General features: G+C 39.8%; 5 protein-coding genes across 9 annotated transcripts in view; 4 read left to right on the top strand and 1 right to left on the bottom strand.

The window, feature by feature from the left end:
• LOC135476166 (Golgi SNAP receptor complex member 1-like) overlaps positions 1–11,144 on the top strand; it is a 17,469-nt gene extending 6,325 nt beyond the window's left edge. For 3 of the 5 annotated variants that reach the window (XM_064756093.1, XM_064756097.1, XM_064756092.1), the window contains exons 2-9: positions 2,177–2,276; positions 3,295–3,321; positions 4,070–4,154; positions 4,998–5,197; positions 6,274–6,345; positions 6,899–6,928; positions 7,340–7,422; positions 8,070–11,144. In XM_064756093.1, coding sequence (XP_064612163.1) covers positions 2,177–2,276; positions 3,295–3,321; positions 4,070–4,154; positions 4,998–5,197; positions 6,274–6,345; positions 6,899–6,928; positions 7,340–7,422; positions 8,070–8,194 — 722 coding nt within the window. In that variant the 3' untranslated portion in view covers positions 8,195–11,144. The remainder of the gene's footprint in view (positions 1–2,176; positions 2,277–3,294; positions 3,322–4,069; positions 4,155–4,997; positions 5,198–6,273; positions 6,346–6,898; positions 6,929–7,339; positions 7,423–8,069) is intronic. The other 2 variants (XM_064756095.1, XM_064756094.1) reach the window with 1 other exon arrangement.
• A 3,577-nt stretch (positions 11,145–14,721) lies between these two features.
• Positions 14,722–31,099, top strand: LOC135477124 (atrial natriuretic peptide receptor 1-like). The gene is made up of 20 exons (XM_064757278.1): positions 14,722–14,908; positions 16,473–16,655; positions 17,095–17,259; positions 18,770–18,982; positions 20,322–20,409; positions 21,051–21,195; positions 21,544–21,627; positions 22,632–22,706; positions 23,081–23,185; positions 23,793–23,864; positions 24,856–25,021; positions 25,905–26,054; positions 26,222–26,396; positions 26,972–27,112; positions 27,762–27,885; positions 28,107–28,175; positions 28,832–29,105; positions 29,821–29,915; positions 30,303–30,367; positions 31,054–31,099. The coding sequence occupies exons 1-20, from the start codon at positions 14,722–14,724 to the stop codon at positions 31,097–31,099; spliced, it is 2,622 nt and encodes an 873-aa protein (XP_064613348.1).
• Positions 31,100–34,232: 3,133 nt separating this feature from the next.
• Positions 34,233–35,621, bottom strand: LOC135477122 (proteoglycan 4-like). The gene has a single exon (XM_064757277.1). It carries the CDS (start codon positions 35,619–35,621, stop codon positions 34,233–34,235), a length of 1,389 nt encoding a protein of 462 aa, XP_064613347.1.
• A 2,637-nt stretch (positions 35,622–38,258) lies between these two features.
• On the top strand, positions 38,259–41,819 carry LOC135477121 (uncharacterized). The gene is made up of 5 exons (XM_064757276.1): positions 38,259–38,280; positions 38,956–39,124; positions 39,322–39,383; positions 40,253–40,429; positions 41,663–41,819. Exons 1-5 carry the CDS (start codon positions 38,259–38,261, stop codon positions 41,737–41,739), a joined length of 507 nt encoding a protein of 168 aa, XP_064613346.1. The 3' UTR covers positions 41,740–41,819.
• A 24,873-nt stretch (positions 41,820–66,692) lies between these two features.
• On the top strand, positions 66,693–70,202 carry LOC135477120 (uncharacterized). The gene is made up of 3 exons (XM_064757275.1): positions 66,693–66,853; positions 67,539–67,738; positions 69,717–70,202. Exons 1-3 carry the CDS (start codon positions 66,693–66,695, stop codon positions 69,809–69,811), a joined length of 456 nt encoding a protein of 151 aa, XP_064613345.1. The 3' UTR covers positions 69,812–70,202.
• The last annotated feature ends 1,887 nt before the right edge of the window (positions 70,203–72,089 follow it).

Genomic DNA, 72,089 nt, shown 5'->3' with positions numbered 1-72,089 from the left:
TTCCCCCTTGCTTTGTCAGTCTGTCTGTGTACGCATCTGTCTGGCCAAACAAATACTATCTGGATCAACTGACTGTTAAGCATCATGATCATTAGGACAACGAGAAACAAATATATCAAACGAATGCAACCAATCAGTCTGGAAGAATAACATTAAATTGATCAAAGAATACATTGTAACCCCTTTCTTTTAAGGAATAATGTCAAGGCTATGAACAGCATCATTTACAGAGATAGATCTTTATATTCTGACTTGTCCCTGAAATGTTTATTTGACATGTAATAAATTTAGCCTTTATTTCTTGTTCATATTAATACTTGTATACAATTGTGACAATGCCATAGTAGCTGTTACACAGGACAGCACCATGATACCATGATATCTGATTTAACATAATTCCGTCTGGTTACACGTAGTCTGAAATATTTTTGCCGCTTTTATGGCACACAGATAAGCATCGTACAACAAATTTAGGCCTGTTAAAATGTCCTGAAACCAGGAAAGAGATAATACTGTCCTTTCCCGTGACAATCTTGATGGCTTTGGCAAATCAGGATAGCACAAAATCGTATATAGATGTTAGTCCAGTAGATTTTTATCCATAATCCTGCATTTGATATAGGCAGTGGATTATGTTATTCAAGTTCGTAGACATTGCCCTTTTGGGGCACTTTGCACTTGGCAGGCTGGAATAGAGAAACACAATAACTTTGGAGGCCTACACCAGTGCTGTGACTGGGAGTTCAAGTCCAGCATAGGAGTACATAATGAACATTGAAACATTTACATGTATTTTGTGTATTAATTTAATGAAGGAATTTCATTGTTCTGTATCAAACTGTTTTGCGGACAAGAACATGCTGTTTCACAGCTTCTAAGCTAAAGAGAGCAGGTGCTTGATCTAGTAGGCCTACCCATGAATTAGCTACATGTATGGTATCAACGAAAGATTTACAAATGACAATGTTGGGAAGTCCTTCATCTCCCACTCTGGATCATGGATTAAATGTACATGTGAGAAAGTATGTGTAATCCAAAGTGTAAATTAGGGGTTATAAATCTTTGATCTAATCGAGTAGATTTGTTAGATTAACAGTGGATAAATACATGAAACACAAACAGTTCTAAAGGAGATAATCTGGTGTAAAAGCACTCTGCAGGGGAGAGTAGGCAGTACACAATCAGTCGCGTGAAACAATCACTGGCCATGCCGGCTCTGTTTGTCTGTCTGTCTGCCTTACAGGATGATATGTGGGTTAAGACGACAATGTGAGGAGCAATAAAATACCAATGAATATAATTAACAGAACCAAGCAGGATTAATAACAAACATGATAATCATTCATGTACTGTAGAATGAATTTTTACCACATGTATTTTCTCTCCCAGAAACCGTTTATGAGTGAATAAACATCTTACAAACATGTGAAAAGGTTGAAGAATTACAGTGATAATAATTCTTTATTTCAGTCTGAATAGTCCAGATCACAAATGAGTGAGGGGAAAGAGATAAATACAGATGTATAGAATAACTTATGTGACTGTCTTTTGTCCTTAAACTTGTGCTCCAAAAAGTCATAAAATATTACTTCTGCTGAAGGTTACCTTTTCCCCTTAGGATGTCATCCCACCTTCCCACGCTCGGTAGTACTCTCGGAAGGGCAAAATGAGTAAAATTAGCCGTGGAGCAATTTTTAGGACACATGCAGTATTTATATACTTATTTACAAGATTGTTATGGTGTAATAAATTTACCTTTCTGTCACATGTTAATTGAATTATTTTATTTTTTAATTTTTTTTTGTAATTAATTTATTATATATTTAAAATACATATAAAACCGTAAAAGTTCATGCACTTAGTAGCTGTTACAGGACAATGATATAGGGTTCTGATTCTAGTGTCATGTGGAAGATAAACTGAAAAATTTTGCCCTATGAAGAGCACACTGAAAGTTAACAAACAACAAATTGTCAGAATGTCAGAAACCATGTCAGAAAGGAGCACGAAAAGTGAAATACTGCCCTCCTGAGTAAATTATGATTTCATGTGACTCTTTATAATACTTTTGATTTTCAAATGAAAATATTGATAATGAAAAAGTTAACTTCGAAGTGATCAGAGGTTATATCATCATACCTGTGTACCTAATTTCTGAAATTCAAATTGTTTCCAGATTTACGTAAGCAAGCCCGACAACTTGAAAATGAGCTGGATCTTAAACTGGTATCGTTCAGTAAGCTTGGCACAAGCTACACACAGCGGGAGTTCACAAGGTGAGTCAGTACATGTGTACTTATTGTAGGCGTGTGTTACAGTGGAAGGTGTGTGTGTGTGAAAGTGAAAGTACGTGACTTCATTGATCTGCATGGTCTCTGTGTAGAAGCCATTTGTGGGCAATATTGCTAAATTAAATGCAATTTAAATACATGTGTATTTCAATTTAGATCATCTATGGCGTCCTCTTTATGCTTTTAAAAATTGTGATATTTATAGTCAATATGTTGTCATCGCTGCCCAAGACAGGAAAAGGCAGGCTAAAATGTTATGACCCTTGTTTCCATAACCCTACATACTTACATCCAGTTGTAATGTTGTAATCATACCCAAGGTCAGTCCATTTTATTATGCATGGCACATGTGAATAGGGTCGATACTGTACTGCAGTAGTGATGTATTTTTTCACTACCTCCTAATGTGCAACGGCATGTTATTCCTTTTAATGGAAGGTGTACAGGTAACATGGGCATGTAGGAAATACATGTAATTAACCAGATTTAATACTCTGTTGACCTGTACTGAAGAGGCAGGAATTTTGCAGCAAAATCTTATTTTGCACAAAAGAAAACATTTGTTGGCTTTTTGTTCGAGTAATGCTGAACAGTCATTCCAGTGATATCGGACGATTTAGTACTTAAGAGGAAAGTAGGCCTTGATGTTGGCCATGAATCCCATTCATCTATACATAGGGATTCGGCATTACTACATGTAGTTTGCACGCTCAACAAGTACTGATAATAACAAATCTTTAGTACACTCAAAGAATTGGTTTGTTTTGTGTGGAATTGATCTAAAAAGGCTGTATGAAAACTGTACACCCCTGATGCTAACCTGGTCTCTTACCACTGTTACATATGGCATTAAACCTGCATCTGTCTACTTACAGTAACTCTTTACCAGGGAAAGACCCTTTGTTATAACTGAGGCAGTGGTGATATGTGCTAACACTAACATGTTAAAACATTGGGATGGAGATTTAACTAATAATCGCTTTCACTTCTGCTTCATAATCAGCTCAGCCAAGGAGAAAGGGAAAGATAGGTGGGTTGTTTTCTCTCTCTCTCTCCTGCTCTCACCTCAAGTTAAAGTTATCTCCCCTTGGTGGTGGCACTGCACGCAATCTGAATAATAACACAGGGCAATCTGGGTACAGTTATCACCATGAAAATGACAAAAATAAAGAAAAATGAATGGATACCCTTGTAAAAGTCTTGAGTTGTTGACATAATGTATGATATACATTGTACTATACATGGTGTAAGTGAATTGTAAGGACAGAAATTGAATCCAGCAAATTTATTTTTGTGAAATATTGTCTAATGGCCTCTGGATTAATAGGTAGCTCTCTGGATACATGTTGCTTGCCAGGACATATCTTTTCCAAGCTCCATCAGTCCTGTGATAAAAGTTTAGCAGGTCCTCCTCAGTAGGAGGCCAGCCTCTGCTTTATTCTCCCAAAAAATTGCTCGGGTCATCTGTTTTCATTGAAGTTAGAACGAAACAGACCTGTCTGCAATATGCATACACAGTATATACTGTTGTTATAATTAAAGACTTGCTTAGCTAAGTGAGCTTCATAAAACTGGGGCCTGGGATTATGCGTATCTAGGAGGCTTTACCGAGGGATTCATGCTGGCTTCTTCTGCTGTACATGTGGAGGTCTACTGGTCAGTAACCTGTGGATGGTCATGGGATTCCCCAGGGTTTTTGCCACCATTATGTTGGTCGTTATCGTATAGTAATAAATAAATAAATCTGTCATCCCCGTGTGACTTTGTTGTGTTGACAGTGACAGTTCCCCTCTCCTGAACAAGTCCAGTAGCGAGCACATGTTTGACACCATGGGCATGGAGATAGAGCAGCTTCTGGCACGGGTAAGATTTCACATCTACTCACAAACTATCAACATTTGTACACCTTGTTTGCAAGGTGTTTATTCAAGCATATTCTGAAGGCATTATTTTGAGTTGACTGATGAAGTTATACTTGTTGTGAAGCTCTGAAATTGACCAATCCAATCAATGTAGCTTTGTTTCCAAAATCAAATTAAAGATGTGAATAAATTTCTCTGAAAATTGCTCTTTCATATGCAAAAAGGTTGAAGAATAAGGGTACATTCAGGTTTATAGCGGGGGCGGTGGGGGAACTGGACTACCTGGAAAACACCACCACCCTGGACATATATATTGTACATGACAAACCTCCTGACCATCACCCATAGATGTCAGCGAGACCTGGATTTTATGCTGTATCTTTTTTTGTCAGTTGATATAATGAACAGTGTTAAGCCAATGTGAAATAATACTCAGTTATGGTGCGTGACAAAAATGGGCGTAAGGCTATCAGGGTGTTGTCTAAGGGGAGATAACTCAGTGATGAAGCCCATTGCTCAGTGACATATGAACCATTATAATTGAGTATTGAGTTGTAATGGCCATGATGTATGTTCAGTCTGTATATATGTGCACATTTTGACTGGTTCTGCAGGCTCTATTAATGTTAGATAGTTTTTTTTCTTCAGGTTTGTTTTTGAAGTAGGATGATATTTTACTGACAAAATGTAAGTTTCAGGACCAGTGTTTTATGACATATACATGTATTTTGGTCTAAAAATGCACATTTTTGTGGCAGAATATTTACAGTATACATGCATATAATAATTTGTGTATTCTCAAGTCTATGTAACACACTTGAGGAAGATACTGTGTTTATTTCAGCTGACAGAGACAAATGACAAGATGGCTGAATACTCGCAGAGCATCAGTCTGACAGCACCAAATGCTGCCTTACTGCATACGCTACAGCGACACAGGGACATCTTGCAGGACTACTCACATGAGTTCCAGAAGACGAAGGCGAATATCGCTGCACTCCAAGAGAGAGAGGACTTACTGGGATCTGTAAGGAGAGACATCAAGTAGGTCCATGACCACCAGAACGGCTGTAGAATTTTGTGTATTTTTGGTTTTTACTTTCTGCTGCTTGCCTGAAATTTGGCGCAGGCTTGCCACAGTCATGAAAAAACCCGAACAATCGCAAATAAATTTCCCTTTCATGGGGTTTGAAAATTTGAGGGAAATTCATGAATTTTTGTCTCTTAATGTCAAGTGCTATTTATTAAGCAACAAGGTTAAATGTTTTAGGATTTGCTAAAGATATAGGCACATGTCATTCTAACTCTTTGAAGGTCATTTTTTGCCTTGCCACTACTTTTCTACTCGTAAAAGAATTATATAGTTGAAACTATAATAGTAATCAGTGTATGTACAATCTGTACAATATGGAATAAATCTTGAATTTTGATCTGATTTATTTAGTCATGAGAAGTCAAGAATTTTTGTTTTGAATTGTCAGTGGCAACCCTGCTCAGTGTCTTTTCTGTAGACTATTCAAGATTGCAAATATTTTTATCTGCAGACTGGGCACTTGTATTAAAATGAACAATAAAGTGTTCTGGGCAATATGATACAACAGATCTGCACAGAATAAATTGTACTTAAATTATGAACATCAGCTAAGCATTGTTTGTTGCCTTGAAGCAGAGTATTTGGTATTATCTCTAAGGTTACAATATTGTGCGCACGAGTAAAGTTTGTTGACAAAAGTCAAACAGCAAGTGCCAGAAGGTGGGTGTTCTTAAATAACACCAGAATAGTGTATGGTTCAGGATAGATGCTGTTTTCTTCTTGGTATTTATTTTTTTGAAGAGTATGATGAAAAAACATTATTTTAACTTTGTTGAAATGCCCTGTGGAGTGCTCAGTGTTGTTGACCTTGGGCTGAAAGGTGAACTTTCTGTTTTCAAGTTGTTAGTCAGGGGAGTTAACTGCATGCTATTGACATTTGCAATAGTTGTCTCCCTTGATGTTTTCATTCCCAAGCAGAACATTGATATTTACCTGACGTACTGAATTTTTTTTTTGATGTGTGACTCTTTGTAAAGCATTTCTCAGAACTATGAAAAAATGGATTTAATGCTTTTGTCTTTCTCAGTGCATACAAGAACTCCTCTGGACTCAACAGACGCACAGAGTTGTATCTCAAAGAACATGAACATATTAGGAAGTAAGTAACTGGTGCCCTGGCTTTCCAACATCAACAAAATATCATTACGTCTAAAATATCTGAATGGATACATTTCCACCCCCCACAACCCCCCAGAACCCCCCATCCCCCACCCCACCCTCACCCAATCCACCTCACCCGAAATAAAAAATATTCTTGGGACATTTGTATCATCAGCTGACTTTTGAGTCATTTTTCAACTTGGCAGTCTTGCACAGTAGGAGCCAAATGCTAATGATGTATTAAGCCCTGCTCATCCTGGTACCTTTTGCAGTCTGGAATGTTATGTCTTGTCTATTTCAGTCTTAACATCCCCTTTAGGCAGCATTATACATGTTGTCCCACTGCAAGAAGATAGCTTTATGACTTGGCGGAGTTAGCAATTCAGGCACAATGTACAATGTAAAAACATGAGAGGCATGTATTCCTTAAAGCTGGCTATCAGTTGTCATACCTTGCAATGAGACATTTTTGCCATATGAAATTTTGGCAAAGGCAGTGAAGAATGCAATGTGTGTTTATTATGAATGCTTTATCTCTTGGCCTTTTTCAGCTCAGAAAGATTAGTGGATGAACAGATTAGGTACGTATATTTCATGGTGAACATATGCCCACAGTCAGAATGAATAACCAAGTAATTCAGATCTTTTTATAATGACTGTTTAAGTCTATTCAGCTTGAAATGTGAAAAAGTAAAACCTGAAAGATGAAATCTTAACATTTCAGTTACTGACATACATGTACTTTTATAAATATTTGATTTTATTTTGTTTCATAAAAAATTGAATACTGTTATTGACTTTAGGTTTGTAAAAATATTCCAAAGCACACGATGACCTTAAAATGATACTTTCGATGCCAACAATTAACTTACCCTAATAAAGAATAAAGCTAGACATGCCATTTGAAAAATGTTAAACTTCATTGGAAATAGTAGCTATGTTTGCACATGAAGAGTGATCATGATTATGGTTTGTCCATGGTTTATTTCCAGCATTGCCATGGCAACTAAGGAAAACCTACAGGCCCAGAAGGGATTTTTAGGGACGATATCTCAAAAAGTGAACGCCATCTCAAGTATCCTTTTTGTAACAAAGTTTCATTCAATGTTTACTTATGAACTCTTTCACCATACCTAGCATGAGAGCTGGGTCTAATTCCAAATCGAGTGATAAGTCAAACTTGGTTAAAATTGGTAGTCTTAGTACTTGGTTTTATTAGTGCTGTGCATGAGTGGAGACATGTAGACAAGCCAATTATCAGTCACATATTCCATAACCTTTTCGCAGGCTGCAAGCCTGTTCAGTGTGTTCTGCGAGACGGTTAGATTTAGGGGACTAAGCATAATGCTGGCCGTCGTCGTATAAGTGAAATATTCTTGATTATGGCGTAAAACACCAATCAAATAAATAAATAAATATAGCCATTAACTTCATCAGGTTATACCAAAGACAAAATCGTACTTGTTGCTGCCTCCGTGTAATGTGACTGAGTGGGGTGTCATGTCTGGTGTCTTCGGCATGATACTTCAGTGGATACAGTACTTTGGCATCATGGACTCACCCTGCCACAAGAATACACAGTATATGTACAGTCACCTAATAAACCATATAACTGAAATAATTGTCAAGTACAACATAAAACCCCAAGCATACATATACATATAACCAAAAAAGAATCAGGTAGCTATGCAGTCAGTCTGTCCTCCTTAACCCCCGATACAGATAGGTTTCCGGTGATTAACAGTCTGATGCAGAGGATCAACATTCGAAAACGGCGAGACTCCATCATCTTAGGCGGTGTGATAGCCAGCTGTATTATCCTGCTGCTGTTGTATGCATTCCATTGACAGAGGATACCAACAACAACAACAGAACTGAATTCTGACCTTGACATTGTGATATTTCTTCTGATACACACTCACGCACATGATGGTGCATTTTGTAGCATGTGGCTGGAAGGTCATTTCTCGTTCTGCTGTGATGATCAGATGTTACAGTTATCTCTCCGTTGGCTGATCAGCTGGTAATGCCAAAGGTGTTCATGCATGTGGAATTGACGTTTGCCTGCATTAAGCAGAAAACCATGCAGTACTTGATCCACAGCAGTCAGTTCGTTCGTGGATTCCAGTGCAATGTTTCTTCTTTAACTCCTAAATTCCAGCATTTTTTTTTTCTTTCTTTTTTGTGGTGGGGGCGGTGGGCTGTGTTTTTTATTTTAAGCCAGAGAAGTAGTATCAGCTCTCACATAAAAACAGCCCACTTCTCACAAACCACAGCCTACATTCTCACAATTCTGTTGATGTGGGTACAGTACAATTCTCATTCAGGATCCACTGCTTCCATTTCTCCTGGGAGGAAGAAGGTAATAGTGCTCTTGTGTAGTGGTGCATGAAGTTGGCCGAATGTCATACCACTTGATGTGTCAAACACATGGACAAGTTCACCTGCACAGCTTGCCAAAGGCTGGTGGTTTATTACGGGCACGCTGGTTTCCTACATTCGTAAGGACGGAGAAAATATGCTTGTGGTCAATTCTCAACAATCAAAAGTAAAAGACTGAAAAAATTTGCTAAATCTGCTTTCTACAACTTTCCTTGGAAATATCACCTTTTTGTGACTTAACATCTAGGCACCATCAGTTCTAGAAATGTCTGAAAAAAAAAATGCTTTCTAACATCAAAAAGAAAATATATAAAATAAGTGATGGTCCACAGTTTTGTGAAGATGGCCAAAGCCAGATTGAGCAGACTTTTTTACTGGACCAGAGACCATGTGGGCTAAACTCAAGAGCTCACTTCCATCTATTTTGGAAGAGCAATGCATCATTGTGCTCTTAGTAACTATGTAGAGAAAGAGAACAATTTGAATTCCTGGCTTCATCAAAGTGTTGAAGGAGTTGCCTGATGTGAGCAGTGGTCATGTGTGTAAAAAGATACCTAGGGCTGATGCCACAAAGCCATTTCTGACTTGCATGTAATGGGATACAGAATCAACGCTAATTGGCTGACAGTGCAGATGGGATTTCCTGGGTTATAGCTTAAATCTGCCATTTCTAAAATTCATACTAAATTTGGTGAGGGAGAGACACCATCACAGGGAAGTCTTACAGCAGACATTAATCAGGGATTCTGTACTGTATCCCTTTGAATCAAAACTTGAAATATGATTTCAGGCATTATTTTTGGGCCTTCGAAAAAAAAAAGCATTGACCACACCATAAATGTTACGTTACTAAAGACTAATGTATCAATATTTCAACATCAAGTACCCAAAACATGCCTTTGATATTGGGTATTAAAATTAGGAATGGCTGTGTGGAAACGACCTCTAGTCTTCGCTAGAACCATCAACTTCCATCATGAAACTTATACTTACATTTTATTTATATAAAGGTGAAATATTGGATTTTTAGATAGGTTTGTATATAGAAAATTTGGTATTTCACGCTGTATATTAATCTGACATTACCTTTATCTCATCTGATCACACTGACTTTTTACCTGTAGGACTACCATGTTTCGTAGGTAAGGATTCTGAGAAAAGTTGAGATAGACACAGAACGTTGGACTGTAAAGCATTTTCTTTTCAGAAATGATGCATTTGAACTAATGAAACTTTAATTAATGTTAAATGTAACATGATCAAGCCATATGTTATGGTAATGAAACTCCCATCTGAATAGCCTTCCATACATGTATGTATATCTATATCTCATGAAACTGTACCTTGTTTTCTTCAGTGGGTACACCGAAGTGTTTCAATGAAAACATGTAAAAATCTGGTGACAATTTGAATAATGACTCAATTTAATTACCATAATAACACAATTTAATTACCATGGGTTTTTTGTTAATCATTACCATCATTTTTTATCACACTGTACATGAAAATTTGCTTAATATCAAAGTTTGCAAATGTGCTGGAAAATTTCAGCTCAAACATGGTGATAAAATTTTGATTTTTCGTTTAAAGCCTCTGTTGTCATAATCATGATTGTAGAGCAATACAACCGTCAAAAAGTTTACTGCAAAATTCAATTGTTTCAGAATACATCACTTGCAAATACTTAGCGTATGGCTACTACCCTCTCTCTACTGCACTCAAATACCCCTAAAAAGACACGACAAAATTAAAACTTCATCACATTACACATGTATATGCTACTCACACGATTTCCTCACTTTTCCTTTGTTGTGATTTGGTTTGTACATATGTTATTAGACCTGTCAGATTTTCATGGTTGGTTTGTTGGGCTTGGATAAAATGACAGGATGTCCTTCTTCATGCCATGGTTATAAAATGCTGGTCATGTGTGCTGGAAAATTACCACAGGTATGGAAGGAGGAAATTCAATAGAAATCTAACATATTAGCCTCAAACTTTGAAAATGTACAGTTATCTTTTAGACAGCCAGTTCTGAAGTGACCACTTAGCTGACACGCAAAACAACCTTCCCTAAAAGTATTTGAATGTGATTCTGCAGAAGGAGAGAGCATGTCCAGCTCTTTTTTGCAGAGCGCTGTCTGTCTGTTAGTAAGGTGGTAATAAAAATGTTCAGGTGAACCTCCGTAATGTCAGTATGAAAGGTGTAATAAGTTGTTATCCACCCGTCTACATCATGCCAATGTTAATTTATGTACTTACTGTATATATTTGTTTCATCCAAGTGTAATTCAAGTGGGATCAGAGCACTATTTAAAGAGGGGATGTGAATATTTGGGGATATAGGCTACCAGGTGTATTATATTCATTGTAAATAGTCACATGAATAATAAAAATAGTACAAAATGTTTGAAATGTGGTGTGAAAAAGTTTTTGTAGACCCCCCTTTGTTTCAGGCGATACATTTACTTGGACAGGCCAAACTAAATTGAATAAGATAGTGCGTGCACATCGTACATATGCATCGGGAATTAAAAAATGTTACTGTAAATGTTACTCATGTCGGGGCCTTCGTGGCTGTGCGCAATGACTGGGAATCCTCCCACCAATGCGGTCGCTGTGAGTTCAGCTCACGCTGTCTTCCTCTCCGGCTGTACATGGGACGGTCTGCCGGCAACCTGTGAGTGGTCGTGTTTCCCCCGGGGTCTGTCCAGTTTCCTCCCACCATAATGCTGGCCGCCGTCGTATAAGTGAAATATTCTTAAGTACGACGTAAAACATGAAAGAAATCATCTTACTGCATGTACATGTAGCCCTTTATGACCGTTTGGGGCATGATGGACAAAGTTTTATGCCAAAGTACTGATGTGTCTATGTAGTCCCAAATTCAGAGATCATCAGTGCATTCGTCTTCCAGCTTTTACTGATTTGTCACTGAACAATTTGTGGATTGGTGAAATAAGTGCACGGTGAGCAATGTCTTGTAAATGGTATGATATCTGAAATGAGCGTAAGGATAACTCCTGTGTGTAATGCCAAAGACTTTTCTATAGTGGGATGTCGCAGTTGGCAGATGGTCAGCCATTCGTATACGTATGTAGAATGAAAGCAGTCCTTTTGTAAAACTCTAGCTTTGGGGAGAAACAAAATGTCCCTGTGCGTCACCCCAATGGGGGATTGTAAGTTTACGCCAATCTTACCAGCAAACTGTTGGGAGATGGGGGCCCATTTCTTTAAAACTGTCTGAAGACTTCATACCAGACTTATACTAACTGTGAACAACTGGTCTTTGGGATCAATCCCGGGTAGGGGATCTCCATAGCGTAGTGGTTGGCTTGCTAGTTTAGAACAATGATCCAGACGCCTCAGTGGGCAGACCTGGGATCAAACCTTTGTCGGTTCATACGAAAAACTTTAAAAGTGGTACTTGTTTGTGCCCCTCTTGGCTTTCAGCACTGAGAGGTTGGAGCAAGGAAACTGAATTGGTTGGCGCGGATTATAATGTGACTAGGTTCAGGGTGGTTTGGTGTCGTTGGCATCATACCTCAGTGACTCGCCGTGTCACAAAAAGCCACACTATATGTATACACTCCAAATGACTCCCCGTCGTTATATGGCTGAAAAATTGTTCGATATAAAACCTCAAGCATGCATACATATATGTACGTATATACATACAAGCCAGCTGTGCTGTATCATCCTCCCAATGGTCGTTAGGGTGAAAATGCAAAAACTAATCAAACTGAAACGTATCGCTATGGCTGTGAAAGTGAAGGATTGAAATCTGAAAAAAAAAGGTGAGCGATACCTAATGGCCGTTGTCTAGCATAACAAGTCGTTATTGACGGTCGGTGTGTTATTATACAGAAGTTAATCTGGTAGTGTGAAAACTTCATTCACGGACTAAAGTTAATACCGGGCTTAAATACACTTGAATAACTGGGCCATTTTGACGTACTTGGAGTTCTAAAATCCAAGGAGAACAGGCCTTGGCGTTTTGAGCATGTTATAGCCCGTCCATATTTATGTGGTCTATTTCTGGTCAAACATAAAGTTCAAATTGCATACAAGTATGCAAAATAATAGAATGATATAACACAATATAATTACCATGTTCTGTCGTATATGATAACTTTCAGTTACTGATCAAAACAATTGCAGTTCACATTTAACATAGCTTTTGAAGGAGATGAAATAGCTTGTGACTTTGGTTGAAATCGTCTGATGCTCATAACGTATGATTTAACAAGGGCCACAATCCTCAGTTTAGACAACTTCTACACGCTAAAAATCACTGGATTTAAAATCTGATACAACATTAAATAAAGAAACGTGTTACCCCAACATAAACATGTGTTAATTAAATGTGAACTCACATGTTTGTGTTACAAAATAATAAAATGCACACTTGTGTTGAACCAAAATTACAACAAAAACTTGTGTTCAATTCTTTCACCGGTCCCGATAGCACGGTTGGTAGAGCGTCCGCTTCGGGAGCGGTAGATTCAGGATCCTGTCTGGACTCATACTGTGGCGTTCAGCATGAAGGGGGATAGTTGATCCGTATCAGTATAATGGTTCGGGCGGGGCAGCTTACTTGCCTTCAATAAGGAATAGATGGGGCGGCTTACTAGCCTTCAATAAGGCGTCTCAGTGAAGCATATCTAGATAAAAGAGCGGTGGAAATCCGTCCTGCGACAAGCTGGCACATTACAGTCGTCATATGACTGAAAAATTGTTAAGTACGACGTTAAACCACAAGCACTCTCTCACACAAACACTCACTCATTTCTTTCAACACAAGCCCTTGTGTTAACTCCACACAAGATAGAGTCCTTCAACTGTGACACAAGACTTCTGCGGGAAAGAGCACAAGTTTATGTTCATACAACACAAATGTCTTTTTTGTGTGTGTACCAAATGCCATTTTACAAAAAAGTAAGACAATCAAAAGATTACATACCTAAAATGCACAGGACTTATTTATATTAGAAGGAACAGATTTAAGCTTTTTGTCACTCTTTTGGTGTAGCTCTAAAATAAAGAATACGGCGTCGCCATGTCCGTCATAATAATCGCTAAAATTAACGAAAACAAAACCCCAGTTTATAATTACCCATGCCATGTTAACATGACATAAATGAAAGCAAGCTTAATATTAAATACTTGCTTGCACGACTTTGTGGCTACGTTTTGTGTGACGTGATTGTTGTAGTTTTAGGCACACTCTAGTTTTGCTCAGCGTCACTGAGACCTGATACGAATGCGGCAAGCATTATGGTGGAAGGAAGCCGGGCAGAGCCCGGGGGAGGTTACTGAGTCATTCGGCCACATTGTACACCTTTGATAATTTGTATCCATAAGTAGCTGCATGGATATCAAATAAATGTGAATATCTTGTAACTTCCCACGATCGACATTATTAATTCAGGAGCGAGGCAATGTCTTTTCTTAGCACCTGCCTGATAATGTCATATATGATGAATAAAGGGACAAAGATTAAGTCACAACATGATGTCGCTCAAAATAAATGGTACCATATTGAACCAGACTCAACAGTTCTTAGCCGGTGATTAAGAGCAATTTATATTAGTGTTTGGTCACCCGTGACTGTTTTCTTTATGATAAGAAACAACAATTAATTGGTGTTTAAGATAAACGTTAAAAGATTTGCGGACAAGCCTTTCGATGTATTAATTACGGTAGTTCTAAAATCGACATGTTGTTGTGCATGCATTTCAGAGGTTAATCCCTTTACGGGCGCCATTTGAGATGTCTTGGTGGAACGTCAGTCACAAAGTCTGGGATAAGAAGTATGTTTTCTTTAACCTACAAATTTGCCGGTGTACTTCTTTCTCTTCTGTTATTCTGTAGTATACAAGTTTCACGCGGGAATATTTCGTTTGAGGATATCAGCAACGAAACCAGAAATTCTTTGACTATGGTTATTTTGATGCCCGCCTTTACGCCTCTCGTCGGTAACCCCAGCGCAATGACGTCTGGTGGAGCGGTATCACTAGCTCTTAAGAGAGCAGAGGAAAACGGACTTTTTTCCGATGTGAATCTTTCTGTAATGTGGAAAAATACAGAATGTAGTGAAAGTGAGGCTCTTGGAGAAAGTGTCGAACTACACATGCGTCATCAAGTGGATGTTTTTATTGGACCAGCTTGCCACTCAGGTAATGTACCGCTTGATTTTTTGTTTTTGTATATTTGATTGGCTGTTTGTTTTTTGTTTACCGATAACGTTAACAGTAACGTAAAATATTTTTGTGAAGAGTAAACTTCTATGTGTTTATTAATAGTTTCGCTACTAATTGTCTGGGTGTGTACACCTACAAGTTATATGGCTTATAGATTTGTCGATGTTTCTTATGTCCCATCAGGTGCTTGATTTTTACTTATGTTATCCACAGCTTTTGATATATTTTTGATCAGGTCTATGTTCTTACGAAATATAAACATTTTTATGTAAGTGCCCCCATTCAACCAATTCACACGTCACATCAAACATTCCACGAACAAGTACATGTATTTTGAGTAATTGACGTTCAATAAATTGCAATTAACATTTTTAAGCTAATTCTGCTTTAGCCATGTTGCTAGATGACGTGTAACTCGCTATTATTTAAGCACTTACATGAACAGTTAGAATAAAAAGTGAGGTAACCTGGCAGGAGGTCATACTTCACCCGTTACGTGTGACCATTTGCCAATTACCACACTGTAAGTCCTTTATATGTAATTTTATGGGTATTTCGGTTATGTTTTCGTTCCACCAAAGTCACCTATGCATTCACGCATGTTTTGAAAACTCCTGACTATAAATACATCTCCTATAACCCGCATGGTCACATGGAGCTATACCGGGACATGATATTTTTTGCATAAACTGTCCACAAAATAAGCCGGAAAAGAAGTGTTCAAGAAATAAGCCTGAAAGAATATCCTCCGAAGTGCTAAGGGCATACCAGGATATCAAGCAGGACAAAGGAACAGGAAATGACTCATCAATGGGACCGCTGTAAGTTCAAGTTCAGCTCATGCTGACGTCCTCTCCGGTCGTACCTGGGAGGTATGCCTGCAATCTGTGGATGGTCGTGGGTTAAATAAACTTGGACACAGTGTGTAACACCAATCAAATAAATAATTCAAGAAACAGGAAATTGCATGAGAACAACTCCTTGTTCTGGTTCATGTGTCCTAATATCGTTTACAAACTATACATGCAAGTGTATTAACGACAAGCAGTATGTAGATGCAGTGTGACAAGAGTTAGTACATACTGGCCACTTTATTGTATTATATATTATCAAAAAATATTACATTTTTGAGACATATGTTATATCTTTTAATTACCCCGCTATTTTAGGCACATATTTTCCGTCAATGGTAGAAGATTTTCAGAAATGACGCCTATAATAAACTACGCACACAGGAGCGGCTTTGCTCCCACCGGATGGTCGTGGGTTCCCTCGCTCTCCGCCCGGTTTCCTCCCACCATACCGCTGGCCGATATATTGTGAAATATTGGGTATGGCGTAAAACACCAATCAAATAAATAAATAAACACATTAACTTAAATTGTAATCACACGGCAGTAATATGATGTTGACTTGTCTTTTTGTTTCTTTGAATGGTTTTATAACATCATACTCAAAAAATCTTGTATGCGTGATGCAGGTTTATTGGTTCTAAATGTTCGGAGGTATTAATTTGGAAATAAAATATTATTATTTGTAGCGTTGAAAGCGGTGTCCTTGTTGGCCTCGTACTGGGAAATACCAATTCTCTCGTGGTTTCCCATAGAAACCAACCTCACCATGACGACGGATCACTCTCAGCTAATCAGCCTTTACGGATCGTATTCGGATATCAACGACGCCATATTCGGCGTTCTTCGGCACTTTTCGTGGTCAAAGATCGGTACGTACAGCTTTTGATATGGTAGTGCACTTCGAGGAAATATTATACGAAATAATTACTGACAGAAGTAAGATCAATAAATTATTCCAGGTCAAAAAGATATTTAATTTGTAAAGAAGTATAGGCCTTAGTCTAAATTAGACCAGAGTGGCACATTCAAAACATAGGTTTGAATGGTTGTCCTGCCAAATAGAACACGCTAATCTGCTACGCTTTTTAGCGAATTTTAACTAATTACTCTAATATGTACATTCGTACGTGTGAAAGTCTGTCAGCAAGTTGCGGAAGCCCGTGGGTTTCCTCAGCGCAGTTTTCTCTCACCACAATTCTAGCCGCCGTCGAATAAGTGAAATATTCGTGAGTGTGGCTTAAAACGCATATAAGTAAATCAATAGGTAAATAAATAAATAATGTGTAGATCGTCTTACATTTTCTTCAGGAATCCTCAGGTTTGAAGATGATTTCATTTGTAATTTGCTCTATGACGTCATCCAGCGTAAACTTGCGCATCATCAAGTTGGCCTTCTTCACAGTGTAGCCTTTGCAGATGACAGTAGCGCCACCATCCGTCAAGGACTGGAAGCCATTCAAGCCAGAGCAAGAAGTAGGTTTACTCTATGTACATATCAAAAGGATTTCTATTTACATCATCCGGTACATAAAGTTAAAGTGGATAAAGTTACGAAGGATTTATCTGTTTATGTTAGAATAGTCTAATGCGAAGATATTTATAGGCCTGGAGAGCTTTTAACTCATTCTTGAGATGGTTATATTCCTTCTCTGATGATAACCAAAATCATTAAGGAACACGCATGCACAATACATACATGTACAAAATGAATTCGATAGCTTGTTTCAATATGCATTGCTCGCTTTCTTTGGTTCTGTTATTTCAGTTCTTTTCCTATGCTCTTCACATGTCCGAGCCCTTCCCGTCTTGGTTGAGGCAGACAATCTCGGTCTTGGGGCTGGAGATCACGTGATTATACATTTTAACTTCGGATCAGTGCCTGTAAGTATCGACGAAGCCAATCCACAGCGTCGTGACAACACCATGTGGTCGTCGTTCCTACAGATAGGGATGTTTTCATTGGACCAATCGGCGTACAGGTTGTTTTCTTCCCAAGTGAAGAATTACACGTCGGTTGCGCCACTTCACCTGATCCCGGATGAACAATGGGAGGTAACTCCGTTTTTATGAATGCTTCTGTGCGTCGCTGGCTTTTAATGTATAGCACAAAAGTTGGAATTAAAGTTGAATGTTTAAAAGCAGTTGAACGTAAGAAAATGTCTAAAAGTTATCCCAATGGGAAACTTGAAACCACTTTCGCGCCTGTAAGAAGGCGGTCCGATTCTATTTGTAATGCTCAATATACCACTGGCGATAGTAATTAATGTATTTTTATTGTCATTTGGACCTTTGTTCGTAGCCCGTTAGGATCTTCGATTAATACAAGTATACTTGTTGTAGACATTGTGATAACTGTTTCCTACATCAGTGTAAGTTATTGGTGTTTTAGAGCTACTCTAGGTCATTCCACGAACAGCGCTGTTCTTATCTCAACTGGGGAGGGCCTCTAAGACTGCAAGATCGAATGCAGCTCTGGCTGTATCAGCTGTGGCTTTATGTCAGGTAGTCTACCGGGTACCTGACGAACGTTAGAGGTTTCTCCGGAGTACCCCGGTTTCCTCAACACCGCTGAGTGAACAATTCATGGGTGAACCATTTGCATTAAAACAAGAAATATAATTGCTTATTTACCAGTTTTGAATCAAAACAATATTTGCAGGAAAATCCTTACTAAATGTGATTTTTTTCCCCCAGATGGATGAGTACGCAGTTTACCTTTATGATACCGTTTCGGCTTATTCCTATGCTGTGAATTCGAGCTTGTCTGGAAGGAACTCCACTCGGCTAGCTTCGGTATCAGCAGAGATTCGTCAGGGAACATTTAAAGGTTGTGTACCTCTCATTAAATCATAAAGTCAGTATACACCTCTTAATATTTTTTAAACACGCCAGATATCATCTTCTCTATTTCTTAATATCTTAATCTTCTTTCCTGAAAAAAATTCAAGTAATACTGGGCTATTTTATTTGTTTCTGTACATAGGAATATCCGGTGATGTCACCCTAACGGAAAACGGTGTTAGAATACCCAAGTACCGTGTACTTCATTACCAGAATGGCGAACTTGCGATAATTGGTACAGTTACCACTGATTACGTTCCATCCCCTGGAATCAAGGTGATTTGGAGTGCCGGAGAAACCCCAAAAGACTCCCCGAAATGCGGATTTCACAATGAGTTGTGTATTCAGCCAGGAGGTAAGGTGGCATTAGGTCTTTTTGTTTTGCTATTGTTAAGCATAATGATAAATATATAGTCTTGAAAGAAAATTTCTTTGAGCATAAATAAAGGATAATATTTTACAATTCAAAACAACCACATAGCAAAAGCCCGAGGAAAATCAAATTGCGTTATGTAGACTTAAGCTGTTATACAGAACACTGAAACTTGGAGCAATATGGGGTTTGGCCAAAATTACCAGATCATCTGAATGAGCCTTGGGAATCACTTTACTGGCATATAGGCCTAATCGTAATTGCTCTCTTCATAGCCAATCGCCCCCTAGCGGACCAATGAGTTCAGACCTGATGCGGCCTAAAATATTTTGGCGCAGAGCGATCGTTTACTCGGGATAATTCAATTTCCTCCATCAGTATAACCTCTATTGAGATTGACGTTAAACACATGCCGTATGGACATTACATTTTTGATAAACACAACTATCTTTTTTCCTTTTTTGAATTCTATCTACTAAATCGTAAAATAAACATTTTTTGAGCAATAAACATTACCGGCGTCGTTCCAGTGAAATAATCTTTAGTATTATATAAAATGTCCGCCAATTTTCACTCATTGATTTATTCTTCTCGATTTAGCCAGTATGATGTTTTGTATTTTTAATATCAAGTACTGATTTGAGTTTATTTATATGGCTATTTGATTAATGATACTCAAGAATATTTCACTTATACGACGGCAACTAGTATTATGGTGGTAGGAAGCTGGGCAGAGCCCGGGGAAAACCCAGGACCAACCGCAGGTAGCTGATAGACAGGAGCTGAACTTGAACTCACAACGACCGCATTGGCGAGAGGCTCTTGGGTCATTGCGCCGGGCTCGCACGCTAACCACGGAGGCCCACTGTTCTCCTGGCCCTGGGTCACGAAGAGATCTAAGACATAAGTCAAAATTTCAAATCACTTTAAAACTGTTGTTTTTTTCTGTTAAATGATCAAAAGTTTCCTTGATATCCTAAATTCTGGATAAGTTATTCTACAACAAATTTCAGCTAAAATACTTAAAGTCACATGCCAGCTTTAATGGTAGAAGTTTTGACTTAAGTCTAAGATGGCTTTGTGATTCCGGGGACTGGAGATATAATGGACATTAGGTTTATATATAGCGACGGCACAGGTGAGGGGCTCCTGGGTCATTACTTTGCCATCTGGGCCAGGGAGGCCCTGGATATGAGTTTAAGCACTGTACCAATTAAGATAACGTGACTTGACTATGCCGCGCATGCGGTTGTGTGATGGACAAGTACTGTCATGAGTGGATTGTGAACTGTAAATTATGTTTACGCACTTTCTTAACCAGGTTTCCCTAACCATTCGGCGGTCATCATTGGCTCGGTCCTGACCACTGCGGTTGTGTTTGGTCTTGTCCTCACTTGTTTCACATACAGGTAGCATTGTCCGGGAGAAACAAAACTTGAGCTTATCGAGAAATGTGCCAATATCCTAGCCTTAAACGTGTTTTCTTATATTTAAAGCATCTACCCAATAATCCCATATGTAATTCAACATAAATGGATCTATAAACCTTTCTTGAGTAGGGAATACTGCACATAGAATTTGTTAAAAAAGACAGTTGTAAGTAACGATTTTAGTTTTGGAATTTCTTTTGCATCACCCCCTAGAAATGATCACCTGTCATGTTTAATGACGCTAATGAGATTTGGTGTTGTGTATTTCAGATAGTTTATGCACATAGCTTTAATAAGTTTTTCCTGCTCTTTCAGGATTTTGCAATGGTCTCAGTGCTAAGTACATGTACGGTACAGCCATTTATAGTTAAAGTTTAAAAGACAATTTTTAATCTAATCTTTAGCTACCTAGCTTTCACATATCTATACGGTGATCTTTGTCAGTGTATAGCCTAAATATTCAGAACATAAATGCCCAGAGTCGCAAGGTACCGGTATGCTTTTAATTTAACTAACTGTACACGTGCTTTGATAGTTCAGAGACCTTTGCAAAATCTTAAAAGAGAAAAAACATGTCCTTGATAAAAACTTGTTTACCACTTTGCTCCTCTTACGAATAGACGTCTCCATTACGAGCGAAGTTTAGTGAGAATGACGTGGTCAGTCGACGAGCGTGATCTAAAGCTCAGTGGTAAAGCCACATTACCGACGAGTTCTCCCCCTTGTGCAGGGGGCGCCACTTCTCCCAAACCACTGGTACGCATGGTAAGCCATGGTTGATAGATATTTCTCAGTAACAGATTAAGCGCAGACTCGGATCGTGCAGATTGTTATTTTCAAGCCACTTTCATGAAACATACGACATTTTCTGACGGGTGGCGTATTAAAAAGGAAGTCATTAACGCAACTCCCAAATGTTACATTGTTGTCTGCAACACTGTGGAAAGAAAGCTATTTACTGGTTTATTGTATACAGTAGGCAGGTGAAGGACAATGGTTTTTTTCGTGTGCTAACTAATTTGCTTCACACACAATTAAAATTGAAATATTCATTAGATGAAAGACGATATATCAAATCCGATAAATGCATAAATGGAATGTTTATTTTTAAAGAACACGAGTGGTACCTTAGGCCTCGGCTCTGCTTGTAGTCTGGATAGAAACCAACAGCTTTTCACCTTGATCGGGAATTACAGGGTAATGTATCTAAATGATATACTTGACTTGGGCTTGGCGAAAGGGATTTTTGTTGCCTGTGGTGTTTGTTGTTTGCTTGTCCCTTCTTTCCTTATTTGTTCATCTTATGTTGCAAGTACACATTTATTCCAATATGTCGGCCATCGTGGATTTCAGATGTTTTAGTCATGATTTTTTTATGTCTAAATACAGCTGAAAACGGCTGCAATGTGAATTTCCCCCCACCCCCTCCCGCCCCTACTCGTGGTACGTGTAAAGCAAAACTTGTCAGAGTGTAAGGTACCGCAGCGTGTGTATGAGCAAAACATCTCTGAATCAGTATACATGTATGCGATTATAACATATCATCGTTCTACACATACACGTTTTCATCAACGCTGGTTTATATATGACACTATTCCTGGTACGAAAATTAAGTTCGAAGTACGAAGAAAGCCGTCGAGAATTACACGACCAGTAAGTAAATTGTTCCAAACCTCTGCAAGAAGTGTAAATGAAAATCTTTAAGATGCAGTGTCAGAGGTTGAAGATGCGGACCAAATAATCATGCTAACTAATCGGTTAAAGGACTTGGGGATATTAACGACAGTCGAGTCCACATCACTACTTGACAAAATGTACCCAGTTCGAAGATTAGGTAATTTCTCAGGGGGGCGCCGAACCACAACCTCCTCCTCACCGCACACATTTTTTTCAACCCCTGGACCCTCTGCTTTGGAATTGGTTCCACTGGTTTCTAACACGTTACCAACATTCTCAAGTTGAACCTAGTTCCCTTCTCTGTTCCACTCATGGCTTCTTTTTTGACAGGATAAGTAATTGATGGTTTGTGATAAAATATTAGGATATTTTTGGTTTAAAGGCAGTTTATGTCGAGCTTTCGAAATGCTAAACTTGTCCAAATTCGCACAAAGGCAAACAGTTATTAATTCCCTTATCCTTATATATTAATCATTTCTAACGAGAAAGAAGTTAACGAACGAATATTACTTGTTTGTTGACAGGGATGTGTCGTGGCTGTCAAACGTTTTAAGACAGTCATAGATCTGACACGAGAAGTCCTGAAAGATTTAAAAGCTGTAAGTAAAACGTTTAGTTGATCTGTCCGGAAAACTGCCCAATCAGCTTCTGCCAAGACACTAAAACGTTTGGAATTTAAGCGTCATATCAAACTGTGGGTGTGTTAACTGGCTTGTTGATAGCATGTATATTCTGAATTCTTTGTTCACAGAAGAGATTTTAGAGGATCAGAAAGATTCTTTCTTCTCATTGTATATAATTAAAGACTGAACAAGTTGGCAACTGTATGCGTTTTGCCCGGAAACGCAAAGTTTCAGAAACACATATTTACAAACAGCTGCAAAATTTAAACAACAAATGAAACTCTTGTAAGTGAAAGAAAAATCACTATTGTTAACAAACAATATTAAGACTGTATATACGCCTGTTTTAGCTGAAAGAGTTACATCACGAGAATTTGAATGCGTTCATCGGTGCCGCTTTCAAACAGCATGGAAGCCTTGTTCTCACACAGTATTGTTCCAAAGGTAGTCTTCAGGTATGTTTGTACAGCCATAGAACAGATATTTGTTTACTCATTTATCATTGGTGTTTAACACCACACTGAAGAAGCCAAGGAAGAGCTGAACTGAAATAGTGGTGTTAGTCAGTGAGATGCGCATGCGCTCTGCACACTTATGATATTTGCGGTTTTGTCAGGAAACCGGTGGCCTATAGCTAACTGCTGTCAAGCACATGCTGGTTACGATATACTGAAAAATGTCAGTAGTACACTGCTGAATGTGTACCATGTTTTTTCACCATAATGCATAATGCAAACGAACGACTTAACGCATAAATTGAAACATCTCTGTCGTGGCTGTCGTGACGTTTTAAAACAGTCATAGATCTGACACGAGAAGTCATGAAAGATTTAAAAGCTGTAAGCAAAACGTTTAGTTGATCTATCCGGAAGACTGCTCAATTTATGCGAAGTAAATGTCTAAATCTTATGTTTTATATGATCTTTTTGTCATTCTTTTTCGTCTGTTTAAGTCAGTATTTTGTCTCCGTCGGGACGGAAATATATAATGTGTAATTTAAAAATTCACGCGACCAACTGTACAATTTTTTTTGTGATTGTTTATGTCCATTTTCATTCAAAGGATGTTCTTGAGAATGACGATTTTAAACTGGACATGACGTTTAAACTGTCATTTGCCATGGATATTGCCAGGGTAAGTAACAAAACCTGTCTGAATAATTAGACTTCCGAAATGTTATTTAATATACTGATTCGGAGATTGGAGTCTGCGCAAGAATTTTAAAGGAACATCCCTTGACGAAAACCACACCACTTGAGAAACTATACATCAATCTTCACTGAGAAGCCGAATGAGACGTCCACCAATGTACATGTAGTATTAGGTATATTCGTCACAAACTATCCCGGCCGAAATCGGCTGATGTATGGCATTGTATGGAACAGTATCGCTGTGTGCTCTTCGGGAATCTCTGTGGAAATTAATTTATTTATGAAAACCGGGTAATGGAGAACAATGAAGGGAATCTATGGGAAGGCAAGATGGTTAAGTGTATTTTTAAATAGGTAGATTGTCCACATATTCGTTACAGCGAATGCTTTGTTCTCTACCTTTCGTTTTACATCACTGTCACCAATAGACAGACTGGGCCTTTATAGCCCGTGAGACGCGCGTAGGCTTGTTTAGACTTAATTTCATAAGCTATCGCCTCCCGGGAAGCTGTTTTAACAGGCTTCATCCATAAAACTGTTTTAGGTTTTGGTTAGAGTCATGTTGTACATAGGCGCACTCAAGATGAAGACAGTGCATGTGTATCAAGTTTTAGCAGAGATAATGATTGAGACGGATTGTTTATGTTTTCTGACATTTAGCATTCATCAGTGAAATTGTTTTAGGTTTTGGTTAGAATCATGTTGTACGTAGGCCTGCTCTGGATGAAGAGGATGCATTTGCATTAAATATTATCAGATACAAGGATTGAGACGGATTGTTTGTGTTTTCTGACATCACTTCGTGCCTCATCACAGTTACCCCTGTACCCGCTGTGTTGTTCAAGATTTCTGTACAAAATTTACTATTGGTGGCAGTGATGTAAAGCGAAAGGAAGAGAGCCACGCAGGCGCAGTAAGGAATATGGATTGTCGAATGCACGTGTGTAAACTCTGGCTTACTGGACGTGTTTCAGGGAATGACCTTCCTTCATGGCAGCCCGATTAGGAGTCATGGTAACTTGAAATCGAGTAATTGCGTCCTCGACAGTCGCTGGGTGGTCAAGGTCACTGACTACGGCGTCATCACGGAGCATCTGACGTCACTTCCTGAAGACATGGGACCCCATCAATATTACAGCCGTGAGGATTTTCTTCTGGTTCTATTTAAATACTTTTGGATTGATTACACGTGACACACTTTGATCACGGATCACTTATGATGACCCCACTCAACGTTGACAGGGGAGGGATATACTGGAATCACCCTGTCTATCCGCCTGTATATAGACACGATTTGTCCATGGGTCTCCTTCCAAACTACTGCGCCGATTTTGACGAAACGTATACATCTTGCTTATCATTTTAACTTGTGTGTCATAAAGTTTAATTTTCAAAATTACCCCTTTTAGGACTTAATAATATAGTACTTTTTCATGTATTCAGATGTTCCTAAATACCTCAGATTCAATGTAATCTTTCTAAAATACTGAACCTATTTCCATGAAACTTAGCATACATCTTTCCTATCATCTCATCTCAACTTGCGCAAGTTAAATTATGATTGAGTAATTATTTTCATAATTGTAATAAGTGCAGTGATGGACTTTTCAGTTGTGGAAATGTTAGAGGAGAGAAGGTGAGTATTTCTTGCATTCACATTCTAGTTATTGATTCGGCGAGTTTCGGTCATAGCCATTGTTTAGTTAGGAGCGTTTATCAATAAAATAGTTAAGTTACAATAGGTTTAATTCAAGAAACGATACTGCACATCCCACAATATGACTAGGTTTAAGACCTCTTTGACTATAATATTCGTTTAAATCGTGTAAGTATATAGCCATGTTAAAACTGATCGACTGAGAAATTTCTGTAGATAAAAGGCTTCTTCCAGTGCAAAATGTAAAGGACATCTGTCAACTGGAATGCTTTATTTGGTTTTAATGATTTGTCGCCCAAATACTTTCATATGCATTTTTTTTTAAAAAAAACTCATATGTCAGAAGGATTTATTTCTGCCTTATAGACAAACTATGGACGGCCCCTGAATTGCTCCGCCTGGAACACCCTCCACGTAAAGGGACGCAACCGGGTGATGTCTACAGCTTTGGTGTCATTCTTTCAGAAATCTTGTTAAGAACAGGTCCTTTCTCTTATAACAACAAAAACCCGGAAGGTAAGATTGTTATTCAGAATTCATATTGATACCTTATATCTTAGGTGTAGCGCTCTTCAAACAGGAGTTATCCACCTTTAATAATTATAATTATATTAATTTCAACAAAAAACATACCGGGTCTGTTTCAATGCTCCGATCATTGCAAGTGTTCCAATCTTTTTCAGAAGTCGTAGCTCTTGTAAAGACGTCAGGAATTCCGTACCGGCCGGCCATACCCTTCACCAGTGATGTCACACCTGCCTCTCGTGATCTTATGACGTCATGCTGGGAGGAGTGCCCTGACCTTCGACCAAATTTTACAAAGGTCAAGAAGCAATTGGTACAGCTAAATGGAGGAAGGTAAATAATATCAATACAGGTTGAAAGACAAACGGTTTTATGGCAATATTGTTTGATTATCTGAAAAAGTTAGAACTATTTTAACTGTGAAAAATCGCTTGTTTCGGACTCCAGCCGTGGTTCGTTCGGTTGTGAGATTTATCTGGTACGGTACCCAGTTTCTTTTTCAAGTGGATCACTGCCGTCATAGTAATTCAATATTCTTGAGTACGGGGAAAACAGTTTAATTGTTATTTGACCTGGAACTCTTTCATGGACTACGAATTTGAACTTTGATATGGAATTCATGCCTGGAATATCAACTGTCTGCCCGGCATCATTGAAAACTGATGACCGTTAGTCCTCTTGTGGGTTACCGGCTTTACTATTGTATTGTATTTCTTACATACCTTTGTCTTTGGGAGCTAATGTTAAACGTTGTTTTGGAAATGGATCTTGCGATTATCGACTTGGAACACCCTTTACGGACTACGAATGGTATATGAATGTCGGACATAACGCTTATATCAAATAAATAAATAAATAAATAAATAAATAAAAAGTTAAAAGATTAATACATTTTACTTCGTTGCCAGGAAGACGAGTATGTTCGAAAACATGTTGAAGATGCTGGAGAGTCACACGAATAACCTGGAGGAGTTGGTAACGCAGAGAACCAGAATGCTGGAGCTGGAAAAACAGAAGACGGATAAATTACTCCACCAAATGCTGCCAAAGTTGGTATAGAATATCTCGGGACCACTCTCCATTAAGTTGGCCTAACAATATAACATTCAGAACTCTTTCCAGGAGACGTACAGTTACGTTATTCTAAAAAAGGGGAAATGGAATTGATATGGAATTTTTCTGATATAGTCTGTTTCTTTTATCCAGCCGCCTATAAGAAGCTGTCGGGGGAAATCAGTCATATTCACTACTAAAATTACTTCTCACTGCTAAAATTACTTCTCACTGCTAAAATTACTTCTCACTGCTAAACTTACACAAGCGCTACACATGGATGAGTTGGAAGTTCATGTTCGTGCAAGGAAAAGGAAGTTTGAACAGATATGTGGCATTTTTTTTAATACGGCGTGAAACACCAATCTGATCTTTCAGATTGAAATATTCAAAATCTCCCTAAAACAGTTTTGCCTTCTATAATAATTTATCAGGTTGGCAGTACTTTCTTTACCAGATGAGAAAGATGAATGGATGCAATAAGAAATCCATATTGTCTAAACAGCTGAGTACGGGATGGAATACAATTTATCTTGGACTGGGCAGGGCGTTTGCCTGAACCTTTTGCCCCGTTTCTATAAAACCACCTGTTTGCCAATCATCACATCCTTATGATACAACTTAAACTAACCACGTGACTTTCAGACCGGTCGCCAATCAGCTTAAACTTGGAGAAATTGTTCAGCCGGAAACTTACGAAGAATCCACAATCTTCTTTTCGGACATTGTCGGCTTTACAGCGATTTCCAGCAGCAGTACCCCAATGCAGGTAAATTACGTGAAAGTATTTTGTGAGACATTTTATCCTACCTTCAGATAGGGAAGTCTTCCCCCATAGCAACCTCCATCTTTACTTAAACCTCGGACACTACTGCTTGTTTAAAATTACCATTTTTTTTATAAATTACAGAAATCTCGTTGTATTTATAAATGAATCAAATAAACAATCTCTAATCAACTTCTGGTTTTCGTCTCAATCCTTGTTTGCAGGTAGTGAATCTATTGAATGAGCTCTACATTACATTTGATACGATAATTCCTAAACACGATGTTTATAAGGTGAGTTGAGTTTATATTCTGAAGGAATCTCGGTATACATACATCTATTTGAATGAAGCTGTTTGCATCCGATATTAAAGCATTGGTATTAGCAGTCAAAAAAAAGAATCCTGATTGGCAGTATAAAGAGCCAATGAATGAATGAATGAATGAATGTTTGGTGTTTCACTTCGTACTTAACAACTTTTCAGTCATATGACGACGAGGAGTGATTAGGTGTGTGTACATATACAGTGTCTTCTTGTGGCAGGGCGAGTGCATTCCGCCAAAGTGCTGCCTCCACTGAAATATTATGCCGAAGACACCAGACATGACACCCCACCCAGTCACATTATGCTGACACCGGTCCTGCCTCCTTGTTCTAATCTTTCTGCGTTGAGCGCCAAGCGAGGCAGCAGCAAGTACTATTTTAACAGCCTTTGGTATGGTCCTGGGTCTCCCAACTTCGGAACAGCCAATGGGTCAGGCAGATACAAATCATCGGTTAAATATATGTCCCAATTTCTGCTCTCACAAACTGATCTTAGATTGGATTAGTCCCACTTTGTGTACTTTTTATGTATAATATTTATTATCAACATCTATTACGAAGACCTTTTAAGTATTTTGCCTGATTAGTACCGCTGTGCACGTAAATATATATGTATCTGTAACAGGTGGAGACAATTGGAGATGCTTACATGTGTGTTAGCGGAGTGCCGACCAGAAACGGAAACCGTCATGTCGTAGAGATCTCCAACATGGCTTTAGAACTCCTGAATGACGTCAGATTTTTCGAAATACGTCATATGCCCGGAGAGCAATTGCAGTTACGCATAGGCGTACACACGGGCCCCTGCGTCGCGGGAGTTGTCGGCCTTGCTATGCCTCGTTACTGCCTGTTTGGAGACACTGTCAACATGGCGTCCAGAATGGAGTCAACGGGAAAAGGTAAATGGAACGTTACTCAAGGACAGAAAATCATATATCCGATAGTCAACGTACTGCATCAATGAGGAACAATGCAGTTATTAGAATAATATCTGAACATTGTGTCTAACATTCACTTAAGGCACTATTGCCTTATCATGAATACTCGGTACAATTCGTCTGTGTGTAAAATTTGACATGAAACCAAATGCCAAGATGATCAATCGTTGACCACAAAAACATTGAGACTTTGAAAACCAAGGGCATCATATCAGACTGAAGGTAATAATCATATTGAGGTTCCAACCATAGGCAGCCCATAAAAAGAGCGTGTGTCAGAGGCAAAACTGCGTCTAAGGTTAAGTCAATGTCATAGTTGTGTTTAAAACGTTGTGAGAACAAATGTTTCTTTCTCTGTTAAACATGATGTACATTGGATGCTTTTTTCGTCAGTAATGAGTGTACGTGTTTTAAGCAAGGTATTGCTCATATATAAGGCGATATTTGGATCTTTTTTTCCGCACTGAGCGTTTAGTTTGTCCTCTTGGAAGACAAATGACCCATGATTAATGGCATCGTGAGTTCGAATCCAGCTCATGCTAATAGCCTTAAATTAAGAGATTTTGGGAACGTAGGGGGTAGGGGGTTAAAGATCCCTGATCTGGCCGTTTTTCATCGACCAGTGGCGCGAAAACAATCAGTCGAATAAATAAGAAATCAGTCCTCCATGTTGCAGAGCTGAGCATTCATATCAGTGACGTCACAAACGAGGCTCTCTGCCAAGCCGACAGTGGGTTTGTCACAGTGCGAAGAGGATGGATTGACGTCAAGGTAAAGGCACGTCTAAATGGTGTCGACTCTACTGCCCAAAACAGTTACAAATTGCAACATTATGGCCCCACAACAACCCTGTGTTGAATACCACGCCCATTGCCCCATTATTATTTATATTCTACGTGTAGTTTCTGTCAACGTCATCGTCTGACTTGTATTCGCCAGGCTTTGATCCAATGACAAACCCATTACTGAGTTAAATTGTTAAATCATTGTTAAAGTTGAGAATACCAACATGGAAAAGTGAGCCCTTTTTCTTATGGCCGATGGAGGTTTTTGTTTTGGCTGCGTGGTAAGTTTAGCCAGTTTCTACAGCTTCTCTTTCTCATATACAATTCTGGGCAATAAAAGGAGGCTAAAATGACTGTTACACTTTCTTTACAGGGTAAAGGACAGGTTCTTACTCACTGGCTGATCGGTAAGACGTATCCCACAGGTGTTACCAACAGGTGATCACGTTTTTCGTTAACCATTGAGCAGTTCTATGCGTTTTCCTTGTCCGAACTTTACTAACAAGGAATCTTGGTGTGAGTGGTGCCGACTGTAAAGTTATGATTAAAATTCATCTTTCTTGGAGCCCTCTGTAGAGTCATTCTTATTCCAGCCGATCAACATTTGACCAGTGGTGATGTTGGTTGTAATCTTTAATCTTTATTTATTAAATCAGAATAGGTTTTTCAGCTGCCTGGCGAATGGTCGGGTAGTGATGGGGTGGGGGTGGGGTGGGGGTGGGGTGGGGGGTGGGTGTGCTTGGGGATGGTGTTGTTCATATTGTTTTCGGGCACTCCTTTTTATCTGTCGAAGGCAAATGATCTCCAACGAGCTTCATATTTGAACACCAAAGTGGCCATGAGAGCTTTGTCGATCTCTTGTTGCCAAACAAGTCCGTGCTTTTAAAACCTCACCATTTCTGTGTAGTTGTTCTCGTCAAGGTAGTTCACAGTCACTGCAACGTCACATCAGATAATGATGACATTTATACAAGCTTGGAACCGACTTGTGTAGGCGGTAAATGTCGACCAATCACGCCAATTGTCTATTCGGAAGTTTATTTGATTGGTGTTTTACGCCGTAGCTGTGGGAATGAGATTTGTGAAGGGGTTGCCATCAGTAGTTGTGGTTTTCTTTGTTTCAGCAGCGAACCCAAACCAGAGTCAGATATCATGGGCAGTATCGGCTAGAATGCGACGAAAACAAAAGAACATCGAGTTTATGATGCGTAACGGACATTTGTTCACTTGGACAAAACAACTACTATCACTTTTGTTAGCCTGTATAAGTGTTTATTTTATATCTATCAATCTATCGTTGATCTTGAATAATAAATATCTAAAACATCATCTTACTGAAAAATAAAAGAAAATTGTGTGCTTTTTTAAATTGCATTATAACACGGGAACTGGATTTGAATTCTGTTGGGCTGAACACAAGAACGGCTTTGATTGTATTTCTGGACTTTCCAATCCAAAGATATTTTCATGTTAAATTTCGAAGTACCTACCACTACATTAGCAAACCTCTACTTATCCAATCGCAAGTAAGTTCTTTTTGAAGGATTTTCGGTTTAGAATAGTCAGGGCGTCTACGTGCTAATGGGGTTGTCACTACCTTGTAAAAGGCGTGGTGTCTGGTATAGGTGCTACTGCATTGAGGTATCACTATGGATATGTCTACACTGAGAACAACCTATTACAGAAAGCAGACAGCTTCATAGTACATCTACATAAACGCAACGTTCAACCACAACCAAAGCTTGAGTTTTTGCTTCGAAAGCAGGGGGCGATAAATTAGAGGAGCATTTTTTCTTGTGTAAAGTCAAAGCTATTTTATTTACTGATTTATTTAGTCTTTATCCCCGTTCAAGCTCAGTGTAAACGACCGACCTCCGACAGCTGCATAAAGCTGCACTCTGTGAAACACGGTTCCCCGTTCCAGCAAGGGTAACAAAAAATCCCTTTCGCCATGACATATGCTGGCTTCTTCTTCGGTCATACGTGGAAAGGTTTGTCAGCAACTTGCGGATGGCTGTGGGTTTCCTCCCATCATAATGCGTATAAGTGAAATATTCTTATGGCAAACAACAAGCAAATAAATAAATATTGTTTTACCATCTTTCAATTTCCCCTTAAAAGAGAACATTTGAAACAGCTCATAAATAGTTGTCAGGTAGATAACTCTGCGAAAAGGTGGTGATATACTCCAGGCGCTGGTTCCTCGCCCAATAGGCGTATAGCTGTTATATTGTCATAGCACCACAGAAATAACGTAATAGATACGAAAGACTACAACAGATAGAGAAGAAAACCAGACCAGTAAAGACGGTGTGATAGTTGACAAATGGTCACACATATGAGCACGCATAATATTACATGTCAGTAATACTGTAATGGCATGCGGTGCTAAGAGAAATACGTGACCTACCCCAACTAAATTTTATCCAAACCCAAGCGAACAGAGCATGTGTTTTGTCAATGTGTTATCATTAATAAGGGGCTACTTCCTAGTGGCCTTTTTGTATCAGCCCTTTACGAAGAAAACGTTATCTAGACAGAAGAGGGCGATACGTACGATGTGTCGAGGAGTGGCATGCACACTGTAAAAGCACAGAAGGCACCAGAGTCCGCATGAGTGAGCCTTTACAATCATATAAACTGAAGGTCATTTGGAAGACTAGCTAGGCCTCCAACAGATTGTCCTTAAACTGTTGTTAATTTAGCTTCTACGATCTTGTTGATCCAGCATTAAGCTTACCATTTCGCAAAAGCTTAGAAATACTCTGAATAAACAGGCGAATCACGCGAGAGCCACAGGATTTGTAGTGTACAGGTAATATATTGCAGGACTACTGCCAGTTTCACGCGCTTTTATCAGCGGAATAATCGCAAGTATAGGCATATCGGCCTGCCTCGAAAAAACACGAACGAAATAACTAACCTATCCGGGGCAATTGTTGGGAAATTTCCAGCTGCTATGTTGACTCTTTGATAATCTTTACTGAAGATAAAACTGTTAACATAACCATTTAACTGCTAACATAACCGTGGCTCAAACTACACAGTGAATGATCGTACAGCGCTGTATATAGGACGGAGTTTTTTTAACGAATTGTCTCGGTGATTACAAAAAAGTGGTGGACGTACGCTGTGGGGCTATTTTTGGGCTTGTACGGTTAGTGACTTCTTATTCATTACACTCACTTTATCAGGGGTTAAAATGTCTGATAAAAGATTCATTTGTTTATTTATTTCATTGGTATGTTACGCCTTTTTCAATAATATTTCACTTATACGACAGCGGCCAGCATTAAGGTAGGAGGGAACCTGGCAAAGCCCGGAGGAATCAACGACCATGCGCAGGTTGTTGCCTGACCTTCCCACGTCTACATCGTCTGAAAATTGGGAGTTTACTTAGTATTGTATTGTACCATTATCTCTCGTGTGACATGTGCACTGACAAAATACGATTGACAATGTTTATGAAAGAAATATCCGCTGCTCTCTGTACATGCGCGGAGTTATCAAAACATTCATAGTGGTTAAGTCCCCCACAGTTTACTCTGGCGCAATTATTCCCTGACCATGCAAGAAGAGAACAGGATCAAATCGAGCTCCCTCTGGTTCCACTGCGGCCTTAAGTCAGGTAGCTTTGTCAGGTATTTGACAAACGACGGTGGTTAACTCCAGATACACCTATCAAACTCATCAAGCTAATTTTTGTGAGCGCCCACTTAGAAGTCGAGAGACCTTGGATCCAACGTGGGTGAGGTCATGTCAAAGACTTTTTTAAACGATGCTTGTTGCTGCCTCGATTAACCCCCAGCACTGGGAGGTTACAGGAAGGAAACAGGTGGGGCGTCATGTCTGCTGTCTTCGGCATGATACTCCAGTGGCGCAGCAAATTGGCAGTATGGAATCGCCCTTGCCACAAGACCTGATACACATACTCAAAGGTTACTCCCAGCGGCCCACACTTAACTCCTGACCAATGAGGCCGCCGAATCAACCCATCTCCTTCTAGTTCGACTGTGACCTTAAGTCGGGTAGTTTTGTCAGGTATTTGACAAACGGCGGTGTTAACTCCTGACACACCCCATTTACAAAACTCATTAACCTAATCGTTTGAGTGTCCGCCAAGAAGTCAGGAGACATGGGATCCAACCAGGCCAGGTCATGCCAAGGATTTTAAAGATGGTACTTGTTGCTTGGCCCTTAGCACTGGGGGGCTATTACAAGGAAACAGGGGACTGGTCTTTGGCATGATACTCCATGGCGGCAGCACTTTAGCGGCATGGACTCGTCTTTGCCACAACAAGGCCTAGCATACATATACACACCGAATTATTGAAAATTGAACATTCCAGGTGAATAAATGGTGTATAGAAAATAAGGGCAATCCTGGTTGGGTAGGGGCAATCCTGGTTGGGTAGGGGCAATCCTGGTTGGGTAGGAGCATTTCTGGTTGGGTAGGGGCAATCCTGGTTGGGTAGGAAAAATCCTGGTGTTGGTAGGAAAAATCCTGGTTGGGTAGGGACAATCCTGGTTTGGTAGGGACAATCCTTGTTGGTAGGGACAATCCTTGTTGGGTAGGGCAATCCTGGCTGGGTAGGGCAATCCTGTTTGGGTAGGGCAATCCTTGTTGGATAGGGGGCAATCCTGGTTGGGTAGGGGCAATCCTGGTTGGGTAGGGGCAATCCTGGCTGGGTAGGGGCAATCCTGGATTGATAGGGGCAATTCTGGTTGGGTAGGGCAATTCTGGTTTGGTAGGGGCAATCCTGGTTGGGTAGGGGCAGTCCTGGTTTGGTAGGGGCAATTCTGGTTGGGTAGGGGCAATCCTGGTTTGGTAGGGACAATCCTTGTTGGGTAGGGGCAATCCTGGTTTGGTAGGGACAATCCTTGTTGGGTAGGGACAATCCTTGTTGGGTAGGGGCAATCCTGGTTGGGTAGGGGCAATCCAGGTTGGTAGGCGCAATTTCTGGTTAGGTAGGGGCAATCCTGGTTGGGTAGGGACAATCCTTGTTGGATAGGGGCAATCCAGGTTGGGTAGGGGCAATCCTGGCTGGGTAGGAGCATTTCTGGTTGGGTAGGGGCAATCCTGGTTGGGTAGGAAAATCCTGGGTTGGTAGGAAAAATCCTGGTTGGGTAGGGACAATCTTGGTTTGGTAGGGACAATCCTTGTTGGGTAGGGACAATCCTTGTTGGGTAGGGGCAATCCTTGTTGGGTAGGGGCAATCCTGGTTGGGTAGGGGCAATCCTGTTTGGGTAGGGGCAATCCTTGTTGGATAGGGGCAATCCTGGTTGGGTAGGGGGCAATCCTGGTTGGGTAGGGGCAATCCTGGCTGGGTAGGGGCAATCCTGGATGATAGGGGCAATTCTGGTTTGGTAGGCGCAATTCTGGTTTGGTAGGGGCAATCCTGGTTGGGTAGGGGCACTCCTGGTTTGGTAGGGGCAATTCTGGTTGGGTAGGGGCAATTCTGGTTGGGTAGGAAAAATCCTGGTTGGGTAGGGGCAATCCTGGTTGGGTAGGGGCAATCCTGGCTGGGTAGGGGCAATCCTGGTTTGGTAGGGCAATCCTGGGTTGGTAGGGGCAATCCTGGTTGGGTAGGAACAATCCTGGTTGGATAGGGGCAATTCTGATTGGGTAGGGGCAATTCTGGTTGGGTAGGGGCAATCCTGGTAGGGTAGAGACAATTCTCACATATTTCATTGCCCTACTGCCCACGCTTGTTGTTCAGCTGTAGCCTTCACCGCTATTTCGGCGGTATTGTGATAGTGGATCAGTGCAAAATTACTGCCCTTGTAATTTTGCGATGTCTCATAGGCAAGACAAGCCCTCAGCCTCGGCTCCACTGGACAGCCCGGTAACGGAACAGATAAAACAACAACATCCGCGGGCACTACGCCTCCCTGTTCGTAATAGCCTGTAGACAGAGCAAAAATCATCTGGTCCCCAGTTCACCAATCTTTTCTCCTCACTTTTGGCTGATTCACTCACTTCCAAATACCATAAAATTTTACTATTTGAATCTGAAAATCTGGAACTTTCAGATAATTTTAAATTGTTTCAAACAATCCAAAATTACCTCCTGGCCACGAACAGATTCAGCCATAAATACACTGGCATTTCTGGTTGGGTAGGGGCAATCCTGGTTGGGTAGGAAAAATCCTGGGTTGGTAGGAAAAATCCTGGTTGGGTAGGGACAATCCTGGTTTGGTAGGGACAATCCTTGTTGGGTAGGGACAATCCTTGTTGGGTAGGGGCAATCCTGGCTGGGTAGGGGCAATCCTGTTTGGGTAGGGGCAATCCTTGTTGGATAGGGGCAATCCTGGTTGGGTAGGGGCAATCCTGGTTGGGTAGGGGCAATCCTGGCTGGGTAGGGGCAATCCTGGATTGATAGGGGCAATTCTGGTTGGGTAGGGGCAATTCTGGTTTGGTAGGGGCAATCCTGGTTGGGTAGGGGCAGTCCTGGTTTGGTAGGGGCAATTCTGGTTGGGTAGGGGCAATCCTGGTTTGGTAGGGACAATCCTTGTTGGGTAGGGGCAATCCTGGTTTGGTAGGGACAATCCTTGTTGGGTAGGGACAATCCTTGTTGGGTAGGGGCAATCCTGGTTGGGTAGGGGCAATCCAGGTTGGGTAGGCGCAATTCTGGTTAGGTAGGGGCAATCCTGGTTGGGTAGGGGCAATCCTTGTTGGATAGGGGCAATCCAGGTTGGGTAGGGGCAATCCTGGCTGGGTAGGAGCATTTCTGGTTGGGTAGGGGCAATCCTGGTTGGGTAGGAAAAATCCTGGGTTGGTAGGAAAAATCCTGGTTGGGTAGGGACAATCTTGGTTTGGTAGGGACAATCCTTGTTGGGTAGGGACAATCCTTGTTGGGTAGGGGCAATCCTTGTTGGGTAGGGGCAATCCTGGTTGGGTAGGGGCAATCCTGTTTGGGTAGGGGCAATCCTTGTTGGATAGGGGCAATCCTGGTTGGGTAGGGGCAATCCTGGTTGGGTAGGGGCAATCCTGGCTGGGTAGGGGCAATCCTGGATTGATAGGGGCAATTCTGGTTTGGTAGGCGCAATTCTGGTTTGGTAGGGGCAATCCTGGTTGGGTAGGGGCACTCCTGGTTTGGTAGGGGCAATTCTGGTTGGGTAGGGGCAATTCTGGTTGGGTAGGAAAAATCCTGGTTGGGTAGGGGCAATCCTGGTTGGGTAGGGGCAATCCTGGCTGGGTAGGGGCAATCCTGGTTTGGTAGGGCAATCCTGGGTTGGTAGGGGCAATCCTGGTTGGGTAGGAACAATCCTGGTTGGATAGGGGCAATTCTGATTGGGTAGGGGCAATTCTGGTTGGGTAGGGGCAATCCTGGTAGGGTAGAGACAATTCTCACATATTTCATTGCCCTACTGCCCACGCTTGTTGTTCAGCTGTAGCCTTCACCGCTATTTCGGCGGTATTGTGATAGTGGATCAGTGCAAAATTACTGCCCTTGTAATTTTGCGATGTCTCATAGGCAAGACAAGCCCTCAGCCTCGGCTCCACTGGACAGCCCGGTAACGGAACAGATAAAACAACAACATCCGCGGGCACTACGCCTCCCTGTTCGTAATAGCCTGTAGACAGAGCAAAAATCATCTGGTCCCCAGTTCACCAATCTTTTCTCCTCACTTTTGGCTGATTCACTCACTTCCAAATACCATAAAATTTTACTATTTGAATCTGAAAATCTGGAACTTTCAGATAATTTTAAATTGTTTCAAACAATCCAAAATTACCTCCTGGCCACGAACAGATTCAGCCATAAATACACTCAGTGTTCGCAATTGGTATTGCGTTATACTTAATATGCAAGCAGACGACTGTGTACAGGTAAATATACTTTTATACATTTATTTATTCCAAACTAAGGTTTAACCATTTAATATGTAATGAACCCTGTAAGGTTTTTAACTTCCGTTTACTTTATTTTATTAATACATATTGTCAGATAGCAGATATTATCTTCCAAATATTATTTTCCAAATGTTGTAATTAAATGTAAATAATCTTGTTGAGGAAAACGCCTCGAGGCGACTGGCTGTGGGCAATCCTCTATAAATAAATAAAGCATTAAATTAAATTAAATTAAATGGCTCTCTGCCGATTGACTTGTATCTTCCGGTTTTTCAAGGTAAGCAATTAGGCCTACACGTGGAGAAAATTGACCTGGTCGAAAGAATGTCATACAGGAGAAAGACACTCAGAGTTCACGTCATGTGTTTGCTTTTGTTGCATTGTAAACATTGTTTCCGTTTCCATTTTACGCCATGCTGTTAATGTGAGACAGACGAGATTCTGCGACATCAGTTCATTCTTGCCTTAACGATGATAATTTTGGCGCAAGCTGGTAATACTGGTATATTAAAAAACACAGCGTCTAATCCATTCTGGACCCGACCCGCTTTTCCGGGAATAGCTGTCCCATTCACATCAAGACTGCTCACTGGCACAGTATTCCTCAACAGAAGTTGATGAGGTCGCACAAAAATTGAGATAGGACCTTGACCCGAAAATATTAATTATATTAATAAGAGGATGACGTCATGATGGTGTAAAAAAAATATTTTAAAATACAATTAATGTACATGAAGATATCATGAGAGCGAAAGGGATCCTTAAATGATATCATGAAATCACTTGATTTTTAATGGAACTCTTGGTATTTATGAATGGATTGATGATAATGAATTTAAAAAAAAAACCCATTAATTATGATGATAATGAGGACAATGAAGATAATATTTCGTTCTATATATGATATCATGAATTCACTTATTGATATTTTGAAACGAATTCTTAATATTTTTACAGATAACAAGTCTAATCAAACTAAAATGGGTGGAGTAAGATCGATCAACTCTTGATATGACTGATATGATTGGTTTCTCGGTCGTATCAGCGTTGTCTGTAGATGAGACACACCATATCATGGGTATAGTGTGTCAAATGTCCTCATCGATTCAGATGTAATGGAACTTTGCCTCTTAAGCCGCCACTGGAACTGCTTATTTTTTATTTTCAGCTCTCAGCATTGCTGATGACGTTTTCCTGGACGAACATTGTAAAGGGAAGCCCGATGGTAACTATGACCTCGCGTGCAAGGCTTTCATCGTGTGTACCGGGGGCAAAGCCCATCAGGTGTACTGCATCAATGGACAAGTTTACAACCACAACACGGGCAAATGTGACGAGTAAGTAAAACGTCACAACCAAAATACGGGCAAGTGTGACCAGCAAGTTTAACGCTACGGCCACAACTTTGGGGAAATGAACAGTAACGGGTAAGATAAACGTTACAATCAAAACATGGACAAATGCAACCAGTCAATTTAATTTTACACCCAGAACACGGGAAAATTCACTCCAGTGAGTTTAATTTTACACCCAGAACATGGGCAAATGAGACGAGTAAGTTTTGCGTGGCAACCAAAACACGGGCAAATGTGACGGGTAAGTTTTGCGTGGCAACCAGAACACGGGCAAGTCTGACGAATAAGTTTTGCGTGGCAACCAAAGCACGGGCAAGTCTGACGAGTAAGTTTTGCGTGGCAACCAGAACACGGGCAAATGTGACGAGTAAGTTTTGCGTGGCAACCAAAACACGGGCAAGTCTGACGAGTAAGTTTTGCGTGGCAACCAGAACACGGGCAAATGTGACGAGTAAATTTAACGTCATATCACGGGTATATTTGACGGGTAAATTTAGCGTGACAAGCATAACACAGCCATGTGTGACGGGTATGATGAACGTTACAAACACAACACTGGCAAATGTGTCAAGCAGGTTAAACTGTATAACTACAAGACGGGCAAATATGATGGGTGAGTTTAACGTTACATCGACAACATAAGGAAATGTGACGAGCAATTCGATTCGATTGGGCAATGTGACGAAAATTAGAACAATCTCCAATAAATGTATAAGTGTTATACAATATGTACAATGTAATATACAGTGTGGGAACTCTAATCCACAGCTGTTTTCTGATACATGTTCTTTTCTGAGGCGTTGATTTGAATTCGGTCGACAATTCAGCTTTTCAGCCCTCTAATAACTTGATGTTTTTATGAAAGTGTTGTCGCCATTGTCTCATTCAATCATTGTGTCAGATATTCATTCTCAATATCTTTGTCACTCATACACCATCTCATTCACCAAATATCTTTACTCAATCAGTTCAATCGAATCGTGGAGTCGTTAATGGCCTACTGTTTCATTACTGCAATGCATCAGTCATTGAGCCAATGTGTTGGTCAATCTTTCAATATCTCAATCAACCCACAATCAACCGATTATCTCAATATCTTCAATATCTCAGTCAATAACTCAAACAATGATTACAGCGCTATAAACTCCCCGCCGCCGTGTGGAATACAGAGAGACTGCCATGCGCTTCACGATGGACGATACGCCGATACCCTTCGGCTTCCCAAGTGCAAATATTACTACACCTGTCATGGCGGACAGTTCCTGGGCCACAATGAGTGTCCGGGAGGTAGGTGTCGACTCTTAGCTCTACATTTTGGTTTCATTAGAACCGGCTTTATTTACAAATTGTCAAACATAAATGATTTAGAACGAATTCAGTCAGAATCCTTTATAAGTTTAAGATTTAATAAGTTAGTCACTTATTTAGTCACTTATTTATTCAATTATTCATTTAGTCATTTGTTTACTTATTTATGACTATGAATGAGGTTCCAGTTCTTTCTACGGGCACGTTACTCAAAACTGATGATAACATTCACCTTCTGGTATATATATATATATATATATATATATATATGCCTCGGTCAAAAGCACTAAATCTGACACTCTGTCCATATATATATATATATATATATATATATATATATATATATATATATATATATATATATATATATATATATATATATATATATATATACCAGAAGGCGAATGTTATTTTAGTATGGAATGACACATTTTATTAACATGGTTAATTCATCTCAGTTTAGTGCGTCAAACTTCTATATTTGTTTGACCGAGGTGGATTTATGTATAAATCACAGACTCGTGGGGAACAGTTTCAACAGCAATGGACGTACACGAATATGCATAATTTATGTATAAATCACAGACACGTGGGTAACACTTTCAACAGCAATGGACGTACACGAATATGCATAATTTATGTATAAATCACAGACACGTGGGTAACACTTTCAACAGCAATGGACGTACACGAATTTGCGTAATTTATGTATAAATCACAGACACGTGGGTAACACTTTCAACAGCAATGGACGTACACGAATTTGCGTAATTTATGTATAAATCACAGACACGTGGGTAACACTTTCAACAGCAATGGACGTACACGAATATGCGTAATTTATGTATAAATCACAGACACGTGGGTAACACTTTCAACAGCAATGGACGTACACGAATATGCGTAATTTATGTATAAATCACAGACACGTGGGTAACACTTTCAACAGCAATGGACGTACACGAATATGCGTAATTTATGTATAAATCACAGACACGTGGGTAACACTTTCAACAGCAATGGACGTACACGAATATGCGTAATTTATGTATAAATCACAGATACGTGGGGAGCAATTTCAAGGAAACATACGTTTTAGGGTGTAAATGTGGGGTTGAGGATTACACGTATTTTCACAGGGTGTGAAACACCAACCGCTGAATACAAAATCAGTTCATCAGTTACTCACATGGTCCACTCGTTTCTTTTCAGCACTGGTCTTCAACGAGACACTCGGTATCTGTGACTGGGAAAACGATGTTTTTCCTCCTTGTGGATCACGACAGTAACGGCTGGTCCAGCAGCCGAGGGCAGTGGAGTAGATGTACATGTAGGCCTGCATGTAAAATAAGTAATAAAGAGAAGTAACTCGGTTCTGATTTTGTAATAATCTCCTAGAATGTCGTGTGTCTCGCGTTATCTGGGGTACAATGTACAGTCTGGTAGCCATTTTTGGCCCCTGTACGTGCTTAGCTTGGATGGAGATATGCCTGGGTATGTGTTGTCATCGTGCCTAACTTTGTGATATTTTTCACACATTTCGGAAGCCAGGAACTTTTTAGCTTATAAATGAATGAAAGCGAAATGGTCCCGGAGCTGTCGAAAATCTACAAATATTACCAACGACATTAGGATGCTTAAAACGATGACGTCAAAGAATTCTGATTGGTTAACTGGTTTTCACAGGCGATCTCGTTCTTGTGACACAAAGCAGAATGTGTATGTATATGTATGTATGATTGAGTTTTTACAACTAGGAGTCATGTGTGTGCTGATACTGTGTCTCTTTGTGGCAGGGCGAACCCGTGCCGCTAAAGTGCTGCCGAAAACACCCGACATGACAACCCACTCAGTCACACTGTACTGATATTGAGCCAACCTGACCTGATAAAAGAAATCCTGATCAACGGCAAGGCCACTGGGGTCACGCCAAGTGGAAGACAGCTTGATCTCGCTACATGTCCTGCGGGGGACTATCTAGTGACCGATAGGCCTACATTTCGTTTTGCAGTAAAATTTGGCTTCCCTAAGTTTCAAGTACACGATCCGGCGTGTAGACATGGAATTTACCGCACTGTTTGTTTAACTTTCCTTGGGAATTTTGGCATGACATTATACCGCACCGTTAGACTAAGTGTCCGTGGGAATTTTGGCATGACGTTATACTGCAGTGTTAGCCTAACTTTCCGTGGGAATTTTGGCATGACGTTATACCTCAGTGTTAGCCTAGCTTTCCGTGGGAATTTTGGCATGACGTTATACCGCAGTGTTAGCCTAACTTTCTGTGGGAATTTTGGCATGACGTTATACCTCAGTGTTAGCCTAACTTTCCGTGGGAATTTTGGCATGACGTTTTACCGCACCGTTAGCCTAACTTTCCGCGGGAATTTTGGCTTATCGTTATTCAAGACAAAATACAGTTCTGGTTTAATCTGTGGTTTATTCTTTAGATGAAATTGCTTCACTTAGGTTTAATGGCGAGTCAGTTTCTACCACCAACAGCATGTGGAAATCTTATTGAGGTAACGACCACACGAGTTATAGAGATAGGCGCTACATTGTGAAGAGAAAAGGGCCAAAACTACCAGAAAAACTAGGGTCAGATGTGACCCTGATATTCAGGGTATAGACATGACCAACTCCAAATATTACGGTCATTTATCAAACCCTATAATTAAGGGTCACGTGACCCTAAAATTAGGGTTGACCTACCTCATGAATAAGGGTGACATAATCCTAAAATCTAGGGTTACTCGGCACCATTAAATAGATTGAGTGAGCGAGTGAGTACGTCGTACTTAACAATTTTTCAGTCATATGACGACGAAGGAATCTTTAGAATGCATGTAATGTGCCTCCTTGTTGGACGAATTTCCACCGTTCCTTTATCTAGTGCTGCTTCTCTGAGACGACTTCCCGAAGGCAAGTAAGCCACCCCGCCCGGAGCTATTATACTGATAAGGGTCAACCAGTCGTTGCACTTTCCCCTTCATGCTTCAGCGAGGACGTTACAACTTTCTGTTTTTAGGGTCTAAGGTGCATGAGACTAGACCAATGATTGACCTTGGATCTACCGCTTCCGAAGCGGACGCTCTACCAACTGTGCTCTCGGGGTATCTGATCTATAAAATCTAAATTTTAGAGTCAATTGGAAAAACTTGCCTGTGTTTGCAACCCTAAAAATGAGGATCCCAAATATACAGGGTCAGTGTTTCAACCCTAAAAATCTGTCTTGTTTACAACAATGACCCTTGTTGTTAGCGTCAATCAATTGGACCGTTATTTTCCGATCCTCTATTTCAGGGTCAGTTTGCTTGCTACCCTGAAAAATTGTGTCGAGCTGACCCTAAAATGTTGACAGTGTAGAGCCACAGTAATGGGACTAAAACGATTTGGTGATTTTTCTGTTTTGTCCGCTGACTAACGAGAAACAAAACAGGGGAAACTACTCTTGCGATCATCGTCGCCATACCACAGCGATGGGTTGCGGGTGAAAACGTAGAATATATACAAGAGGCCGTACTTGGCTGGTTTACGTGTGACCATTTGCCAATTATCACACTGTCGTCGCTGCTCTGATTTTCTTCTATATATGCTGTGATTCTTTTCTTATAAGGAGGCAAAAATGGCATTCCAGTGAGGCAGAACTTTGTTCATTTTATTGGTACTCCGACCGACCTGCTACAAAGATGCTCTCCACATGGAAATGACCAAACTAACGTTGAAACCGACTTTGAACCCTGAAGCAAACAAATCAGTTTGGATAGATTCAAGTGGTATTGTGTTTTATCGACTTCTTTGCCTACTGTTTAATACGTGACTAATGAGCTATACTGTAGTTTAGACAATGCAAAAAACAGAACAGAAGGACATTTCACTTGTTCATGACTGGAAAACAACAGCTGAGTCTTCCGCGTGTCATTTTTAACATGAATGTGTTCCTATCATAATGTCGTTTCATTGTACTAGGCAGTTTATTTGGGTCTATCATGGAAATCTCGATCTAACGTGTGACTTCACCGTAAATGAATTTCACCTGGAATACCATTCCCGAGATACTGGGGAGATCAAGCCATGACAATACCAGCACACTGACGCTATAGGCTCGCCATTGTTTGGCTCATCCTGCACGCCGTGCCCCAAACTGTAAGGGAAATATGTGTACCAAATATTTTCGGTTGTCAAATCTTGTCACTGACTCTACCTCAGGCCTCTCCTTACAAATGAATATTTTTATATATTTACTAACTGAATGATCAAAACTGTACTGTTGTGTTCGTAGACTTGTACACAGTCGTCCTAATGAAATGACACATTTTAAGATTTTCCGGACGTTTCTCTATAAAGAGCCATATTAATTTGCTATAATTCACCCCATGTAATCTTCTTGCAAACATCCCATGGACTTGTGTCCAGAATTCATTCTGACATATTAACCAAATGTAATCCATGCCGATGAGTTCATGTCTTTATTTTTCTGGCGCAGCAGAGACTTGAAAGTGTGTTTCACACATTTTAATTTTATTGCCTGATCGTTGACCAAGAAAAAACTGGTCACAAAAGTAAACCAAGATTTCTTTGGTTAACCAATATTATTGACCAAAACAATCTCTTTGAAAGTTTCATGGAATAATTGTATTTGTGTGCAGAATAAAACCAATCATATGAGTGACTGATTGATTTTTTTATTCACCAAAAATATACCAGTGAGTGAGTGAGTGCTTAGGGTTTAACGTCGTGCTTAACAATTTTTAAGTCATACACCAACATACCATATACTAGGATATAATAAAAGAGCCGTGTGAATAGAGGACAATATTGGGGGGAATAAAGCTCCACAGAGCTTGCTCTATCTCAACGTTGTTATTAATGAATACTTATGACGGTAATTGCCAGTCAGATAGCACAGATGACAGATGATTTTTTTTTTAAATTAAAAGAAATGAAGGAAACAAAAAGTGAATGATCCGTGTAGGCTCCTGCACGAACACTATGTAATAAGCATCCGTTGCAGAAGTTCAAAATTTAGTTTTCATTTAAACAAAGGTGTAGAAGTCAGACTCATGATTATTGTTGATAATTTAATCCATGATGATGTGTCGACATTGTTTTGAGAATTAGTCTTGCAATTATTGACCTGGAACGTCTATTTTGTTTGACGCTGAAATACGAATGTCTTTTTCTACGCCTAGATCTATTTGCTTTTTATTTACGTGTCCATGCTTGTGGGATTTTTAATAGATTGTAATTAACATCACTGCATTTTTTACCCAATTTTAATTAAGACATGATGCAAAAGAACGTGCAATTTGCTAATGTTTAAGCATTTGCGTGAACAGTTACAGAATAAAACCCTGACTGAGGTAAATTGACAAAAGGCCGTATTTCACCGCTTTTGTGTGACCATTTGCCAGCTATCACACTGTAGTCGTTGCTTTGGTTTTACTCTCTGTGGTGTTCGTCTTCAAGTAAATTATATTTATACCAAGCACCAAACTGTGCATAGCTCACCCGGTATTGGTCGGTGGCACATTTCTCACACGAGCCGTCTTATGTTGAAGACTTGCGGAATTTTCATTACGTAATATGTACTTCCAGCCAGCGATGATTTTTCTAAAACTGTTTTTATTCCATGTACATGCACAATGCTAGGAAAAGTTACCGATCTGGCGAGGCGGTGTAAATAACGGGGAAGGAAGTGTGGGATTCTCCGGCAGTTTATCAGGGAATTCCAAGCGGATATCAATTTTATCGTTTTTCACGCTGGACACAAAATCCGGAGATTGAACTGTCGGATGAAGCTTTCGCGGAACCCAGGCATTTTACCGTTGTCTTATCTGCTCTACATTAACGAGCTATCCGGTGTGCACAACAACAACGAGCCGATAAATGCCTACGAATTATCCAATCAAACAGGCATTATTTTTTCACTAAATACGTAAGCTTTAAGTAGACAGGAGTTTCCGCGCTGGGGGGAGATGTCACTTGACTTTGTGGGCTCAGCGGCTGATAGCAGCGGGTGTCTGTGGGTATTGGGGAAGGATCCAGAAAAAGTCAATTCTGATCGAAATCGAATTGACGCGTTAGATGTATGAGTATGCTTATTCATGAAGACGCTTATTGAGGCTGTATACAAAAAGAGAAACAAAGCAACACTTTGTGCGTTAATCTTAGATGACAGTTTATCTATCCTACGATCAAAGGCATTGTGATCTATTCCATTATTCATAAAACTCACTGGCATTCTTCACATATCTGTGGCATAATTCATGGTTTGCGCAATCAAACGTTGAAGAAATCAAGAATTTTTTTTGGAGAATATTATCGTGTATTGTAACGCTTGAGTAAATAGTTTTGTAGTGAAAATAGCTCAGGAATATCAAAGACTTACCATTATCAATCATGTCAATCGGACTGAAGGACTAAAATATCATTAGTTGACAAATGGGATATCAACCAGCCATCGGCATTAGCAAAGATAATTTAGATCATGTTTTTACCTTGACAACGTCTACACCATAGTGTTGGTGTAGCCATCTGCCTACACTGCGTTACGGGGGCCTCCGTGGCTCAGTCGGTTAGCGCGCTAGCGCAGCGTAATGACCCAGGAGCCTCTCACCAATGCGGTCGCTGTGAGTTCCTCTCCGGCCTAAAGTGGGAAGGTCTGCCATCAACCACCATAATGCTGGCCGCCGTCGTATAAGTGAAATATTCTTGAGTACGGCGTAAAACACCAATCAAATAAATAAATAAATAAACACTGCGTTACGTGGGAAGGTTTGCCTCTCTGAGTTCAAGTCCTGCTCATGTTGGGTCCCTCTCCGGCCGTACTTGGGAAGGTCTTGCAGCAGCCTAAGAATGGTCGTGGATTTCTCCACCTGCTCTGCCCTGTTTCCCGCCTACCATAATGCTGAATGAGGGTATAAGTGAAATATTCTTGATAACGGCATAAAACACCAGTCAAATAAATAAATAAATCTCTGTAAACACTACAAAGTAGATCCCACTTACAATACATGTTAGTGTAAGCCTTGGGCTAATATTTTGGCTGCTTGTGATGGAATTTACATTTCGTTAACAAATAATAACCTATGTTATCGTGTAGGTTTCACAACTTTTTTCATTTATATGCATTTTGTGTTTAAAATGAGTGTGAAGTTCGCAAAAAGGCCTTTTGACACCTTCATGGCTGGGTTGCAGATGTATGTCTTTAGTTCGGTGTTCTTTAAGTGTTCGTGTACAAATAATCAGAAAGTTGTTTTTTATAGTTAGGATTGAAGTTTATTAGGTTTGAAAAGTACATAATCAGAAAGGATGTTTATTAACTGATAATCTAACAGCACTTCAGTGCATTAAGGTTCTTTTCGGGGCTTCAAATGTTTTCTCTCCTAAGTGGCACAGCGGGTCCTCCGTGGACGAGAGGTTAGCGCGTCAGCGCGGCACAATTGCCCAGGGGCCTCCCACCAATGCGGTCGCTGTGAGTCAAAGTCCAGCTGATGCTGGCATCCTCTCTGGCTATACGTGGAAAGGTCTGTCTGCAACATGCGGATTGTCGTAGAGTTCCCCCGGGCTTTGTCCGGTTTCCAGCCACCATAATGCTCGCCGCCGAAGTATAAGTAAAATATTAAGTGAGTACGGCGTAAAAAACACCAACCAAATAAATAAATAAACCAACCAAAGTGGCACAGTAGAGAGTCGAACCAGTGCTGTACCGAATGACAAAGCGTCGATCCGCAGTGTACCGCAGCGTACGAGTATTACCGAAGTCGGGAAAACCTGCAATCAAACCCGTGTCGGGACATCCCAAAGACTTGGTACTTGTTCCTGCGTGGCTTGGACCTCAGCACGGAAAGGTTATAAAGCAAGGAAATAGGACTGGTTGGCCCGAGTGTCAGAAAAGTGTGGGTGTGGAGGCAGCACTTTGTCAGGATGGACTTGCCCTGCAACACTTAAGAGGGCGTAGTACATGCACGCACAACAGATGACTGTTGTTAAATATGACATATACATGTATACCAGTATTAACTGAACTGTGCTAAATTGCAGTCTCTGTTGGTCCTCAGATCAAGTCTGTAGTGTACATCAACGTGCGAGGTACTGCACTGCGCTGAATTGCACAGTCTCCACAGTTCTAGACTCTATTGTACATCAGCGTGTGAGTATATATTGCACCGTACTGAATAGCACATTCTCTGTTGGTCCACAGATCCAGACTCTATGGTACGTCAGCATTCGAGTACTGCACTGTGCTGAATTGCACAGTCTCAGTTGGTCCTCAGATCCAGACTGTATTGTATACCAGCGTGCGAGTACTGAACTGTGTGGAATTGCACAGTCTTTGTTGAGTCTTTTGTCCAGACTGTATTCTGCACCAGTGTATGAGTACTGCACTGTACTGAATTGCACAGTCTCAGTTGGTCCTCAGATCCAGACTGTATTGTACATCAGCGTGCGAGTACTGAACTGTATGGAATTGCACGGTCTGTGTTGAGTCTTTTGTCCAGACTGTATTCTGCACCAGTGTGTGAGTACTGCACTGTGCTGAATTGCACAGTCTCAGTTGGTCCTCAGATCCAGACTGTATTGTATATCAGCGTGCGAGTACTGAACTGTATGGAATTGCACAGTCTGTGTTGAGTCTTTTGTCCAGACTGTATTCTGCACCAGTGTGTGAGTACTGCACTGTGCTGAATTGCACAGTCTCAGTTGGTCCACAGATCCAGACTGTATTGTATACCAGCGTGCGGAGTACTGAACTGTGTGGAATTGCACACTCTTTGTTGAGTCTTTTGTCCAGACTGTATTCTGCACCAGTGTATGAGTACTGCACTGTGCTGAATTGCACAGTCTCAGTTGGTCCGCAGATCCAGACTGTATTGTATACCAGCGTGCGAGTACTGAACTGTGTGAATTGCACAGTCTGTGTTGAGTCTTTTGTCCAGACTGTATTCTGCACCAGTGTATGAGTACTGCACTGTACTGAATTGCACAGTCTCAGTTGGTCCTCAGATCCAGACTGTATTGTACATCAGCGTGCGAGTACTGAACTGTGTGGAATTGCACAGTTTTTGTTGAGTCCTTTTGTCCAGACTGTATTCTGCACCAGTGTATGAGTACTGCACTGTGGCGTGAATTGCACAGTCTCAGTTGGTCCTCAGATCCAGACTGTATTGTACATCAGCGTGCGAGTACTGAACTGTGTGGAATTGCACAGTCTTTGTTGAGTCTTTTGTCCGGACTGTATTCTGCACCAGTGTATGAGTACTGCACTGTGCTGAATTGCACAGTCTCAGTTGGTCCTCAGATCCAGACTGTATTGTACATCAGCGTGCGAGTACTGAACTGTGTGGAATTGCACAGTCTTTGTTGAGTCTTTTGTCCGGACTGTATTCTGCACCAGTGTATGAGTACTGGCACTGTGCTGAATTGCACAGTCTCAGTTGGTCCTCAGATCCAGACTGTATTGTATATCAGCGCGCGAGTACTGAACTGTGTGGAATTGCACGGTCCTGTGTTGAGTCTTTTGTCCAGACTGTATTCTGCACCAGTGTATGAGTACTGCACTGTGCTGAATTGCGCAGTCTCAGTTGTAACTTCCCTAACTTGACCTGTATTTTTAGTGTCACTGATTGGTACACAAAATCGCATTGCGCTTCACCCCATTGTATTGTATCTGAGTGGGCTATGCTGATTCTGAACTCCATTCTACTGACTCTGATACATATTATCCGATGTACATTGTTCGGTACAACCGGATACTTCTTCTTGAATCGTCGGAAATACATGACATTCTACTAATTAAGGTCCAGCCTTACAGTCACACTAAAAAGACATTTATGATAAGAACTGTTACGAAATAGATTCGAAGGTATTGGAACTACATAGCAACTGTACATCGATCCGTTTTGATAACCGGCAAGCAATTGTGCTGATCCCAGATACGCGTGTGCCATGCGCTCTAATTGCAGGGGTGTTCAGCATGTGCGATTTGGTCAAGAACTAGTATGCATGCATTGGGAGACTTGATTTGGTGTGGTGACTGGTGTCTTCGTCATGGTTTATCAGTGAGGGAGCACCACAAATATGCCATAACTGGTTAGGTCTAATGCAAAGAGACACTGTCGTTGGAGAACCAAAATTTTGTTGAATGTGACGTTGCCCCTGAACTAAACAAATCAATGCACGATGTACGTTTTAAACGTTGTACAGATTGTAGCCTCCGAGCACGATTATAGAATTTCTAAGAGACGGTGGTATAAATATTCTAAAGCGGTGGTATGTATCAACTTGGCAAGGTTACGTCTCTATTGCCTTGAATGCGAAACAAATCCGTATAGGATTTAGTCCGACTGTTACTAAATGAAAGCCCCTGAAATGAAAGTTGGCTGAATAATGTTCTCGACTAAAAGAAAAGGGATTTACTTCTTGTCATACCAATGCTAGTTGCCAGTTGTCTATTTGGAAAGGTTCAGCACTAAAAGGCAATAGAGTTCATTGACCAGAAACAGCCCTTGACCTTCGCCAAATACTGGAAAAATAGTGGAATTTCTCAGGAATAATCAGAAATAAAGAAGCAACCGCGAAAGATTGGAAACATCACGAAGCAGATGACCAGTGCGAGGGTCAATCTCGTGTAGTTAAACCGCTTCTCAATAAACGCTAGAAAATGGAAGAAAACAGTTAGTAAGGCAGATCCCCATGATAACTGTTGCATGCATTGTCCCCAAAGTTGTCACAAACAATGTGCCATTTTACCCCCATCCAAATTTCTTCATAAGTTTCTTTCCGCCACGCGGCAGTCACGCGCAAGGTCAGGACACCAGCAGACGACACCTCCACATCCGGCGAACGTGCCGAAAATTACGGCCATTTTGGGAAACTTTGTCAACATGCCGCTGATGGCTTCGACAAATATATTTGTGTTGTTTAAACAAGTCTTTCGGTGCTTAGAACAAAAACCAACGTTCCCAGCCAGAGGTCCTCAATTACCGGTGGCCATAATCAAGCGACGGGGAAAATCACTTCTTACACTCTGGAAAATGAAGGAATTATTTGCATTTGGTGTTTTCCTGCTACTTTTGATATCAGGTGGATTAATGACTCTAAAACAAAGCCTAGAAGAAGATGTCTGTTCAAATTCTGTGTGTGACGCCATATTGAAAGAGGTTAATCTTGAGTATATTTAGTTTGGCTCGCTGGGCTAAGCACTCGTATAACAGCCTACTCGGGCGTTCTTTTAAACACAACTCATTTAAACTCATAGCGATGTTACTTATGCTCACTGCATCAAAGACCGGGGTGTCTTTGATTTCGATTGTTACTAAAGTAACAGAGTTCATGGACCAGAGGTCAGTAGGTCTATTCTACATCTCGATGATTCTTGTTTGAAAACACATTCTTAGCTGCCACATCCAGATCTGCTTATTTTCAACCTGAAACAGTGCAATAGATTACACAATGAAGTACGAATACGATACATATACTGTTAAGTGGAGTGAAAAATATTGACCTTTAGAAGTGAGAAATTTAAATCCAAGTGTCATGCTATTCAAATATTATTATACAGTATTTGGCATGTTTTTGACATTGCTTGAATAACTACTGAATATTAAGGAAAAAACATGAATGGCAAAGATCAATGTCCTTTAGGAACGAAAATCAAAGAGTTGAAAACAACTCATATTTTTAACAGTGTGAAAAAAATTTCAACAAGCCAACGTCGCTTTATATTATTCTAAAGTTTGCAGGTGGTGACCTCCCCCCCCTCCAACCACCAAATTCACCAACCCCTCACCCCACCCCCTCCCACTTGCCTCTGGCCACGGATTGACTCCTTCATTTATTCAGTTTTGAATTTTGTGGTTATTCTTCTGTCTTTTCCTTTCAAGGTCATGTGTATGCGGAAGACAAGATCTCATGCGACAACGTACAAGACGGCCTGTACATTAAAAGTTGTCGAGAGTTTTACAGATGTGACAATGAAACCTACCGTCATCTTCCATGCCCGCTCGATCTAGTCGTCAATAAACAAATCATGGTCTGTGATTAGTGAGTATAGCTTACATATTTTTAACAAATGGTGTTCCGTGAATAGAACGAAACATCATTATGTGGTTAATATCAGTAACAGACTTGCATTATTTCTGGTATGTAAATATAAAAAATTATTATCATAAAGACACAGAGCACAGAGAGTAAGACCAGAGCAGCGACGATCGTGTGATATCTGACAAATGGACACACCTAACCGGTGAAATATGGCCTCATGTTAATTTACCTCAGTTAGGTTCTATTCGAACGCTTCATGTAAGTGCATAAATAGCAGAAAGTTACACGTCCCTATAGCACTATGGCTTAAGCAGAATCAGGTAAAGAAAAATGCATTTTACCGGAGGTCACTTGTCTAGGATGCCTAAAATTCTGTCTTGCCTATGACATCAACATACACTCATTAAAACTGCCATACACATCTATCAGTTAGTTTTTTTAAGATTCAAATATGATTATCATTATCATTATATGATCATTGCGTGTGATTATCATTATGTGAGAAACTAGGTTTGTGATCGTTAAGTATGATTATCCTTAGATTAGAAACTAGGTTTGTGATCGTTAAGTATGATTATCATTATGTGAGAAACTAGGTTTGTGATCGTTAAGTATGATTATCCTTAGATGAGAAACTAGGTTTGTGATCGTTAAGTATGATTATCATTATGTGAGAAACTAGGTTTGTGATCGTTAAGTATGATTATCATTATGTGAGAAACTAGGTTTGTGATCGTTAAGTATGATTATCATTATGTGAGAAATTAGGTTTGTGATTGTTAAGTATGATTATCCTTAGATGAGAAACTAGGTTTGTGATCGTTAAGTATGATTATCATCATGTGAGAAACTAGGTTTGTAATCGTTAAGTATGATTATCCTTAGATGAGAAACCAGGTTTGTGATCGTTAAGTATGATTATCATTATGTGAGAAATTAGGTTTGTGATCGTTAAGTATGATTATCATTATGTGAGAAACTAGGTTTGTGATCGTTAAGTATGATTATCCTTAGATGAGAAACTAGGTTTGTGATCGTTAAGTATGATTATCATTATGTGAGAAACTAGGTTTGTGATCGTTAAGTATGATTATCATTATGTGAGAAACTAGGTTTGTGATCGTTAAGTATGATTATCATTATGTGAGAAATTAGGTTTGTGATTGTTAAGTATGATTATCCTTAGATGAGAAACTAGGTTTGTGATCGTTAAGTATGATTATCATCATGTGAGAAACTAGGTTTGTAATCGTTAAGTATGATTATCCTTAGATGAGAAACCAGGTTTGTGATCGTTAAGTATGATTATCATTATGTGAGAAATTAGGTTCGTGATCGTTAAGTATGATTATCATTATGTGAGAAACTAGGTTTGTGATTGTTAAGTATGATTATCCTTAGATGAGAAACTAGGTTTTGTGATCGTTTAGTATGATTATCCTTAGATGAGAAACTAGGTTTGTGATCGTTAAGTATGATTATCATTATATGAGAAACTAGGTTTGTGATCGTTAAGTATGATTATCCTTAGATGAGAAACTAATGAGAAACATTATGTGAGAGACTAGGTTTTGTGATTATATGATATATGATATATATTATAGATAATATGATTATCTTTGTCTGAGAAACTAGATTTGTGAACGTTAAGTATGATTATCATTATATGAGAAACTAGGTTTGTGATTATATGATATATGATATATATTATAGATAATATGATTATCTTTGTATGAGAAACTAGATTTGCGATCGTCAAATATGATTATCATTATCATTATATGACCATTGAGTGTGATTATCATTATAATAGAAACTAGGTTTTGTGATCATTAAGTATGATTATCATTATATGAGAAGCTGGGTTTGTGATCGTCAGGTATGATTATCCATATATAAGAAACTAGATTTGTGATCGTTATGTGAGCTTGTCGTTATATGAGAAACTAGGTTTGTGATTATATGATGTGTATTATAGATAATATGATTACCTTTGCATGAGAAACTAGATTTGTGATCGTTAAGTATGATAATCATTATCTGAGAAACTAGATTTGTGATGGTTAGGTTTTGTGATCGTTAAGTACTATTGCCTTTAGATGAGAAACTAGGTTTCATCGTAAGTACGATGGTCCTTACATGAGAAACTATATTTGTGATCATTACAGGTGAAGAAAACATAGAAATGACATAAAGTTCAGATGAAAGAGTTATTCTTAAATGTGGTCTTTTCGGATTTTCCCTTGAGGAGCAAAAGACACTTGAAAATAATTTTTGCATGGTTGTCTGTTGGGACCACCTTTTGGTATTTATAGTCTTTGTTTAATAATGTCATAAATGAGGATGCAACAAAGGTTTAATAAATATTTTTGCACCAAAATTTGTTCTTTTCAGCTGACACACGTATTACCCCTTAATTTGGATCATATTTATATTTTTAAATATGTTCATAAATAAATTCAAATATGTTCAATATGTTCAAAAATATTTTCAAATACCCTTTTCTCTGCAAAAAAAAATCCAAAAAAATATTAAAGACCATATTTGCAAATAAGTTTAGACGCTCTTTTATCTGATTTTGGCATCGTTTTTATGTTTTCTTCTCCTTTAAGTATGATTATCATTATATGAGAAACTAGGTTTGCTATCATTAATTATGAATATCTTTATATGAGAAACTAGGTTTTTGTAATTGTTAAGTATGATTATCATTATATGAGAAACTAGGTTTGCGATCGTTAATTATGTTTTATCCTTATATGAGAAACTAGGTGTTGTGATCGTTAAGTATGATTATCATTATATGAGATACTAGATTTGTGATCGTTATGTCAGCTTGTCATTATATGAGAAACTAGGTTTGCGATCGTTAATTTTGATTATCATTATATTAGAAACTAGGTTTGCGATCGTTAATTATGATTATCCTTATATGAGAAACTAGGTTTTGTGATCGTTAAGTATGATTATCATTATATGAGAAACTAGGTTTGCGATCGTTAATTATGATTATCCTTATGTGAGAAACTAGGTTTTTGGTCGTTTAGTATGATTATCCTTATATGAGAAACTAGGTTTGTGATCGTTAAGTATGATTATCATTATATGAGAAACTAGGTTTGCGATCGTTAATTATGATTATCCTTATGTGAGAAACTAGGTTTTTGGTCGTTTAGTATGATTATCATTATATGAGATACTAGGTGTTGTGATCGTTAATTATGATTCTCATTATATGAGAAACTAGGTTTTGTGATCGTTAAGAACGATTATTCTTAAATGAGAACTAGGTTTTGTGATCGTTTAGTAAGATTGCCCTTACATGAAGAATTAGGTGTTGTGATCGTGAAGTGCGATTGTCCTTATACGAGAAACTAGGTTTTGTGAGGGTTAAGTATGATTATCCTTATTATGAGAAACTAGGTTTTCTGATTGTTATGTACGATTATCTTATATGAGAAACTAGATTTGTGATGGGTTAGGTTTTGTGATCGTTAAGTACGGGTATCCTTACATGAGAAACTAGGTGTTGTGATTGTTCAGTACAATTATCCTTACATGAGAAACTAGGTTTTATGATCGTTAAGTACAATCGTCTTTACATGAAAACTAGGATTGTGATGGTTAGGTACGATTGTCCTTACATGAGACACTAGGTTTTATGATCGTTCAGTACGATTCTCCTTACATGAGAAACCAGGTTTTGTGATCGTCAAGTGCGATTATTCTGGAAATTAGTTTTTGTGTTCTTTAAGTACGATTATCCTTACATAAGAAACTAGGTTTGTGATCGTTAAGAATGATTATCCCTATATGAGAAACTAGGTTTTTTGATTGGTAAGTATGATTAGCATTACACGAGAAACTAGGTTTTGTGACCGTTAAGAAAGATTATATGAGAAACGCTAGGTCGTTAGGTATGGTTAATTTCATGAAATAGGCTATGCTTGTTATAGATAAGTATGACCATTATTATGCAAAAATCTACATGTACGGTTTGCATTAGTAAGTATGAATTTTTGGTTACAAAGATTTTAGTATAAAGTAGAATGATTGTCCAGAAACAATGAACACTTTAACTCGACGTGGCTGTGTAGTTCCTGAGAGCTGATAATGGTATATTGTGAAATATTATACCATTTTTTTAATTGTTGCTGCTTGAAGTGAAATCTTAACATATTGTCACCTTGATAACAACCAAGGGTATGGGTAGCACGGGGGAAAGCTTTCTGTCATGCCCAGATCATAGAAAAATTCGAATATATTTTAACTGGAAGTCAAGTAAAGCACAGAATTGTCCATTCAGTTCCCAGTAATTTTCAGTTCGTAGGCAAATCTTGGACGCAATTCAAAGGCGCGTAACACATGGTCATTGAACCAGCGAGGATCCATCAAATTTAAGACAAAATCCAGGTTAGGGTATCACAGGCTTCAAAGCCGTATCTAAGACTTTACATTACAAATTACACCCATAAGCTTAAACCGTCCGGTGTCAGATTCTACAAAAGTTAGACAATCGGAACAGCAAACATCAGTTGCTGAGTGCAGTCCGATCATCCTTCACAAAACACAGTGTGGTATAAACAGCTGTTAAACCTGTTGTGTAAGCTATAAACGTGTGTAACTGTTATGGAATATGCCTATATGTAGAAGTGTCTTATATAGAAGAGGAAGACAGGCTGATTCTTGTCCATGACACGTGACAGCAACAGCTAATTGTTTTCGCAGCTCTGAGATATGTGAAATGTCTCGTGATTTCACGTCACACTTGAGATTCTTGGCGGAGATGCGAGTCCCGTGGAACTGGGTGCTGTCCAAGGTGGCATTAACTAAGGTTTCTGGGAAGATTTGCTCATAAACTATCTTCTAGCTCATATCGACTGAGTTTTAATATAACTCCTACACTCCTTGAACCTTGTGAAATCTCTAACGGTATCCGTTGACCAGCTTGATACGCTGGTTTATCCATTTAACCTTTGATTCGGAGAGGGAATTTGCCATAAACCCTTGCAAGATAAAATACGACAGATTTTGTCCTGACACCATAAGAACAGTGGGATATTTACCGACGCAAACCGTGTCGATTTGTAAAATTTGTTGGGCATAAGAACAGCCACGTGGAGGGTGAAATTCAATAAATATATTTGTTTTTTTCGTTGATGCTTTAATGTTAATCGCTGGACGTGGATATAGGCGTTCAGAAATTGGCACCGATACAGAGTAACACATGTATGTATGGCTGTGCACAAACCATGCATGTGTGGCCAAAACGTGCATTGGTTTCTTGTATAGCTTATTCAACGTCCATCAGGAATATGTGGTTTTGAGTTTAGTAACACCTTTATTTTTGCTCATAGGAGGTGTGTGAGAATACCGGTCACGTAATGCTCCATGCCACCGCAAAGCTCTATGTCCCATTTTGAACGATCTTCACCCATTTTGGGGTTCAGTTTCACTTGTGCTATGCGTCACGTGTATAGAAGGGTCTGTGATATGTTTGGAGTATTAAAGCCATTGTCTCTGGTTGTAAGAAAACTGGAGAGGAAAGGATTATCGCTTAAACTGTCCAGACGGAAAAAAACGACAAAACCTCCAATGAGTAAATAAAAACGAAAAGAAGGGAAATATGGAAATGCAGAAAAGTAAAAGAAAGAAAATAAAAAGAGAAACTTTAGTTCTTACTTGAGTTTCACTGATTATTAAAATTCTGATAACGTTTTATTATTTATTCACATATTTATTTATTTATTTTGCTAGGAAACTCTGTTCACAAGACGTTTCAAATCTTCAGAGGCTTATGGAACCGATATACTCCGTTGGACAGGTACTTGGCAAACCTCATGACCGAAAGCCGCAGTAGAACTAGAGATAACAGGATTCGAACCTGTGATCTCCCTGGTTTGAGACCGATCGGTTCACCTGTGTTAAATCCAAATTGACCGGTACCTGTATACTTTGTCTTTCCAGTCCAGAGAAGGTCCAGCCGCCGTGCGGGAAAGCCCGGAACTGTACGGGGATAGAGGACGGCAGGTATCCGATTCTGGAGAAGAGGTGTCGCTACTACTACACATGTCACCGTGGGGGGTACTACGGGGAGACCAGGTGTCAGCCAGGTGTGTGGATTCATTCATTGATTGGTTGTTGTTTAACGTCCATACTCATCACAAAATCGCTTTCATCCGATAGTGACCAGTTTTATGGATGGAAGAACCGAACAAGTCAGAGTAAACCATCGACTTTTGGCAATTTACAGACGAACTTCCATACGTCAGGTGCATGGATATGTGGTACACAGATGGTAAATACAGGGTGTACCAAATAATGTAGCATACCTGAGCAAGATATCCAGTCATACGTAACAGTGCAATGTTGTACTTCTACGGGTTGTACATATTGCATGTACAGATGTACTGCTGCGTGTTGTTGTATGCATTGCATGTACCATAGTATTGCTACGGGTTGTTGTATATATTGCTTGCAGCGTTGTACTGCTACGTGTTGCTTGTAGCGTTGCAATGCTTCGTGTTATTGTAGGTATTGTTTGTATCGTTGGACTGCTACGTGTTGCTGTAGGCATTGCTTGTAGCGTTGGAGTGCATCGTGTTATTGTAGGTATTGTTTGTATCGTTGGACTGCGCGTGTTGTTGTAGGTATTGCTTGTACCGTTGCACTGCTACGTTTTGTTATATATATGTTGGTTGTACCGTTGTACTGCTACGTGTTGTGTATAGTTGTACCATTTCGTACGACTGCATGTGTTTTTTATATGCATCGTAAAATTGTGTGTACATGAATTTTATACAGGTGTACATATAGGTTGCAGATGGATAGAGGCGTACAACGGTACAAAGAACACGTAACAGCGCAACGACATGCTGGCACAAACTACAATATATAATAGTGCATATGTGTACACATTTGGGTCCATATAGGCATTAAATCACATCCATGATGGGCAGATCTTTGCTCTTGAATTTAAGGAAAACAATCCTAGAAAATGATATAGAAATGTTACGAATGAGAAAAAAACTCAGGTTTAGCCCGCCCCACCTTTGCCTGTATGCTACCACCCCACCCCCCGTTGTCTCTCCCCTACTCCCATCCCAGCAACATGGCGTTCAACAGTTAAATTTTTCCAAATGCGGAATTCATAGCTTTGGAAGCCAATTTCTATTCCATTAACAATCCATGTACGCTGATTCCAAAATCTCGATATCCATGATGCAAAATCTGGGTTTATTGGAAAAATTTATAGAGGTCTCGAAATATTTACCTGTCAGACGATCCCTTGGACAACTTCTGATTTGTGGAATTGTTTTCAAGGCCAGGGATGCAGTACTCACCCCAACCCTACCTCCCCACCCCCTTCTTAGCCACTCATACAGGACGGTCAGTCAATATTTACTCAAAGAAGCAAACATTTTATCAGCCTTAGCCCGCATATTTCCGACCCTGAGCCGGGTTAAGAATGACTTCTGTCCGTCTCTTTGGGGACAGACTGCCCGCAGAAGGGTCCTACACGGTGACGTTTGCACACCACTTCTATCGCCCTAATAAGCCGGCAGATCGTCCTGTTCAGTTGGCACATCAATTCTGGGAATGTCTCGCTTCAAGCTAAGCCTGTCTATGTTACCTAGTTTGTTTACAGAATAATGCTAATTTAAATAAACTAACCTCAATGAAGTCTCCTAGTCGTAATATGACTGAAAAATTGCTAAGTACGACCTTAAACCCCAAGCATAGATAGATACATTTTTACCGTGTACTATGTCAGTACATATATTTATTTATTTGATTGGTGTTTTATGTCGTACTCCTATGTCAATACAGGTTGAGGGCATAAAGCTGTCATGGTACAGCTGCAATCAATGAAATTAGGAATCGTAATACATGCAACAAATTTGTGCAGGATATAGTGTGATTTTAACAACTGTGACAGCTTATGTTGAAGAAAAGTGCTGCAAAAGCTTGTAATTATAATCAACATAGATGTGGGTTTTTTGGTTTTTTTTTTTAAATCCTGCAACGTGCACATTGTGCGCGAATGGTTCCGTCCTCGGGTCACAAGACCCGGGGCGTAATGTCCCCATCCGGCCTCCATACTTATCAAATCAAGATGAGAAGAAATAACTAGCGTTTCCTTTTCTTACTTGTATATCATGTTACGTAATTGCTGCTTTTCAGGTCTGGTGTACAATATCATGAAGGACTCTTGCGATTGGCCGTATCTGACGGAGAAGCCGTGCGGTACGGTGGGTGGAATGGGCACTAAATCCAAGAGTATCCCACCGCGGTGGGAACAAAGAACACAGTCCCCACCTACGGTGCCCGTATGGAAACCCACAGACTGGCCAGAGATCCCTCAACCCCTGCCCCAGCCCACCCGATATGCTCCGGTGAAGCCCGAAGGATTTTAAGCACGTACATACATCGTATGTGTCATTGCCGAGGACAAACGTCCGGCCGCTGAGGACGCTGTGTGTTATATGACGGACATATGTCTCTGTGGCTGCATGACTTTAGAGAGTTTGTACAGATAGGGCAGAATCGGCGAGCTTGGCAAATACACAGGGCGACTGTTTGTTTGTTTGCCCCAGAGATTCTTTCGAGAGATATGTTGCTCCCGGAATAATTCCAGCTGGCTTGATGACGCAGCGTAGTCTGCGGAATGTTCGCAATAAACTGTTAGTTATGACATGGCTATGTCAGTGTATTACAGCGAGGTTCTTCAGTTGTTGAGGCATTCGTGAATCATGAAGTGCCCCTCCGTCACCCCGTCCCCGACAAACGGCCAGTCATAGAGCCTCAGACTTATCCAAGGTACCCAACGACTCCTTAAAAGCCCCCCACCACGCACCAACACCCTCAGCTTCCTCACGCCGCGCTTTTCCACCTCATCACATATATGTCTTACAAACATGATATTTAAGCTAAAACCCAGTTTTCCAACGCCCAGAAAGGTATTAATTCGTTTACCGTGTCATCAAAGCATGTGATCAAGGCATTTTTCACCAGATGTATATATTTGAGTAAAATGAACAAATTTTGTTTCTTATAAATGTGATTTGTATACCATTTGTTTTATTCACGCATAAATACGCATATCATATTATTATTATTATATATATTTCGTCTTATTTAAAAGACACTGGGCCTCCGTGGCCGAGGTGGTTAGTGGTGTAATGGCCCAGGAACCTATCATCAATGCGGTCGCTGTGAGTTCAACCTGCGGATGGTCGTTGGTTTCCCTCCAGCTCTGCCCGGTTTCCTCTCACCTTAATGCTGGCCACCGTCGTATATGTGAAATATTATTTAGTACGGCGTAAACCATCAATCAGATAAATAAGTAAATAAACTATTACATTGCATGTTACTACATTGTTAAGTGACAATTACTGAATCAGTCCCCTGGTTATAGGTGGACATTATATAATAGAACATATTTTGCAAGACGAGTACATTTTGTACACAAAGGGTTGGTGTGATTGTGCTTGTATACGACGTCCTCGCACCTGCCTCATCCTCTTCCCCACCCGATCATATCGCGACAACCTGTTCACATGGATATGGCTATTCGCTTTCTACTTTGTATTAATAGAATTCTGTCTAATATCAAAGGCCGTCGGACTGCAGAATTTTACTATATCACGATATCGCGTCGTTCTGGTCGTGCCAACATCATTTCCCCACTGACACCTTTGCCCCCACTGACACCACTGCTCCCCAAAGACACTACTTCCCTCACCGCCACAATTTCCACCTCGATCACAAACCGTTTGTGTGTGTTAAATAATGAGACATTTATTTATTTAAAATATATATCACTTGTGCTTTACCCTCCATCTAAAATTACATTACTTCAAAGTCGGGTAACCATACCCACCTGAAGTCGGTTCATCTCGCTGGGTCAAATGTACTAAAATTTACTCAAGCGAAGTCGGCTTCGTACATCTATGAATGTATAGCTTATTAGTCCCTACGCATTATCAAACGGTTAACTAAAAGCACGGTATGATGGGGAGAAACCGAGTACATCCCGGGAAAAAAAATGGAGAAAGATTTTGATAAGTGCAGACGTGTCCGGCTGTGTAGTGTGAGACCGGGTGCCTCCCACATGCATCTCGATCTGGCAGGGAAGCACGAGTGTTGTTGTCAAAGGCGGGCTAAAACTGATGAAAAGATCGTCCCTGTACAAAGTTTTGACATTGCAGCTCGCGTGCCTCAACACTCCGAGCCGACAGATCTCGCGCACACGTGAAAAGAGACACACACGTCACGACACGACGGCTTCTTCTTCAAACATGTCCCAACACAAAAGTCAATCTCTAAGCCCCGCTTTGGGCGGCACCGAGAATTCTCGCTGAAATCTCGTCCAGCGCGGTATTTTATATACAAACAGGTAAGGAAATATCTCAAGGGTTAGTACGCTACATTACACTGAAGATAGTTGCAAATCAACGGAGAAATACCTTGAAGCCGGTAATATTTTTAACATATTCGGACAGAATTGAAATGTTAAACGAGGAAGCTTGTCTGCCCAGTCGCATATACGACTGAAACAAGCCCGTGAAATATGCGTCCGGGGAACGGATGTGTATGCCAAGGTCAACAATATCTAAGAGCGGAGACTTGCAGAGATAACGGCTCAGGATAAAAAAACTAGAGTGCTGCGCGTAAACTTCTGGTCAGCCACATGTCTCTCCCTGGAATGAAACTTCCCCACCCTACTAACATATACGGTCTTGTTACTTTTAAAAGTATTGACTACTGACAAAATGAGTACATACGTAAATACAACAATTCAGTGGAGAACGTCATACAAGCAGACTAGTATAAACCAGGTGTTTGCATCATGTCCCCGGAGCTGTGTTGCATGGAGGCAACATTACATTAACGTATCCTGAAAAGTATCAAGAGATGACGACTATCATGTTCTAATGAAGAAATAGATAAATAAATAAACAGATGTAGCTGGGATTTGCAATCGTGGGAGAGTTAATAGTTATTCTAGTTTGATTGATAAACTGTTTTTACCAAATATGATATTTGAGGGGGTAATCGGATACTGTCTTCATCAGATTTTGGTCTAACCTGACAACTGTACACATACAAATACACATCACATCCAAATATTGTTGGTGTCTGTAACCGGATCTGTGCACGGAGTACCATGCACCCGACATAAAATCAGTACAAAGCTATATTTTCTTAGAGGTCAAGGTTTTTCTCAGTTTAGTTCAATAATCGCTAGGATGTTGGTTCAATTCCACCCTTGGACATATGATCTTTGATTTGTGCAACAATTTGGGGTTTCACCGCGCTCTTAACGGCGTTCAGATGATGTTTCATGAAACTGTTTGAAGAACACTTTCCGTTCACGGATATAGCATACATGTTGGAGTCGCTCTATACGTATAGGTTTACTCCGATCACTCCGACCACCGTCAGATCAAAGAAATAAAAAATCACACCTTAAACTCTCGCAAATGTCTACAATTTTTGTGTTGTATTATTTTTACTATTAAATACAGCCTATTGATTTTTAGACAGCCACGTGCCTACTGATGGATTTCTTACACAAAATTTAGTGGGCAGACAATTCAAGACACCGGCTTGACTTTGTAATATGTTAACTGAACGCAACATTGCTTTTTGTGTGTCTAGTTTGAACGCAGGCACCTAATTATAAATATCTGTTCCCTAATTTCTTAACGACAAACCATTGCTCTGATGCTCTATTTGAACCGTACACATTCTACTTAGCAATACCGTGAATTCGGAATAACTACTGGATTGGTGAAGAATTTCACTGGCATTTTGTTTGTTAGGAGTAAGCGATATTTATATGTATAAAAGGTGTTTAACGACTGTTTTTCTTAAACGGCGACGATCATGTTTATAATCATAGCTTAAGGAAACCGGAGCCCCCGGAGAAAATCACCCCTTTGGCTAGCTACCTTATAATCTGCACGAGTAAAAGACGCAGCCGTACCATCGAAAGCTGGAGTTGAACCTGTGACATCATCTGATAAGTTTCGAAAATCCGTTGTATGTATGTATGTATGTATGTATGTATGTATGTATGTATGTATGTATGTATGTATGTATGTATGTATGTACACTTACTAGCACTTAACGACGCTAAACGTGGAACTTCACAATTTTTCAGTCATATGACGATGATGAGTCATTATGTGTGTGTACGTTTGCTCTGTCTTTTTGTGGCAGCGCGAGTCCGCTATCATCACTGGAATATCATGACGAAGACACCAGACATGACACTCGCTGGGGGGAATGTAACTTGGTACTAATTTAACATTTGCATGAACAGCTAGAATGAAACACTACCTGGGGCCGTGCTTACAAACACATTGGTCTGTTTAACGAGGGATTAAAAAGACATAACTCTTTAGTGGACAAGTTACATTTCTATAATAGGAATATAGCATGAACGAATTTGTTGATGTTTTACCAATGAAAAGTGAAGAGAAATAGTAAGAGTGCGACTTTATCTCAGAGCGTAATGAAAGGAACAACCACACAAAGTTTAACTGTCAATCCAAAGGATATACATGGATTGCTTCTTCAGTTTAGAACTTCACTTACAGTAAGATACAGACTTGTAACTTGTAAAATGATGTTTTTGTAAATCCCATTACAGTCATTGTTTCCGTCACACCATTTCATGGCTAAAGACACAGCAGTTTTAGAAAAAATACCATCCGGCCGTGTTTTATTTTGACGCTAAATGATACGGGGAGACGTCAGGAAGGAAATAAAGAATTTTTAAAAACAGCTTTTCTCTGCATGCTGTCTCGTATGGGTTGATTGTTTTCAGGTTCGATATGACCACACCTGCACTTTTCCAACTTATGACCTTTTCACCGAATTCCAACACAAACTAGTACCTGCACGAACTAGGATGTTGGACTCGGGGAAGGTCAGGTATAAATCACTTGGGGCATAGTCGTGTACTTATTTCATTCTAACACTCATATACTGTTTCAAAACACACACAACTCTAATTTACTCCTAGCGTCATATCTTCAAAGGTGCGCTAAAACTTCTCACTGCACACGAGCTTCCCTAACAAAAGCCGACTACGGTTTAATTAATTGGCGTCTCAGTTTCTCTTAGCCAAAAGGAATGCGTAACCCAGATAGAGCAAATACCAGCCTTTATTTAAGAAACCTTGCAGTGGGGGTTTGTTTTTAACTAGGCATTGCTGCTGGCCACTGATACTATGTGGTACCTCTTCGTTCTTGGATATGCGGGTAAGTCCTTTGATATTTATAAAACTTTATAGCGAAAAATAATAATATTAATGTTTGACTGTATTGATAACTGAGTAAGGTTTAGTTTAATTCCTGTATGTTGTCTGTCAGCAACCTGCGGATGGTCGTGGATGTTGACGAGGCTCTGTATGGTTTCCTCCCACCATAATGTTTCAGGGCCGTCGTCATGTAAGTGAAATATTCTTCAGTACGGCGTAAAACACCAATCAAATAAATAAATAAATTCCTGCATGATCAAACATGCATTTCACGAAATTATTGGCGTCTATCGGCGGTTATATTTCACGTATCTTATAATGTATCAGTAAAGAAATATTGACGGATCATATTCTATACACGGTACAGAGCAATTGCACCGACTTAATTCGAAGCAGCCGCCTGACAGTATACAGGGAAATCGCGTTGCTCTTTCCTTCTTGTAATTATGGATAACTATATCCTGAATTACTTCTCAACGCATAGCTGATAAAAAAAAATTGCATTTATATCTATTCGACAAGCTATCTAGTCATTTTACCAATTATAATGGGAAAATCAACGACACAACGTTCTTAAAGCTACACATATTTTTACATTTTATTTCAATGCTTATTTTACGGGGCCGTTTCCACATGGCTGATTGTAAATTTTATTTAAATCATTAATTTCACAATGAAATAGTAGAAAGTGGGAACACCTAGCCTAATATACGTGTAACACTGTTTAAATGTCGTCAGTTAAACTATTTCTCAACATTCTACACACTGTAGGACATTGCTTTCATCGAAATCGCTGTAGTATTCTGTTGCTTGAATATAGTCATTTTAAATTAGCTTGCAATCTAATAATATACAATAATACATCGAACGGTTTCTGTGAAAGTTTTCTCAACGATTTGCTGGATGTTACTAGGCATTGTCATGGCTCAGACGTCGGTGGGGCCAATTGACTGCTCGGATAAAGAGAATGGTTTCACGTTCTGGGGTTGTAAGGCCTTCCATCGCTGTAACCGTGGCCAGCCCGAGTACGTAGAGTGTGGACCGGATGAGGTGTTTGACGAGGACATAGGCGACTGTAACAGGTGAAGCCAGAATTTAACCCAGTTGAAAACATTTGCGCCTCTAAAGTGGAAAGAAATTATTAAGACAAATCAGAAGTGTGACTTTTACATCTCTGCTTAAATCAAAACTAAAATTTAAATTCCTTCAACAGATTATTAATATTTAGTGTTCGCTCAGGGGCATATGTGGATAATGCTCATTTCCTTTTGTTTCATATTTCTTTAAAGTTGAACTATATCATTCGCCATTACCGTCATCAATGCTAAGTAATATCTACGTTGGGACAGAGCAAGCTCTGTGGAACTTTATTCCCGCCAACATACTGTCCTGTATCGGTACATCTATGCATGATGTATATGGTCTACTGGTGAATAAAAAAAATTAATCAATCAATAAGTTAGTTTCAAAGTTAAACTAAATGTTTGTCTCCTGGACATGATATCAGTAGACTTCAGGATCAACACCTGTGGATTCATTTAATTTTGGATATAATAATACTGGTCTTGTCATAGATGTGATGTAAAATTCGTAAAGACTGGAGGTTGACTAGGATTGCTTAGCCGCATCACGAAAAGGTGAAATAATAAAATGTCGAAAAATGGCACTTCGGGACTGTAAATGAATGGATATACATGTATTGAGATGACGTATAATATAAATACATAAGTAAATACATTCATAGATACATATATCGCTTTATGCCAGGCGGGACCAGGTGCGGACTCCGTGCGGAATGGACTTGTGGGATCGGTGTACGGGGGTGACAGGACCGTATTCACGGGGAATCGCAATTAGAGAGTACGAAGAGGAGGTGAACGTGAACAACTTCCGGAGGCGTCTGCGCTGTACATACTTCTACATCTGTTACCAGGGCGTACATTACGGCACTCAGAAGTGCACCGGAGGTAGGCGTTTTTAGCGAGAGACTACACATATAGGCCTGTACGGTGACAAATCAATGTGACAGCGAAATTTTATGGCAGGAGGTAACAAGATGTCCTAGTGTATCACTTGACCTGTTAGAGAAATTTGGCAACTAGTTTAATCTCAATTTCTCTAGCATAGGCGTTTCAAAAAAGAAAAGAAACAAACGAAGAATGGAGAAAATTGAAGAGCTGAATGGTTAACGGTTAAACACCGCGGTTTTGTTGTGTAGGCTGATACTGTTGAATCTAGTTTCGTTCCTAGTCAAATCGCAGTATTCGAAGGATTTGACGAGGCACGAAGTTTCAGCGGTATCGGGCTACACATCAAGCCCCAAGGCGAAGGTGTAGTAGTTTATTCTATCCCTAAAATTGAAGAAAGTGTAGCAAAAACTTCATATTTCATGCTGCCATTCCGTTTTACTCTCTCCATAGAGGGCATGCGCTTTTATACCAATCAACCAATATTATCAACCAATCTTAGGCCACTGCAGTTGATCTATATACGTCAAAGCTGCGTATGTATGACATTGTGTCGTATTGTTGCGTGACGTAGGAATGTAAAAGTTTACTTTACATGCATTATAACGTCATACCGCTGAGTTCAGATTGGAACGTCTTGAAACAAATGTTTCTTTTTCAACGCCATGGCGTAAAATATAGAAAATGTAAAAACAAAAGCCATATCTATAAACTGTGCAAAAGAACACTTTTATCACTGAAAAAAAATTAAATACATCAGGAAGCAAATTTTACAAGTGAATAAACTCAAGTTCTTCTGTTTGTAGACATAAACAGCATGAAAGGATATTACTCGGGGAGGTACGCGTACCAGCCGGTGTGTTGCATGACACACTCGATGTTGTTTGAATGGTCATCTCTATTTAATATTTATATTTCCACACGGCCCGCAACTGACAGCGGGGTAGAATTGTAAACTTATGAAGTACCTGAAGGGAAAAATGTCACGGTGAGATAAGTGATCGGTAAATTAATGTCAACAAGGTTGTGAAGTATTCTGACAGGTCATATGGTACAACAGGACCGTGTTTACCGTTAACCACAAAGTAGTTCGAACTCGCACCTCTCCTGTTGTATTTTTTTTGCAGGGTCGATGAAATCCTAACTCTGGCCCATTACATCTGGCCATTACATCAGACAATGTTTATACTGCTGCCTCACTGGAAGATCTTGCGGAGGACACATTACCTTACACCGATAATATGCGTTTAAGTAATCATTCTAGCATGAATAATGAAGCAAACACACAACCGTCCGTTGTTAACTTCTTTTGAATTGATGAAGGTAAATGGCACTTTAAATAAAACAAGTGCAACGTCTTACAAGATATTAAAATTGGGAATTTTACAGAAAGGAAAATTACAAATTATACCGATACTAATTAGGACGAACCTCCGGGAAAGCCTCAACAAAGAAACGTTTGTGCAGAATATACACCACCGATTCCAACTGGCTGACCTTATTCATTCAACGGGCCCCCGTGGCTCAGGTGGTGAGCATGCTAGCACCTCGCAATGACCAAGGAGCCTCTCACCTGTGCAGTCGCTGTGAGTTCAAGTCCAGCTCAAGCTGGTTTCCTTTACGGCCGTTTGTGGGAAGGTCTTCCAGCAACTTCCGGATGGTCGTTGGTTTCCACCAGCTTATGCCTGGTCTCCTCGTCGTATAAGTGAAATATTCTTGAGAACGACGTGAAACATCTATCAAATAAATAAACATTCAAAAGTTTGAAAAAAAAATTTGAAAGTATTCATTCAAATGCACAGACGGTGGTTACTGCGGCACAAATGTGAGGTTTCATGACGTGATATGTTTACACTGATCCACTGATATGACATTTAACTGGTATTTTTTACTTCGATGTACAGGTATAACATTTGACGATATTTATACTTAGCTGCCCAGCTATGGCATTTGACAATATGTTTGCTTTGGTGTACAGGTAACGTGTTTGACGATAGGCAGCAGTTCTGCGCAGACCCACTATCTGTCCAGGGGGAGTGTGGGTTGTCACAGGGACCACAAGTCCGAGGATAACAGAGGGTAAGGACCCTTCCCTCCTACAGACACAAAAGGCACATAAGTATATCACGTACTGTCCATGTGGACGATGGGTTACAAAGGTAGGGCTCACGGCTAAGGAAGAGCTGTTTGTTTGAGTATTTTAGCCACGATTTGAAAGTCATTATTGAGTAATTGAACTAACTTGAAGACCAGTGTTGTTGTGTTCAAAGATAGAATGTTTTCTGAGATGGAATAATCTGTTGTTTTAAAAAAGGCAAAACAGAAATGTTTTAGAAGAGATACAAGGGACGGACTTAGTCGGTACTGTTTGTACCTTATATATTTTTATACAGGCAGGCTGCCTGGTCACAAACTGCTATATATGCACGCACGCCGTATGCATGCCAACTTCACATACGACAAAAAGATAACCATTCGCTTGATGTTTTTTTTTTTTTTTCTCAACGCATGGATCAAGATGTGTTGTAAAACTATAGGTAACTTAGTTCAAATCTGCTCCCTGTGTAAATGTTTTATGATATCATGTTAATATATTGGTAGTTAATTAACCGTTTTATTTGGCATAGTAGAGATCAACATTTACGAAAGGCTATAAACGGTCTGCACATTTAACCTTGTCAACACTAGAACGTCACTAGAAACAATATCCGCTCTACTTAAAGCTGATGTAGTTTACATTTAAAATAAACCTTGAATTCAGGTTTGTGGGCTTTCGGCGTATTTTGTTATTCTGTATGTTATCTTTCCTGTTTGGCACTTCCTTGTTGACCCTGTAAACCTCGAATCGATTGGTGTTAATGAACAAGTCAACACCGACGTTTTTGTTGTTGTTGTTGGGATGTAGTCAGGCGCCAGATTTCATGGACAGTAGGCGATGAGCTTGGGTTTGTTCATAGACTCACAGATAACGACAAACCTCCGGTACAGCGCCGCATGTAATACCATTGCGGAAAGCTAAGTAACTTCAGGGGCTTATTGGGAGGCAAGACCAAACCTCAACAACATGGATTAAGCTACTGCGATCTTAAAACGATAGGAGAAATGTGGTGAGTTATCTGGACAATAGCTGCAGGCCTAGCGGTTAACGCCTCAAGGCTAAGCCTGGTTAAGACTGTTAAATCTGAGCCAACACTCTCTTATCACCTTGCGTTATCACCCAGATCTGTTGGTTTTATAATACACCTTACAACAACAACAGTAGCAAGGCGACCGCAAAGCCTCGCAGGCACATATCAGTGGCTAAAATGTGATCTGTAAAGGACCTGGTATGGTAAGGAGGGGAATCGGCCCCAGTGCAAGAAACTGTGCACCTCAAGAGCGAAACGGACTACAGCTGTGAGTGACAGCTACTGACACACTCGTAAGGCCACTTCTTTTTTCAGTTCTGTTTTATTCTTCCTTTCCCTTCCGTCTTATAAAGCTCCGAACATGCACTGAAGCGATGTATAGGACATAAAATCAACAAAACAGTAGCCTTCTCCTGACCAGTCATACTGATATATCTGTTTCTGCATTAGACACAGTACAGAGGGGAAGATCTCTCCACCACATATGTATAACTTTCTGAAAAAATCTTGAACCCGCATATATGCATAAATCAATTAAATACATCTATAACAAGTGCTACTTTAAGCCTATACTTTCGCTAAGCGTAACATGTTAATGTTAATGATAGATGAGAACTTGTGCTCCCAGCCTGGATTCACGTATGATTTCGCTATAGTAGCTCCCACACGTTACAATATACCATACCTTAACAATTACACATTTCAGTCCATGATAACACTTATTTAATGCATGGCGGCCTATATCTTTACTCACACAAAAGCAAGTTATCACAGAAAAAAGAAAACAATCACAAAGATTCGAACTCTTTGGGAAAGCGCAACCTGTTCTCCGGAGTAACTTTGTTACTTCACTGTACCATGAAGGATGCCAGATTGCCTATGGCTGAAATACTGATTTTAAACTTAACAAATTAGTTTGAATCACGTAGGAAAACACACATGAATGTTTCCGGGAAAATATTTTTCTGGTTAAGGTTGATTTTCAGACTTCAAATTAAAAACACCCTGCTTCGTTTGAACAGAAAATTGAGGTTTTTGATTCAGAGTGCATTTTTAGCGGGTTAATACTAAGCAGCCATCTCTTTTATGGCCATATAACTTCTATGTGTCCTTCGGCCAAGTTTTGTGCTTCTGATTCAAAAATTTACAGAATTATGCTGGGATTTTGATTTTTGCGCTCTTTCATCGTACCTCTCTGGGGCCGATTCTCCATCTTACCGTAC

Source organism: Liolophura sinensis, chromosome 10 (assembly GCF_032854445.1).
Source record: "Liolophura sinensis isolate JHLJ2023 chromosome 10, CUHK_Ljap_v2, whole genome shotgun sequence".
Classification (NCBI taxonomy): domain Eukaryota; kingdom Metazoa; phylum Mollusca; class Polyplacophora; order Chitonida; family Chitonidae; genus Liolophura; species Liolophura sinensis.
This window is presented reverse-complemented; position numbering and strand designations above follow the sequence as displayed.

What these genes read in the sequence shown, in the direction of transcription:
- LOC135477120 (XM_064757275.1), top strand. Translation starts at nt 66,693, where the DNA reads ATGGCTCAGACGTCGGTGGGGCCAATTGACTGCTCGGATAAAGAGAAT. An exon ending in GACATAGGCGACTGTAACAG is followed by an intron (nt 66,854 to 67,538) that starts GTGAAGCCAGAA and finishes GCTTTATGCCAG; the next exon opens with GCGGGACCAGGTGCGGACTC. An exon ending in CACTCAGAAGTGCACCGGAG is followed by an intron (nt 67,739 to 69,716) that starts GTAGGCGTTTTT and finishes TTTGGTGTACAG; the next exon opens with GTAACGTGTTTGACGATAGG.
- LOC135477121 (XM_064757276.1), top strand. Translation starts at nt 38,259, where the DNA reads ATGATAATTTTGGCGCAAGCTG. An exon ending in GATAATTTTGGCGCAAGCTG is followed by an intron (nt 38,281 to 38,955) that starts GTAATACTGGTA and finishes TTTTATTTTCAG; the next exon opens with CTCTCAGCATTGCTGATGAC. An exon ending in AACACGGGCAAATGTGACGA is followed by an intron (nt 39,125 to 39,321) that starts GTAAGTAAAACG and finishes TTTTACACCCAG; the next exon opens with AACATGGGCAAATGAGACGA.
- LOC135477124 (XM_064757278.1), top strand. Translation starts at nt 14,722, where the DNA reads ATGACGTCTGGTGGAGCGGTATCACTAGCTCTTAAGAGAGCAGAGGAA. An exon ending in CCTTGATCGGGAATTACAGG is followed by an intron (nt 21,628 to 22,631) that starts GTAATGTATCTA and finishes GTTTGTTGACAG; the next exon opens with GGATGTGTCGTGGCTGTCAA. An exon ending in GCAGCAGTACCCCAATGCAG is followed by an intron (nt 27,886 to 28,106) that starts GTAAATTACGTG and finishes CCTTGTTTGCAG; the next exon opens with GTAGTGAATCTATTGAATGA.
- LOC135477122 (XM_064757277.1), bottom strand. Translation starts at nt 35,621, where the DNA reads ATGAAATATGTGAGAATTGTCTCTACCCTACCAGGATTGCCCCTACCC.